Source organism: Mandrillus leucophaeus, unplaced genomic scaffold, assembly GCF_000951045.1.
Source record: "Mandrillus leucophaeus isolate KB7577 unplaced genomic scaffold, Mleu.le_1.0 Scaffold842, whole genome shotgun sequence".
Lineage (NCBI taxonomy): Eukaryota > Metazoa > Chordata > Mammalia > Primates > Cercopithecidae > Mandrillus > Mandrillus leucophaeus.
In genome coordinates, this window is record NW_012109164.1 from 148,641 (window position 1) to 214,751 (window position 66,111).

The window sequence follows — 66,111 nt, forward strand, 5'->3', positions numbered from 1 at the left end:
CATTGCTTAAGTTTTTATTCTCCACATTTAAGATAGTTTGGCAAGATAGCCAGCTTTAACTCATCAAAGCAGAGGCCAATTTTGTGTACCTAGACAAATCTCAGAATCACTAAATTTCAGCCAAGTGTCTCCTGTTAAATGAAGCTTAATTCTGATACATACGCTTTCCCCCACCCTCCTCCAAGAAGGAAAAATTATTCCATGCTTCATGCTCTGCACTGGCTTTGTGCCTGCCCCAATTACAGCAGTTATCACTCTGTGATATTATGGGACTTGTTGCTCCACCTCTACCAGGATAGGTCCTCAATGAGAGTAACTAATTCAAGTAGGTATTGCATTGCATTTTCTCATGTGGTGCTAAGCATATAGCACACATTTAGCATTCACTGATTACAGAACATTATATCATTGGACATTCCTTCATTCATTCATCTAATGTTGTTCAAGACCATACATACTTTCTATAACTGAAGTGTTTTATGCAAACTGCTGATATTGATACCTGGTCAAGATTGCATAAAATATACAAAATAGGTCAGGGGTGGTGGCTCATACATGCAATGTCAGCAATCTCGGAGGCTGGGGCAGAAAGATCACTTGAGCCCAGGAGTTTGAGACCAGCCTGGGCAACATAGCAAGACCTTATCTCTACAAAAAAAAAAAAAAAAAATTCTTTTAAATTAGCCCCATGTGGTGGTGCACACCTGTAGTCCCAGCTACATGGAAGACTGAGACGAGAGGATCCTCTGAGCCCAGGAGTTTGATGCTGCAGTGAGCTATGATGACATCACTGCACTCCAGCATGGGTGACAGAGTGAGACCCTATCTCTTAAAAAATAAATAAATAAATAAAATTTCCAAACTTGCATTATTCATGGACAACCTTCATGATTTATGTTTTATCTCAGTTATTGATATTATTAACTTAACATTTTTCTTAAATTCAACTCACTCACTTTTTGTTACATAACATTGTGTATTGTACTGTTTATATATATTTTATCCCTCACTTTTAAATAAATACAAAAGATGTTTAAATCCTTATTCATGTAGAACCTGAAACTTTCACTTCTAATACCAATAGCTCTGAAAACTCTGGAATCATTGTTGAAGAGAAGGACCTGTAAGTCCTTACACCGGTAAGGGTGTGTGTGTGTGTGAGAGAGAGAGAGAGAGAGAGAGGAAGAAGTTTGGCAGGAGTTTTTCAAAGCAGTCTTGAAAAAAATACAAAACCTTTCCTTTTCTTCTAGAATCAGACTCCAGGGAGTTTGGAAGAGAAAGTGATGGGACCCCAGGTGACTATGAGGCTATTACTATGATCAATGCATCATTTTCTCCCACATTCCCCGTTGATTTACTGAGAGCCTCTAGCTGACCCCATCACTTCAACCTGAGTCTCCCAAATGCAACCACAAACCCCAGTGGACACAGTTGGCAAGTATGGGCTGTGTCTGTATGGCTTGAATAGGGGCCCAGCCAAGCTTGCTATTGATAAATGAGGCCTCAGCAAACACCTACATCTCCCCTCTCTAAGAAGAGTAAGTATTTACACTCCAGTAAATGTTCTATGCCCCCAAAGATCTTTTTATTTGTTTTTATTTCTATTTATTTATCCATGTATCTACTTATTTTAGAGATGGGGTCTCACTATGTTGCCCAGGCTGGTCTTGAACTCCTGGGCTCAAGCAATCTTCCTGCCTCTGAGTTCTGCATTGCTTCAAATTACAGGTATGAGCCACTACTAAAAACTAAGAGTGAGGAGTGAATTTCACTTCAAAAAATTATTAAATCATTGGATTTTTACTGTTTTTTTCTTGAAATTTTTTGGTTTCTAGGTCAAACTTACCTGGGTAACAATCAAACCTTAAAATATATCTAAAGGAATTGTGTTCAGTAATGCAAAGGTGGACCCGAGTCTAACAATTTGCATTTTCAGTTTGCTCATGGGCCAGGTGCCCAACACTTTGGGAGGAGAGATGAGAGGATTGCTTGCATCCAGGAGACCAGCCTAGGTCACATAGTGAGACTCCATCGCTACAAAAAAAAAAAAAAATTAGTCGAATCTGGTGACATGCACCTGTAGTTCCAGCTACTCAGGGGGCTGAAATGGAAGGATCGCTTGAGCTCAGGAGTTAAAGACTGCAGTGAGCTGTGATCACGCCACTGCACTCCAGTCTGAGTGACAGGGCAAGATCCTCTCTCAAAAAACCAACCAACCAACCAACCAAACAAAAAACAATTTGCTTATGAGTTGACTTCTACAGCCTGGATTCTGTTACAGTAGATTTATTTCATTCAGAGCTAAAGGACCATTCCACCTATTACCATTTCCTTAAGTCTTTGCTGTTGGTTATTTACATAACCATTTCTCTGAAAGTATTCCCAGAAGATTGTCTTCATTGGGCTAAAGTCATAGGTGGTTAAAGAAAGAGTTCTCATGATCAAATGTTTTAGGGAGCTTTAACCCTACAAAGATTGTTTCATTCTAGGACGTCCCAGATGAAGTGCATGTGAGTCTTCAAGAGGAAAACAGTGTTAGTATGCACTTCTCTTCCTCTTAGCCATGGAACTCTTTTTTACCAGTCATTTGAGGAAAGTAGGCACCTGAAAGTAAGCCAGCATTTTAAGAAATGCTGATTTATTCTGTTCTAGAAGAGAAGATGATACAAACTCTTACGGTAACTCCTTTTCTGCAGCATTTGAGAATTCTGATATCTCGTGGCTACTGGAACTTGACACACTTGCCTTCTTAGCTAATAGTCACCTAAATAATGTAAATGCATTTCAGAAAAAAAAGAGAAATGGATTTTGTTTGTAAGAAGCAACAGAATCAAGACCCAAGTCATCTGAGATCAGACTTAGCAATTTACATAGGACTATTAGGTCCACAGTCTCACTTGATGGTACTTTCTTTTTTTTTTTTTTCTTTTTTTTTTTTTTGGACAGGGTCTGGCTCTGTCGCCCAGGCTGAAGTGCAGTGGAGCGATCTCAGCTCACCGCAAGCTCCGCCTCCCAGGTTCAAGCTATTCTCCTGCCTCAGCCTCCTGAGTAGCTGGGACTATAGGCGCCCGCCACCATGCCCGGCTAATTTTTTGTATTTTTAGTGGAGGCGGGGTTTCACTGTGTTAGCCAGGATGGTCTCCATCTCCTGACCTCGTGATCCGCCCGCCTCCGCCTCCCAAAGTGCTGGGATTACAGGCGTGAGCCACAGCGCCCGGCCTTAATGGTACTTTCAACAGGCCTCACAAGCAGGCTGATTTTAGAGATGAAAAAAGACATTGTGTCTTCACAGCCAGAAAGTGGATGCACAGCAACAAAAGGAGAGTTAATAGAATTTACAACAATTCCTGACACTTACATGTCTTTTTTCCCTTAACTTCTGTATGATTCTGTATGGTTCATTCAATTTTTTTTTCCAGGTAGAAATAGCTTCTTGATCAACAACATCCAGAAAGAGTCAGTATGTTCTGAGCAGCAAGAACCTCGCAATTTCTTCTTTTTTAAAAAGAGCATGCTTGAGTTCCTTCTTCCTCATGCTGCAGATCAAGGGGTTTAGCACAGGAGTGACGCATGTGTAAACCGTAGACACTACCTTACCCCTCTCACAAGAGAAGATGGAGCTGGGGCACAAATAGGTGAGGCTTGTTCATTGTGCTGGAGGAGAATTAAACCAGGTGGAAGGAGCAGGTGGGGAAAGCCTTGTACCTTCCCTCTGCAGAGCGAATATCAGGATAGCAGCCACAATGAAGACGTAGGAGAGTGTGATGAGGAGTTAGGAACAATTAGGACATCGACACTGACCATATGATTTGTGCAATAATTTAACATTTACAAAGTTTCATTTATATTTTATTTCAGTCCTATAAAGATACTACTTTACTTAGTCTCTTGGGCAATAGTTAACATTCAGCTCTGCAGATGGCAAAACCACAATGCACAGAGGCGAAATGATTTTTCCAAGTTTGCACGGTTCATCAGTGTCTGATGTGGGATTTTAACCGAGACTTTTGACTTTATATTTAATCTCCTCCACTAATATGGGTAATCCGCAAAAAGAGACCATGAATGTCAGAGAGGGCCCTCCTAAAACTGAGTTACGGCCTGCCAGACATTTTTAGTTTAAAAAAAGAAAGTTGGCTGGGCACGGTGGCTCATGCCTGTAATCCCAGCACTTTGGGAGGTCAAAGTGGGAGGACTGCTTGAGGCTAGGAGTTCAAGACCAACCTCGCCAACAAAGTGAGACCCCATCTCTAAAAGAAAAAAAAAAGGAAAGTTTTTTGTTGTTGTTGTTTGTTTGTTTAATTACTACCTCTATAAACTAGTTAGCCATTCAGACTATTTCCTTCACAGAGTTAATGCCACTAGGATTCACTCCAGTGGCTCAGACCAATGAGTAAATACAGTTAAATTAGAAAATGGGGACTGGGTGCGGTGGCTTACACCTCTAATCCAACACTTTGGGAGGCTGAGGGGGGCAGATCGCCTAAGGTCAGGAGTAGGAGATCAGCCTGGCCAACATGGTGAAACCCCATCTCTACTAAAAATACAAAAATTAGTCAGGCATGGTGGCGGGCACCTGTGGTCCCAGTTACTCAGGAGGCTGAGGCAGGAGAATTGCTTGAATCTGGGAGATGGAGGTTGCAGTGAGTTGTGTATATATATATATATATATATATATATATATATACACACAGCTATATATATAACTATATATATATATAGTTACTCCTGCTTGCTTTTGGTGTCCATTTCCATGGAATATCTTTTTCCATCCCTTTACCTTAAATTTATGTGTGTCCTTAGTGTTAGGTGAGTCTCTTCAAGACTGCAGAAATTTGGTTGGTGAATTCTTATCCATTCTGCCATTCTGTATCTTCAAAATGGAGCACTGAGGCCATTTACATTCCATGTTAGTATTGAGATACCAGGTACTACTCTATTCATCATGCTATTTCTAGCCTGAATACCTTGTGTTTTTTCATTGTGTTATTGTTATACAGGTCCTGTGAGATTCATGCTTTAAGGAGATTCCATTTTGGTGTATTCTGAGGATTTGTTTCAAGATTTAGAGCTCCTTTTAGCAGTTCTTGTAGTGCTGGCTTGGTAGTGGTGAATTCCTTCAGCATTTGTTTGTCTGGAAAATACTTCCTCTTTCCTTCATTTATGAAGCTTACTTTCTCCAGATACAAACTTCTTGGCTGATAATTGTTTTTTTAAGGAGGCTAAAAGTAAGACCCCCAATCCCTTCTAGCTTCGAGAGTTTCTGCTGAGAAATCTGCTGTATCTAATAGGTTTTCCTTTTTAGGTTACCTGATGCTTTTGCCTCACAGCTTTTAAGATTCTTTCCTTCGTCTTGACTTTAGATAAACTGATGACCACGTGCCTAGGCTATGATCTTTTTGTGATGAATTTCCCAGGTGTTCTGTGAGCTTCTTGCATTTGGATGTGTAGACCTCTAGCAAGGCTGGGGAAGGTTTCCTTAATTATTCCTTCAAATATGTTTTCCAAACTTTTAGATTTCTTTTATTTCTCAGTAAAACCAATTATTCTTAGGTTTGGATGTTTAACATAGTCCCAAACTTCTCAGAGACCTTGTTCATTTTTCATTTTTTAAAATTCTTTTTTGTCTTTGATAGATTGGGTTAATTCAAAAGCCTTGTCTTCCAGCTCTAAAGTTCTGTATTTCTTTCTTTCTTTTTTTTTTTCAGATGGAGTCTTGCTCTGTCAGCCAGACTGGAGTGCAGTGGTATGATCTTGGCTCAGCTCACTGCAACCCCCCGCCTCCCGGGTTTAAGCAATTCTCCTGCCTCAGCCTCCCAAGTAGCTGGGATTACAGGCATGCGCCACCACACCCAGCTAATTTTTGTATTTTTAGTAAAGACGAGGTTTCACCATGTTGACCAGGCTGGTCTCAAACTCCTGACCTCAGGTGATCTGCCCGTCTCAGCCTCCCAAAGTGCTGGGATTACAGGTGTGAGCCACTGCACCAGCCTAAAGTTATTTCCTCTGCTTGTTCTATTGCTGAAACTTTCCAGTATATTTTGCATTTATCTAACTGTGTCCTTGATTTTCAGAAGTTGTGATTGTCTTTTATGTGTGTTATCTACTTCACTGAAGAATTTTCCTTTCATATCCTGAACCATGTACCATGTTTTTGATTTATTTAAATTAGACTTCACTTTTCCCTGCTGCCTCCTAGATTAGCTTAATAATTGACCTTCTGAATTCTTTTTCTGGCAATTCAGAGATTTCTTCTTGGTTTGGATCCATTGCTGTTGAGCTGGTATGATCTTTTGGGGGATGTTAAAGAACCTTGTTTTGTCATATTACCAGAATTGTTTTTCTGGTTCCTTCTCATTTGGGTAGACTATGTCAGAGGGAAGATCTGGGATTCAAGGACTGCTGTTCAGAATTTTTTGTCCTCCGAGGTGCTCCCTTGATATGATGCTTTCCCCTTCCCCTATAAATGGGGCTTCCTGAAAGCTGATCTATAGTAATTGTTTTTGCTCTTCTGGGACTAGCCACCCAGTGGAGCTACCAGGCTCTATGCTGGTACTGGGGAGTGTCTGCAGAGTCCTGCGATGGGATCTGTCTTTAGGACTTGCAGCCATAGATACCAGCACCTGCTCCAGTGGAGGTAGCAGGGGAGTGAAGTGGACTCTGTGAGGGTCCTTGGTTGTTTTTGTTTAGTGCGCTGGTTTTGTGTTGGTTGACCTCCAGGCAACACCATGGAATACTACTCAGCCATAAAAAGGAATGAATTAATGGCATTCACAGCAACATGGATGGAATTGGAGACTATTATTCTAAGTGAAGTACCTCAGGAATGGAAAACCAAACATCATATGTTCTCACTCGTACATGACAGTTAAGCTATGAGTTTGCAAAAGCATGAGACTGATGCATTGGACTTTTGGGACTCGGGAGAAAGGGTGCGGGGTGGTGAGGGATAAAAGACTACACATTGGGTACAGTGTACACTGCTCAGGTGATGGGTGCACCAAAATCTCAGAAATCACCGCTAAAGAACTTATTCATGTAACCAAACACCACCTATTCCCCAAAAACGTATTGAAATAAAAACATTTTTTAAAGAAATGAAAACCAGTCATGTCCAAATCTTGTACACTAAATGTGAAACTTCTTACTCATTATTATTGCAGAATATAGGTGTTCCCGCTCTTGGGGAGAAACTATAATCAGAAATTTTCTCTTTTCCAATTCCTATCAAGATCCTGGTTGAGTAAAACAGTGTTCGTGGAGCATTTCTTGAAATACTTGCTGGCTAATCAGGCTCTAAAAGTTTAGGTTTATTCCCTAAAATCAAGTTAGACAATCAAATAGCTGTATCCTTTTACCGATTGTGATGGCCCATTCCAGAACTGCTCAAAGTGCCTTGTATGTCAATGACACACCATTAGCCTACATTGAGAATTAATGGTTAAGGTCACAGGCTCTGGAGTGAGGCTGAGCCAGCACTTAGTACCTGTATAATCTTGGGAAATTTGCTTACTCTCTCTGAGCCTCAGTTCTTTATGTGTAAAATGGGAATGATAATTGTACCTACTCCATAAGATTTTGTGGAATCAAATGAGTTAACATGTTAACTAAGCACCTAAAACAATGTCTGATACATACTTAAATGCCCAATAAAAGACAGCTAGTGTTATTATCATTGTTGATGTGTTTTAATATATGGTATATTCTCCATTGAAAACTGTAGGAAAAGACCCTTTTACATAGAAAGTTATGCCAAAAAACTTAGATTTCTTCATATACTTGTATGTTATTATATGACTTTAAAATTCTCAAATTTAATTGTGTTTTATTGTTTCTCTTGGCTACTAGGAAGCTCAGATGCCCATAGGTGGCCACTCTCTAAACCGCAGAGGAGTGCATGCTTTGCCTTTCTGCATAGCAATCTTACTACTGTATTTTTTACAATCCTGACAGATTTTTTTCTTTACCCCAATCTTCTTGACCATGTGTTTTTAACTTTTGGATTAGATGTATCTTTAAGCTGCTTCAAATCTTTTGTGGAAGGATATTGGGAATAGAATAGATTAAAAATAGAGAAGTAATTTATTAAGTTCAACAAATGCCATTGTTATAGATAAAATATTTATCAAATCTTCTCCACATTAGCACCATTAAAAATAATTGTGCTAAGACTATGGTTGATCCTTGTAATCCCAAAACCTCAGGAAGCTGAGGTGGGAGAATCACTTCAGGCCAGGAGCTCAAGCTGCGTGAGCCATGATTATGCTACTGCCCTCCAGCCTGGGCGACAGAGTGAGACCCCGACTCTAAAAAAATAAAACAAAATAAATAAAATGCTTGTATGGCCCTGCACTTCTTAATGTTGTTGCCCAGCCAAGGACCCCAAGAATTCTTGCCACTGGGTTTCCATATTGGTTTTCTTCATTTTTTCCCTTTTTTGTATATTGCACAATCAGATACAGGATAGAGTGGCTTCTATCATCTATTGCATTGCATTTGCAACATCAAGAAGAGAATGAGGGGCCAGGTATGGTGGCTCACGCCTGTAATCCCAGCACTTTGGGATGCCATGGTGGGCAGATCATTCGAGATCAGGAGTTTGAGACCAGCCTGACCAACATAGTGAAACCCCATCTCTACTAAAAATACAAAAAAAAAAAAAATTAGCCAGGTATGGTGGTGTATGCCTGTAGTCCCTGCTACTCAGGAGGCTGAGGCAGGAGAATCGCTTGAACTCAGGAGGCAGAGGTTGCAGTGAGTCAAGATTGCACCACGGCATTCCAGCCTGGGTGACAAAGGGAGACTCCATATTGAAAGAAAAAAAAAAAAGCAGAAGAAGAGAATGAGTTTTTTTTTTTTTTTTTTTAATCTTATTAAGGAAGGTATCTTGAAAATATCTTTCCCTATTCCTAATCTTCCATTTGAGCCTCTCCACCAATCTCCATAACAACCCTGCTCATTGCCTATTGTGGTTTTCGCATTCCCCTGGAAGGATTGCAGGACCCAGTATACTGCCATAAGAAGCAGCTGACTCTACTACATATTTTGGGAAGCGCTGATATGACCTTCAGGAAGGTGGGACTTAAAGAACTTAGTGAGAGCTATTCAGTTGCAAGTGAATAAGGACCTTAAAGATACACACACACACACACAGCTCATTGTGTACTTTCCTATTATATTTTTGCATACCCATTATCTCATTTGACTATCATTCCAATCCTTTGAGGTAGGAAAGCTGTCATTATTATTATCCCCTTTTTACATAAAGGAAAGATTAGAGCTCAAGTTTGTGCCCTAGACCCTAAGGCTAAGCACTTACTATATGCCCAGAACTGTGCCAGAAAATACAGAGAAAAAGTAAGCCATGTCTTCTGACCCAAGGGGCCTTATAGGCATATTATAGAGGCAATACCAAAACCTATGAAACTCAATTTATAGAAAGAAGTATGATTTAATGAAAAGAGAAAGATCACCAGCAGATAGAGTTGCCAGACAGATTTTCTTGAAGCAGTGGAACTTGAGCAGGCCTTAAAAGACAAAGGGTCAAAAAGACATATGGATATGTAAATCCATTGGGTCTGCATGCCTTCAGGGATATAGGCCCTCAAAACAGGAAACAGGATGGCATCCACTCTAGCACCTGCTCCCACCATGCATCCATTCATTCATTCTTTTTTTGTTTGTTTGTTTGAGACAGAGTCTCGCTCTATCGTCCAGGCTGGAGTGCAGTGGCGCAATCTCAGCTCACTGTAAGGTCTGCCTCCCAGGTTCACGCCATTCTCCTGCCTCAGCCTCGCCAGTAGCTGGGACTACAGGCACCTGCCACCATACCTGGCTAATTTTTTTGTATTTTTAGTAGAGATGGGGTTTCACCATGTTAGCCACGATGGTATTGATCTCCTGACATCGTGATCCGCCTGCCTCAGCCTCCCAAAGTGCTGGGATTACAGGCATAAGCCACCGCACCTGGCCACATTCATTCTTTTATTCGTTGACCTTCCTGTGCCAGTCCTTATTCTAAGCCCTATGGTGGAAGAGGAGTTTGGTGGAGGTGGTACTATGAGAGGCGTTTGAATCAGAACAATACCATCTTGAATAGGGGCTGGGTAAAATAAGGCTGAGACCTACTGGGCTGCATTCCTAGAAGGTTAAGCATTCTAAGACACAGGCTGTGATAGGAGATCAGCACAAGTTACAGGTCACAAAGACTTTGCTGATAAAACAACATATGGTAAAGAAATCAGCCAAATCCCACCGAAACTAAAATGGCAATGCAATGAAAGTGACCTCTGGTCATTCTCACTGCTCATTATACACTAGTTATAATGCATTAGCATGCTAGAGGACACTCCTACTGTTCCCAGACCAAATTGAGGGTTGAGCTGCTATTTCTCATGGCCCAATAATGAGATGCAGATAAACAGGGAGGAAGAGAGTTTTCATTTCTGTAACCAGAGAAGGGAGAAGGCCTGGAAATTATTACCAGATCAACTCAAAATTATAGTTTTCCAGAGCTTATATACCTTCTAAGCTGTATGTCTATATGTAAGTGTGCATTCATGTAAAGACACAAGTGATTAACTTTTTTTTTGAGACAGAGTTTCACTCTTGTTGCCCAGGCTGGAATGCAATGGCACAATCTCAACTCACAGCAACCTCCACCTCCCGGGTTCAAGCAATTCTTCTGCCTCAGCCTTCCAAGTAGCTGGGATTACAGGCACCCACCACCACACCCAGCTAATTTTGTACTTTTAGTAGAGACAGGGTTTCTCCATGTTGGTCAGGTTGGTCTTAAACTCCCGACCTCAGGTGGCCTGCCCGCTTCAGCCTCCCAAAGTGCTGGGATTACAGGCATCAGCCACCACGCCTGGCCAACTTCTTTTAATCTATAACTAAGGTCTGAGCCTGAAGACCTTTTTCTGGAGCCTCAGTCAGTTCATTTAATCTAAATGGGTCTAGGTGCTGAGGTGATTACCCTTATCATGTCTCCTGCTAAATCGTAAAGGTCTGGGGAGTTCCTTTAGACCCCAGTAAACCTGTTTGTGGAGGCCTGGGGAGTTTATTCAGACCCCCAATAAAACTTGGTTAATCCTAAAAGGGTCCTCTTAAGCATTCCTTCATTACCCAGCCATGCTTCAAGGCCCAGGAAAAGCCAAGGCAAAACTCTTGGTGGGCTCCTTGTTACATTCCAGCCTTTGTATAAGGGCACCGGCTCGATCAGCTTTTAATGTTTAACCTAGCTACTCAGTCAGTGCTGGGACAGTTGTAACGGAGGCCTGCATTAGTGAGACCTGGCCTGCCATAATACCAGCGCCATGGCAGTCTACAAATGCCACGGCAATGTCAGGAAGTTACCCTATATGGTCTAAAAAGGGGAGGAATCCTCAGTTCTGGGAATCGCCCACCCCTTTCCCAGAAAAGTTATGAATAATTCACTCCTTGTTTAGCATACAATCAAGAAATAACCATAAAAATAGCCAACGAGCAGCCCATTCTGCGCTCTGCCTATGGAGTTGCCATTCTTTCATTCCTTTACTTTCTTAACAAGCTTGCTTTCAGTTTACTCTGTGGACTTGCCCTGAATTCTTTCTTGCACAGGATCCAAGAACCCTCTCTTGGGTTCTGGGTCAGGACCCCTTTCCATAACAGCGGGAGCCAATCCAGGGATTCATCATTGGAATCTAATAAAAAGTGGAGAAATTACTGCTGATCAGCATTTCATAGGCCGACAGCCATCAAGGGGTTTGGATCACAATCTCGAACACCATACAGAATCCCAAATGTTGAAATCCTGAAAGATCAAAATTTCTAAACTGAAAATCCCTTATATTTAAATTCCCCAAAATCACAATCATGTGACAGTTGCATCACATTAGGCAGAACTATTACCTTATTATTGTATCTATCTGGAAATTAACTGTGGTTTAAAGAGATGAATGTTGGTGCCAAATTGACAAAGGTGGACTTGTGGACTCAATTTTAGGTGTCAACTTGTTGGGATTAAGGGATACCTAGAAACCTGTTAAAGCATTATTTTAGGTGTGTCTGTGAGGGTGTTTCCAGAGGAGATTAATGTGTGAGTCTGAGTGGATTAGGTGGGGGAGATCTGCCCTCAATGTCAGCTGGTACCATTCAATGGGCTGTGGACCTAGAGAGCCCAGAGATACAGAAGGCAGGCTGAGTATGGTGGCTCATGCCTGTAATCCTAGCATTTTGGGAGGCTGAGGTGGGCAAATTGCTTGAGCCCAGGAGTTCAAGACCAGCCTGGGCAACATGGCAAAAAATCCTCTCTCTACCAAAAAAAAGAAAAGAAAAGAAAAGAAAAAATTAGTCAGGCATGGTGGCTCATGCCTGTAGTCCCAGCTGTGCAGGAGGCTGAGATGGGAGGATTGCTTGAGTCCAGGAGGCGGAGGTTGCGGTGAGCCAAGATCATACCACTGCACTCCAGCCTGGGTGACAGAGCAAGATCCTTTCTCAAAAACACACACACACACACACACACACACAAAAAAAAACCAGAAGCAAATTGGCCTCTCTCTGAGATCTGGGACATACTTTTCTTCAGATGCCTTAGACATCGGAACTCCAGGCCAGCAGCCTTTGGACTCCAGGACTCACTAGCAGTCCCCAGGTTCCTGTCAGCCTCAGACTCAGAGTTACGCCATCAGTTTCCCTAGTTATGACAGGTTTGGAATTAGGTGCAATCAAGACTTCTAAAAATGAATTTCAAGGTGTTACCAATAAAAAGCTTTTTAAAAAAATTCATCCCAATGCATTTGGTGAAAAATTCAGATGAGTGAATTGGCCACATGATGTGACAATGACAACAACTTCAGTGTGAGAATGGATAATTTGCCTGCATTGGCATTCCTTTCAGCTGATGACATTCCAGAAACTTTGAACAAATTAAAGTTGCATTTGCCTGAAGAAGTCAGTGAAGTTACTGATTGGTTCGAAAATAATTATGTGCAAGGTAAGCTAGGAAGACACACAATGGTGTTGCTGTTTGATCACCAGTATTGTTTCTGCCAAATTTATGGTCTGCATGTAAGTGTATGAATTTCCACATGCCCAAAACAATATAGATGGATGGCACAGAAGATGAAAAAATGTAATAGGGAATGCTCATGTCCATATATATAGAATCATAGAAGAATTTCCAAAAAAGCAGCACCACATAGAAAATGAATGCGAGCATATTCTCCAAGAAGAGCCATGTCCTAAAAGAAAAAAAGCAGCTATTTATTGCAATGCAAGACTTCAAAACGTAGTTAATGACTATGAAACTCAGAAAGATCTTATGGACTTCCTTTGTGTAATTGCCCATAATCTACCCCTAAAATACGCATTTTCATATGTCAACCTTTCGTTTTAGTTTTGTTTTTGTTTTGGTTTTTTGTTTTGTTTTGTTTTTTTCAACCTCTAGATACACACTGGCAAACTGCATTAAAAAATCTTACTAATTTCTGTTCCCACAAGCTATTTACAAAGTGTTCACCTTATGGTCAACACTGAACTGACTAGCTTGCTTTCTCTCTTTTTCTTTCCTTTTTTCTTTCTTCCTCTCTTCCCTCCCTCCTTCCTATTTTTCTCCCTTCCTTCCTCCTTTCCTCCCTTCCTTCACTCCTTTCCTTCCCCTCCTTCCTTTCTTTTTTCCATTGGTTAATTTGATGGTTTACAATGTCAACTATTTATCTTGTTTACATTTATTAATTAAATTGATCTAATCACATACATTATAGCCATTTGCTACGTTTGTGTATTTTTCTAAAGTGCTTAAAGAATTTTGAGACTGATTTTGAAGTCTGTATTTTATGCTAACACTCTAAAATGTGTGTAAAAATCATTTTGAAACTTTGTTAATTATTTTTATGTATGTTTTATTATTATGGAATTCAATAATCAACATTTTGCTCTGTGACTTTTCCAGTCTTATCATGCATTCTAAAATTTTATCCTGAAGTCATATAAATATCCATTCATATTTTGTTCCTGCTGCTTTATGATTTAAAATTTTACATGAAAGCTATTATTATTCTGGAATTTATTTTGTTGTATGCTATGGTACAAATCTTGAACTTTTCTACCAGTTGCATTAGCACAATTTTAAAAATTATGTTTCCTTTTTCCATTGAATTGAGGTATCATCTTTATCACATACTAAACACATATTTACCCTAAGGGTTGATTATTGTTGGCTACCTTTTGTGTTCTATAAATTAGTCTGTATCATCCTACAATTGTTCCTACAATTCCACATTGTTTGCATCACTGGTATTTTATAACACTGGTATCATAATGTCATAATCTACTTTTTAGTGTCATTTTATTTTTGGTTGACACATTATAATTGTATGCTTCTATGGAGTACAATGTTATGTTTTGATACATGTATACACAGTGTAATGAGCAAATCAACGTAATTAGCATATCTATTACCTTAAACAATTATAATTTGTGGTGGGAACATTCAAGTCCTCTGTTCTAGCTATTTTGAAATATACAATACATTATTGTAAACTATAGTCACCCTACTGTGCAAAAGAACACCAAAACTTATTCCTCCTATCTAACTGAAACCTTGTACCAATTGACCAATCTCTCCTCACCTTCCCTCACCCTCCCCAGACTCTGATAATCACTATTCTACTCAATTTCTATGAGATCAACTATTTAAAATCACTATTCTACTCTATTTCTATGAGATCAACTTTTTAAAATCACTATTCTACTCCATTTCTATGAGATCAACTTTTTTAGAGTCCATATATAAGATAACATGGCATTTGTCTTTCTGTCTGTGCTTGGCTTATTTCCCTTAACATAATGTCCCCAGGTTCATACGTGTTGTCACAAATAACTGGATTTTGTCTTTTTTATGACAGAATAATGTTCCATTTTGTATATATACCATATACTCTTTATCCATTCATCCACTGATGGATACTTAGATTGATTCCATATCTTGGCTTTTGTGAGCAGTGCTGCAATAATCACGGGAGTACAAGTATCTCCTCAACATACTGATTTCATTTCCTTTCGAAATATACTCAGTAGTGAAATTGCTGGATCATATGATAGTTCTATTTTTAATTGTTTGAGGAACCTCCATTCTGTTTTCCATAATGGCTATAATAATTTATATTGCCATTATGAGTGTGTAAAGTTTCCTTTTTCTCCACATCTTCATCTTTTCTTTTTTAAGTAATAGCCATTCTAATGAGTGAGGTGATATCTTATTGTAGTTCTGATTTGCATTTCCCTGATGACTAGTGATGTCGAGTATTTTTTTTTCATATATCTGTTGGCCATTTGTATGTCTTCTTTTGAGAAATGTCTATGCAGGTCTTTTGCCCATTTTTAAAATGGGTTGGTTTTTTTCTGTTGAGTTATTTAAGTTCCTTATATATCAGATGTATACTTTGCAAATATATTCTCCCATTCTGTACGTTGTCTCTTCACTCTTGATCATTTCATTTGCTGTTTAGATGCTTTTTTCATTTGCTGTGATCCCATTTGTCTATTTTTGCTTTTGTTGCCTGTGCTTTTGAGGTTTTCTTTTTAGAAAAAAATATTGCCCAGACAAAGGTCATGAAGCTTTTCCCCTAGGCCTTCTTCTAATAATTTTATATTCTTAGGGCTGACATGGAACTCTTTAATCCATCTTGAGTTGATTTTTTTATATGATAAGAGATAAGGGTTTAATTTCATTCTTCAATATGCAGATATTGAGTTTTCCCAGCACCATTTATTGAAGAGACTATTCTTTGCCCAAGGTGTGTTCTTGGCACCTTTGTTGAAAATCAGTTGGCTGCAAATGTGTGGATTTATTTCTGGGTCTCATTCTGTTCCATTGGTCTATATGTCTGTTTACGCCAATACCATGACGTTTTGGTTACTATAGTTTTGTAATATATTTTGAAGTCAGGCAGTATGATGCCTTCACAACTCTGTCCTTTCTGCTCAGGGTTGCTTTGGGTATTTGGAGTCTTTTGTGGTTCCATAAAAATTTTAGAATTTTTTTTTCTATTTCCATGAAGAATGTCATTGGTATTTTGATAGGAATTGCACTGAATGGGTAGACTGCTTTCAGTAGCAGAGACATTTTAAGAATATTAATTCTTCTAGTCCATAAAAATAAATGGAATATCTTTCCATTCATCTGTGTCTTCTTCAATTTCTTTCATCAGTGTTTTATAGTTTTCATTGTAGAGATACTTCATCTCTTTGGTTAAATTTATTCCTAAGCATCTTATTTTGTGCAGCCATTATAATTAGGATTGTTTTCTAGATTTCTATTTCAGATACTTTTCCATTATCATACAGAAGTGCTACTAATTTTTATATGTTGATTTTGTATCTCACAACTTCACTGAATTTATTAGTTCTAGTAGTTTTTTGGTGGAGTCTCTAGGGTTTTGTATATACAAGATCACGTCATCTACAAACACATAAAATCTAACTTCTTTATTCCCACTTTGGATGACTTTTCTTTCTTTCTCTTGGCAAACTGTTCTAGCTACAACTTCCAGTACTATGTTGAATAGAAGTGGCGAAACTGGACATCCTTGTCTTGTTCCACGTCTTAAAGGAAAAGCTTTCAGCATTCCCCCATTCAGTATGATGTTAGCTGTGGGTTTGTCAAACACGGCCTTTATTGTGTTGAGTTATATTTTTTCTATATCTAATTTGTTGAGAGTTTTCTATACCTAATTTGTTGACAGTAAGAGATGTTGGATTTTGTCGAATCTTTTTCTGCATCTGTTGAATTGGCCATATGGATTTTATTGTTCATTTTGTTGATGTAATATTTTACATTTATTGATTTTATATAATGAAGCATCCCTGCACTCCTGGGATGTATCCCACTTGATCATAATGAATATTTTTAATGTGCTGGTGAATTTGTTTACTAGTATTTTGTTGAGGATTTTTGTATCTGTTTTCATCCAGGTTATTGGCCTGTAGTTTTTTTACCATTGTGTCCTTGTCTGGTTTTGTAATCAGAGTAATGTTGGCTTCATAGAACGAATTTGAAAGAATTTCTTCCTCTTCAATTTTTTGAAATGATTTCAGAAGAATTTTATTAGTTCTCTAAATGTTGGTAGAATTCAGCAGTAAGGCCATCAGGTCCTGGACTTGTCCTTAATAGGAGACTTTTTATGACTGATTCAGTCTCCTTATTCAATATTGTTCTATTTAGATCTTCTATTTTTTTATAGTTCAATCTTGGTAAGCTGTATGTGCCCAGGAATGTATCCATTTTTCTAGGTTATCTAATTTATTGGCATATAATTATTGATAATATTCTCTTATGATTCTTTTTCTCTGGTATCAGTTGTAATTTCTCCTTTTTCACTTTTGATTTTATTTCAATCTTTTCTTTTTTTCTTAGTCAATTTTGTTCATCTTTTCAAAAACTTTTGTTGATCTTTTGTATTTTGTTAGTCTCTATTTCATTATTTCTGCTCTGATGTCTATTATATCCTTCCTTCTATTCATTTTTTCCTCCTACTCATTTTTGATTTAGTTTGTTCTCTTATAGTTCCTTGAGGTGCCACATTAGGGTTAGGCAGCATGTAGTTTGGATATATATACATACATACATATAGATAGATAGATTCAGCAATTTTATGTGTTTTAATTGGAGAATTTAATTCCTTTACATTCAGGTAATTATTGATAGGTAAGAACTTATTACTGTCATTTTGTTAATTGTTTTCTAGTTTGTATTGCATATCTTTTCTTTCTTCCTCTCTTACTGTCTTCCTTTGTGGTTAAGTGTTTTTCCCTGCAGTCTGTTTTGATTCCTTTTTATTTTTAGTATATTGATTATACTGCCATTACATTATCAGAATGTTCTGAATTTTACTATATACTTACTTTTACAGTGAGTTTTGTACTTTTAGATGTTTTCATGTTACTCATTAGCACCCTTTCATTTCAGCTTGAAGAACTCCCTTTATCATTTTTTTGTAAGGCAGGCCTAGTAGTGATGAACTCCCTCAACTTTTGTTTATTTGGGTAAGTTTTTATTTTTCCTTCATTTCTGAAGGACAGCTTTGCTGGGTACACTGTTGTCAGTTGACAGGGTTTTTTCTCCTTTAGTACTTTGACTATATCATCCTATTCTCTCCTGGCCTACAAGGTTTCTGCTGAGAAGTCCGCTGTTAAGCGTACTGCAAAAGTCCCTTTTATGTTGTTATTTTCTCTTGCTGATTTCAGCATCCTCTCTTTGACATTTAGCTTTGACGATTTAATTATAATATGTCTTAGGGTGGTCTTCTTTGGATTAAATTTGATTGGTAGCCTATGACTTTCTCGTACCTGGATATTTGTATCTTTCTCCAGGTTTGGAAAGTTTTCTGCTATTATTTCTTTAAATAAACTTTCCACTCCTTTATCTTTCTCTACTTCCCCTTGAACTCCAGTGATCCATACATTAGCTCTTTTGATGTTATCCTATAAATCCCATAAGCTTTCTTCATTCCTTTCCGTTACTTTTTCGTGTTTCTCCTCTGACAGTATATTTTCAAATAACCTATCTTCAAGTTCACAGATTCTTTCCTCTGCTTGATTAATTCTGCTTTTGATGCTCTCTACTAATATTTTTCAATATTCATTGTTTTTTAGCTCCAAGATTTCTATTTTTTTTATTGCAATATCTCCGTTAAATTTCTCTGATAAATTTTTAAATTGTTTCTTTTTTTTTTTTTTTTTTTTTTTTTTTGAGACGGAGTCTCGCTCTGTCGCCCAGGCTGGAGTGCAGTGGCCGGATCTCAGCTCACTGCAAGCTCTGCCTCCAGGGTTTATGCCATTCTCTTGCCTCAGCCTCCCGAGTAGCTGGGATTACAGGCGCCTGCCACCTCGCCCGGCTAGTTTTTTTTGTATTTTTTAGTAGAGACGGTGTTTCACCGGGTTAGCCAGGATGGTCTCGATCTTCTGACCTCGTGATCCACCCGTCTCGGCCTCCCAAAGTGCTGGGATTACAGGCTTGAGCCACCGCGCCCGGCCTAATTTTTAAATTGTTTCTCTGTGTTTTCTTGAACTTCCCTTTAGGGTCAGTCACTGGCATCTTATTTTTTTTGGTGAGGTCAAATTTCCCTGCTTATTCTGGATGCTTGCAGATGTGCATCGATGTCTGTGTATTAGGTATTTATTCTAGTCTTTGCATTTTGGCTTTGTTTGTCCCTGTTTTACTTCAATGGGCCTGTCTAGAAGTTTTAAGCAACCTGACTTGTGTTTCCTAAGCCTGTGGCTGTTGCATCCACTTCAGCACTAGAGGGGGCCCTAAGCCCAGGTTCACCACAAGTTTTGCAAGGACTTTGAGGTTGACACAGCACCCCAGTCAGGATGGACCTGAGCAAGATTGAAGGAAGGTACCTAGGCTGTATAGATAAGCTAGCCAGGGACCCAAGCCCAGAAGCCTGTCCCAGTGGCCTGGACAGACACCCCTCCCAGTAGTTCCCTGCACAGGCAGGATAATCCCCACATGTGGAAAGAGGGGCTGGAGCTGAGATTGGGCCCCCTCAGGGGCCCCCATGGAACAGAGGTCAGCAAACCCATCCCATTGTTTTAGATGGGTGTGGGGCCAGACTTGAGACTGGGTCTCAGAATCTGCTGTTGGACAGAGACTGGAAAGCCCATTGCAGAGGATCAGATGAACTCCTGTGAGATATGGACAACTTTCCCTTTGGGAAGCAATTTCCCAGCAAGTAGTACTAAGCTGGGACCACAGCTGAGGAGGGGTGGAGCTGAGCCACAAGACAACTTTCAAGTCGAAACTGCCAAAACCAATGTCAGCAGGCAGATGAGCCTTCCCTGCTGAGACACTGGTGTGCACGATTCTTCCTGCACTCCCTGGCAGACGGTTTTGGTGGTAGCCTCAAGGCCAGCAGGGGCTGTTGCCAAGCCCCTTGGGGAATGAGGCCATTTCCCCAGGCTTGACTCTGGGAGCACAACTGATGGGTCTGCCAACTGGGTATAGGCTTGCACTCTCAAAATCACCCTCCTGGGCCTTAGGCTCCATCAGGCTTCCACAACCTTCTACCTGAGTCCTGAGGCTTCCACAAAGAGACTTTTGTCTGGATGGGTGAAGAATTCTTATTGTTGGGGCATAAAAGCAGGTGACCTCCTATACCACCATCTTGCTGACATCATTCCAACCCTGGAATCTATTTATCTGTCCAGAAAATTTGCCATGATTAAAAGGTCAGTTCTTCTTCTTCAAGCAGGCTGTGGTGGTTCTATAAAATATGTCCACAAATTCTTTGAAACTCCTCCCATTACACAGTGGAGCCTAATTCCTCTCCGTTTGAGTATAGGCTGTACTTAGTAACTTATTTCTAGTACATAGAATGTGGCAGAAGTGACAGTGTGTGACATCTGAGGGGAGGGGGGGTCATAAAAGGTATTGTGGCTTTAGCTTCTACCTCAGATTACTCACTCTAAAAGAAGCTACCATGTCCTGAGGACAATCAAGAAGCCCTATGGAGATGTTAATGTAGCAAGGAACTGAGGTCTCCTATGAACAGCCAGGAAGGCACTGACACCTCTTGCCAACAGCCATGTAAGTGAACCATCTTGAGCACAGGTTCTCCAATGCTAGTGAAGACAATGCTAGTCATGGTAAAATGCCAAACAGCATTGCATGCTACAGAGAAATCTTTCATGAAAGCAAAAGTCAACTGAGGTGGCTTACTTCCTTGTCTTATTTTAAGAAATTGCCATAGCCACCCCAACCTTCAGCAACCACTGCCTTTATCAGTAAGTAGCTACCAACATCGAGGCAAGACCCTCCATCAGGAAAAAGATTAAGATTCACTAAAGGCTCAGATGATCGTTAGCATTTTTAGCAATAAAGCATTTTTTAATTAAGGTATGTACATTGGGTTTTTAAAGACATAATGCCATTGTACAGTAGGCTATAGCATAAATATCACTTCTCACCATTTTACATAATAGATTCTCGATAAACATGTATTGAGTTGAATCCCCTGCAAAAAAAAAAAGTTTAATAGTTTGCCAAAGCATAACTTTCAAAAAGCTAAATAAAAATTATTCTCTTTCAATTATATTATGAGCATGTGTCAAAATATTCATTTATCTTATTAATGAAAAGAAACAGCAAGGTGGTGAAGCTGATTCAAAGGAGGATACAAGAAACTATGAACTATATAGAGTGGGGGAAAATGCTGAATTAAGACTCAAAAGTTAAATATAACACTGGTTAATGTTCTGTGTGGCAATACAACTGTCTCCTTTGAGATGATCTTTCCTACCAAAATGAAATTATCTCCACTGGACAAAAATAATTTGCAACTTGCTAATCTTCTATAAACTAATACCTAACTTTACTGAGTCTGGTCTCATTAATAATAAACACTAAGTCAAACAAGGTTACCTCTCTGCAGAACTTTAAATGACCTTTAGGCAGGCTTGTTAGATAATGCTCTTATTACAACACTGCAAGGCACACAACAATCCTTTCTCCTTATTTCCAAGTTTTGTATAATTTTTCTAAACGGATACATTCCCACTATCTATTAGTGAGCAATAAATGACTCTAAAACTTTGTGGTTGAAATGTACATATATATATATAGCCACATGTGGTGGCACATGCCTGAAGGCTTGGCCACTGGGGAGGCTGAGGTGGGGGAATGGCTTAAGCCCAGGAGTTTGAGGTGGCAGTGGGCTATGATTGCACCATTGCACTGCAGCCTGTCTCAAAAAACAACAAACAAACAAAACAAACAATACAATTTGTGGCTTAAAACTACAACCATTTTATTCTATATATGTATACATATATATAAAATACTTTTATGGGCCAGGAATTTGGGAGGAGCTTTACTGAGTGATTCTTCTGCTCTACATGGCATGGAATGGAGTCACAATGTTCGGCTGGTAGCTGAACAGGTGTGAATAGTCCAAGACAGCTTCATACACATACTTGGTGTCCTGACTGGGATGGTTAATAAGCTAAATACAGCTGGACCCACCTTCCTCTTTATGTAATTTCAGTAAATGTGATCTCTTCAGCAAAGCAGCCAGGTATTTTACATGGACTTACACTGCCAATCTTCTTAAAGGTGACCCAGAACTGGCAGAGCATCTCCACTTCCATATTCCATTAGTCAAAGCAGTTATAGCCCAGTCCAGAGTGAAGGAAAAGGGAACATAGATCCTACCTCCCAATGGGAGAAGTAGCAGGGTGTGCTGGTTTGCGCCTGTAATCCCAGCTACGCAGGAGGCTGAGGCCAGGAGTTCGAGACCAGCCTGGGCAACAGAGTGAGACCCTGTCTTTACAAAAATAAAAAATAAATGAGCTGGGTATAGTGGTGTGTACCTGTAGCTGTAGCTATTCAGAAGGATGAGTCAGGAGAATCTCTTGAGCCCAGGGGTTTGAGGCTGCTATGAACTATAATCACACCATTGCGCTATAGCCTGGGCAACAGAGTGAGACCCCACCTCTGAAAAGTAAATAATAAAAACTAATCAGATAATTATTAAATGTGAGAACTGTCAAAGAATTTGTGGCCATGTTTAGTCCATCACAAATTTTGCCTTGTAAACAGTTATTTTTATTATATGGGTAAATATTTTCCCCTAAGATCTGTTGCACTAAGGGTTCCCATTACTTTCTGGGAGGTTTGTCATAACTTTTTTCACTACATGAGAAATGACCCTGGGTGCAGCCCACTACTCTTTTCTCCCTCTATAACCCTGCAAGCACTAATGGACAATGTGGGGTTTCAAAGTGTAGTCACAGAACTAGTAGCATCGGCATAATGTGGCAACTTGTTACAAATGCAGATTCTCAGGCCTGACTTCCCTCCTACTGAATGTGAAACTCTGGGGATAGGGCCCAGTAGTCTATGTTTTCACAAGCCATCTTGGCAATTCTAAATGCATGCTAAAGTTTGAAATCAGTGTTTGAGAGATGTAAGTTACTTGATGAAAATATCTGAAACTAGTCTCACAAGAAAGTAAATTTTATGTCATTTTTTTTTACATTTAGAAAAGAAACAGGCCAGGTGTAGTGGCTCACGCCTATAATCCCAGCACTTTGGGAGGCCAAGACAGGAGGATGGCATGACACCAGGAGGTCGAAGCTCAGTGAGCTGTGATCATGCCACTGTACTCTAGCCCAAGTAACTGAATGAGACCTTGTCTGGTTAAAAAAAAAAAAAAAAAGTAAAAAAGAAACAATGCATAGTCTGTAAATACTATAATGGCTTACAGAACCTCCAGAAAGCAGAGATAATGACAAAGAAAGTTGGTGTGGTGGCTTTTCTCTAACTGATGGCCTTCCTCAGTGGTCAATAACTTTTCCCACATACTTGGCATGCAGGAGACACCTCCCTTCTCCCACCCACTCAAGGGACACTTCCCAGAGACGTCATACCTTATGTCTAAAGAACCACCTGTGAAAAGAACTGGTACCTTCTCCATCTTAATAATGGGCCTATTAAGCAGCTCAAAAAGTATACATATATATATATATACATTATTCTTTTTTTTTTTTTTTTTTTTTTTTTTTGAGATGGAGTCTTGAGTCTCACCCAGGCTAGAGTGCAGTGATGCGATCTCAGCTCACCACAACCTCCATCTCCCGGGTTCAAGCAATTCTCCTGCCTCAGCCTCCCGAGCAGCTGGGACCACAGGCACGTGCCGCCATGCCAGGCTAATTTTTGTATTTTTAGTAGAGACGGGGTTTCACTATGTTGGCCAGGCTGGTCTCAAACTCCTGACTCTCGTGATCCACCTGCCTCAGCCTCCCAAAGTGCTGGAATTACAGCCGTGAACCACCAGCGCCCAGCCTAAAAATACATTATTCTTTTAAAGGGACTTTCAATCTCCCTCACAGACAGGTGTATAAGAGAAAACGGAAAATTTTGCTGATCCTGTCTATGACACCTTGTTTTCTGCTCCTTTAATTCCTGCTCTACAGCATTTCTTTCCTTGTACTTTCTTTGGGTTTATTTTATAGTTAATTTATATTCAGCCTTCCCTATTTTCGTTCTCAGTCTCTCGAGTAGCTGCTGGGACTACAGGCACAGGTGCACACCACTAATACCAGAAAATAATGCGGAGCAGCTAATAAAAAAAATTAACCCAGCTAAGTTTTATATTTTTTGTAGAGGCGCGGTTTCGCCATAGTACCTAGGCTGGTCTCCAACTCCTGAGCTCAAGCAATCCACCCAGCACAGCCTCCCAAAGTTCTGGTATTACATGCATGAGCCATCACACCCATCCCCTATTTTATTATATAAACTGTTTTGTCAGTGTCCTAAAAGTTTTGATATATTAATACATTTATCACCCAGTTGTAAATATTTTCTGCTTTCCATTATTTTCTCTTAAGTAGTCAGTGAATTAGAGGGGTTTTTGTTTTGTTTTTGTTTTTGTTTTTTTTGAGAGGGAGTCTGGCTCTGTGGCCCAGGCTGGAGTGCAGTGAGGAGATCTCAGCTCACTGCAAGCTCTGCCTCCCGGGTTCACGCCATTCTCCCGCCTCGGCCTCCCGAGTAGCTGGGACTACAGGCGCCCGCCACCATACTCAGCTAATTTTTTTGTATTTTTAGTAGAGACGGGGTTTCACCGTGTTAGCCAGGATGATCTCTATCTCCTTATCTCGTGATCCACACGCCTCGGCCTCCCAAAGTGCTGGGATTACAGGCGTGAGCCACCACACCCGGCCTAGACAGTATTTTTTGTTGTTGTTTTGTTTTTTTTTGTTGAAAATTTAAGACTTTTTTTCCTAATCTGTTGTTACTATTGATCTTATATAACGATCAGAAAACATTATCTGCAAGATCAGGGATCAGCAAACTCTGTAAAGGGCCAAATAGTAAATATGTTACACTTTACGGGACACACTGTATCCATTGTAACGACTCAATTCTGACTTTATAACATTAAAGCAACCAAAGACAATATGTAAATAAATAAGGTTGGCTGTATTCCAACAAAGCTTCCCTTACAAAAACAGGTGGCTGGCCAGATTGGGCTGTGGGCCACAGCCTGCTAACCCTTGATCTACATGGCACCAATTCTTTGGTAATTATTAAGAGGTACTGTTACTTAGTACTTGATATTTTATAATGTTCCATGCATGTTTGAAAACCAATAAATCATCTTGTCCCTAGCCTCCTCCACTTCTTTAAAGTTCAGGCCTGGCCCATGTCAACATTTGCTTTTATCTTGGCACAGTGATTAAGATACTGGGCTTTTAACAATCAGACAAATCTCAGCTACTAGCTTTGCCACTCGCCATTGGGTGGTTGGAGGCAAACTACTTAATGTCGCTAATTCTCAGGTTCCTCAACTATAAACTGAGAAAATAACAGTACCTACCTCATGGGGAGCACATAAGGAAGGATTCAATGAGACAATCCGTATAAAGCGCCTAGCAGAGTCCCAGGCAGCCTTCAATCGTTAGTAGTAGTGTTAACATCATGAGGCAGGTGTAATTATACCCATTTTACAAGAAACTAAGGCTTAGAGAGGTTTCGGTAAGTCGCCCAAAGTTTCCTAACCAGTGGCAAAGCACGAACTCCCACCCAGAACTTTTCTTCACAAATTCAACGTTTCCCGTACTCAAACTGATGCAGATACACTAACATTTAGGAGATTTACTGTATGCCATTCCGAGGCGAGGCTGCATTTTAAGACGCCCAGGGAAGAAACGGATTGCGAAATCCACAAGAATTCACTCTTTGTGGTGCAAGTTTTGTCTGAAGGGAAAGGGGCAAGAAGGGCATGGAACGTGCTAGAAGTAACAAACCACCCAACAGAATTCTGGAACCAGGGGTCCGCAGCTTCTAAGCTGGACACATTCCTCTCTAAGGAAGTGGCGTCACCCAGCGGCGCATCCCGGCCCGAAGACCCTGCTGCTGCGTGGCCCGCAGCCCATGGCCGTGCTGCCCTTCAAGGCTCTGCAGCTCCTCGCGCCTGATGAGCCTGGCGCCTAAAAATACCACCCTAGTTAAACCTCCCAGAACCTGTCTTCGGCATTTCAAAAAAAAAAAAAAACGAGCGCTGTCATCGTTTAGAGCCACATAAATCACAGCCCTGACCTGCTGCGGATTCAGCAGGCGACGAGCCACTGAAAGTGGCGAAGAAGTCCGCCCCTTTCGAAGACGAGCAACTTTCCATTCTTTTTTCCCTGCGCAAGGCGCAGATCGTAACGTGGAGACCCCCGAGCAACCCCAAGAGTGAGTCGGACGTTGGAAAAACAGCCAGGGAATCTCCACGTTTCCCAGCCCAGGCTAAGCCCAGGATTCTTCAGAGCCATACCCTGTGACAATCACAAGGGTTTTCTCCGCCTCGCGGGTGACGGAGAACTCGTGACCTGCCCCTCAGCTCCAAGCGGAGCGCCTAGCGGGCGCGGAGAAAGAGAGGGCGGAGCTGCAAGCCCAGATCACCAGGCAGCCGACGACGGGCAGCGCGTGCGCAGTCTCTCGCCACGGGACCTCCTTCCCGCCGCTGAGACTAGGAAGCAGGACGCCAAATCTGTCCCTGCGCAGCCGCCGCCGCCGGGCACCGAGCCGGGTGGCCGCCCTGCCTGAGGCGCGCCTGCGCACGTCCCCACGCACGCTCCGGCGTACGGCGGCGGCCAGGGGTCGCGAGCCGGTGGAGGACCCGCGCGCGGAGGAGCCGGGGAGTCAGCGCTTCTTCCCTCCCTCCCCCTCTCCCCTCCCCGCTCCCTGCCCCCCTCCCCAAGAATGTTCCGCTACGAGGTGAGCTGTTGCGACCGGAAGTGACCCCTCCCTCCCTCCCGCGCCCCTCTCCCTCACTCCCCCTCCGCACGCCGGTCCCGTGTTCCTGCGGGGCAGGGGGCGGGCTGGGGGAGTCGCAGGACTTAGCTGGACGCGACTGGCCTGGGGTCGCGGGTCTAATTCTAGGGCTGGGAGCTGGCTTCAGGGGTCGAGACAGTCCCATTAGTTGTCGCTGGGGAAAGTTGGCCTCCGTTTTGGGGTGGGGAGGGCCCGTTAAGTGCTGTAATCAGACCACACCCCCGCCCCCACCCCTAGAGGAGCCATCGAGGGTACAGTATTGCATCTACCTGGGTGCTTTTCTTGAGTAGGAGTCACCCGGGAATTCCCAGAGCCGAGTTTCCCGCCCTGGACCCGGAACCACCCCCCACCCACCTCCACTCGAATTACACTGACACACACCCCATTCACACGGGCTACCTTCAGGTCAAGGGGGCCTGGGCGTGCCGTTGGACTAGGGCCCCAGCCCGTTTACTAAACAGGGCTCCGAGTTGGGAGGGGGGCGTGTCCAGCAGAAGTTCCCTCTGAGCTAGTGCTGGGAGACGTGGGTTTGGTGAAGGTCCCGGGAATGTAGCAATAGCAACAAACAGTGCTGACCCTGTCACCAACTCACTGTATGACCTTGAGCGACTCCTAATCTCTGGACGTAAACTTTCTGGGTTTGTAGCATGAAAGAACTGATGTAAATGATCCTATTTTTAATTGAAAAAGCAGTGATTTGGTAAAGTAGATCTTTGTGATTTGGAAGGGAGTGCTGCTGGAAGTTGCCTTTGATACGAAGGCAGCTGCATGCCTATTTGCATAAGTTTGGAAGGGCTCTGGCAGGAGAATAATGCCCTTTGACCTAATCTTTCCTTTGTAAACAGGGTAGCTAAGAGGTAGCCAGGCAAGGTGTATCACAAACGTATCTACTGATCGACTATGGAATTCTGATTCCGAATTTTTGAAAATTGAGGACAGATAATAGGAATGATCCAAGACCAAACCGAAAGGAAAACTTGGAGAATAAATCAGTTGAGTAAAATTGAAGTGAAGTTAACCTACCTAGGATGTGGTGATCTCTAGCCTTTGTTCGATAATCTGTAATCTTTGCCTGCTTTGATCATCACAACTCTCTGCCATAGTTGGTGTAGTCCCTGCATTACGATATAAGAGACTGAGCCTTACAGCCTAGCACAGAGCCTTAGACACAATAGGTTGTATAAAGGTATTTGATGAGCTAATTAGAAATTTTCTGAGTTGCCCATGTTCACACTGACTGTAGAAGTGGAGCCAGAACTTGAACTTGTCATATCACAGCTTTTCCAGAGTTCATTTTATTGTGGTTGAAGACCTAACTTTAATCACTAGAGTTTAGGCCTATAGGGAAGATAAAAAAGATGGAAAATGAAGACAAAGCTTTGAAAGGGAATAATAGTTGAAAACATGACATGAATATAATGAGAAAGATGAGAATTTTGCTAGAAAAGATACATAAAGATACAAGAAAATAAAGGGTTTATTATTAGTTGTCATCACTTTTTCAACCAGTGATATAAGGGAAGTTGTGGACTTAATTTCTTGGTTGCATGAGGAACTGCTGTTAGTGGATTCTTGATAAAATAGAGAAATGGAATGCTGTGAGGTGGGGCGAGAATTAAATAAGGAATAGGAAATAGAAAGTGAAAGAAAGTTGATGAAATCTTCCAGTGTCAGAAATTGGGAAGTAGAAAATGCCATCTTTACAAAAAGTCATAATGAAGCAATTATGTTCATTGAGAAGGTAAGATGAACATTTTTAGAACCTTTTTAAAATGAGGGTGTGAATTTCATGAATAACTAATGTCTTTCCTCTTTTTTTAGTCTTTGGAGGATTGTCCTCTGGATGAAGATGAAGATGCATTTCAGGGACTGGGAGAAGAAGATGAAGAGATTGATCAATTCAATGATGATACATTTGGGTCAGGTGCAGTTGGTAAGTGACATCTTTCTCTTATAATATCATCTTGGCTTCTTGCTGTTTTCAAGTGCCGTCTTTTAGAAGTGCTTTATCTTATTAGGGGTAACCTCATTCACTAACTTGGCAAGATATTCTTCTATTCCTCATCTTAGTCAGAATGTTTCATTCTTCACTGGAAACAGCACCTATCCTGATCCTCTGAGTATCTTTTTGCCTCACCTATAAAATCAGGTATTCTGTAAGCCTTGCCCCTTCCAGCTATATGATCTATGGCTACAGGTTGCCCCTATGAGGGCTTCAAATGTTTAGAGAAGTAAACATTTAAGAGAGATTTAAAGTAATCCTAAATGAGAGGAATTTTTATTTGTATGACATATAACTTAAGGAAAACTAGTGTACTAGTAGAAAAGTATGTGGGTGTATGTGTTTTAAAATTTAGTCTATCACTAGTATATTATATAACTTTGCAACTTATAGTATCTTCAACAAAACGTAAAGGTTTTTATACCAAGAATTTTGGGGGTCAAGAAAGGCCTCATAAGTTAGAAAAGTATGCACAGATGAAATTTTGTTCATCCCTGGATATAGATACATATTTTTTATTTATTTATTTATTCTTTTTTGAGATGGAGTCTTGCTCTGTCACCCAGACTGGAGTGCAGTGGCATGATCTCAGCTCACTGCAACCTCCGCCTCCCGGGTTCAAGCAATTCTCTTGCCTCAGGCTCCCGAGTACCTGGGATTATAGGCACCTGCCACCACACCCAGCTAATTTTTGTATTTTTAGTAGAGACGGAGTTTCACCATGTCGGCCAGGCAGGTCTCGAACCCCTGACCTCATGATCCACCTGCCTCGGCCTCCCAAAGTGCTGGGATTACAGGCCTGACCACCGCGCCCAGCCTGTAGATACATATTTTAAGAGTTGGGAAAAGTTTAAAACCTAAAGAGCCAAACTAAGCTTACAGACCACAGGGTTATAAATACCGAGATGGAAAATTTAGAAAGCAAGCTTATAACGTTCAAGAACACATGTTACTTAGAACAGGTGTAGAACAAGTGGAGTAATAAGTTAAAATTTAAACTTTTAAACTATATACACATACATATACATATGCATATACATATACATATACATTTGATTTGAGACAGAGTCTTGCTCTGTCACCTAGACAAGTGCAGTAGCATGATGTTGGCTCGCTGCAGCCTCTGCCTCCCCAGTTCAAGCAGTTCTCCTGCCTCAGCCTTCCAAGTAGCTGAGAATACAGGCGCCCGGCTAATTTTTGTATTTTTTAGTAGAGACAGGGTTTCTCCATTTTTGGCCAGGGTGGTCATGAACTCCTGACCTCAAGTGATCCCTCCTCAGCCTCCCAAAGTGCTGGAATTACAGGCGTGAGCCACCGCGCCTGGCCAAAACTATATATTTTTAAGCAAATGAATAGGTAAGAGTCAATGCAGATATGTTTGCTTAGACTTGGTGCTGGAAAGCAGCAATAAGAGTGTTTATGTTCAAATGTATAAATATGTATGATTCTTTGGAGTCGCAACACTTCTGTCTGCAACAAATGCTCCAAGTTAAGTCATAAGGAAGAAGAGAAAATTTAGCAATAGTTGGTAATCCCAAGATGTTGAATATCAAAAACAAATAAGAGACCTTAAAGTATTATAATGGTCACTGGTTTTGCAGTGACCTAATACATTTATTAAAGCTTAGACTGAATTGAATAAACTGGCAAAAATGAAGGTGTTTTAATATTGTCAGTTATTTGTAAAATTCAGTAGAGAACTAAAACTTTGTTATGATTAGAAGCAGCAAGAAAAGTGTCGAAAGTGGAAGCTAGACTCATGATGGAAGGGAATCAAAGACCTTTTGGATTATAGGCATGGGTTGGCAGATGAGATTGTCCAGGAGGATAACTTGATCCAAGATGCTATTATCTCTCTCCATGGAGATCACAGGCAAAGAGATGTAGAGTGGAATTACAAAAGCAGGAAACTGATGTGAATTGCAAATTATATTTGGAAGGTAGTTTAGTGATGATCAGTAGAACACAATAAGCTATTTGTGGTAGCTCAAGCCCACAGCTCTCAGCACTTTGGGAGGTCAAGGCAGGAGGATCACTTGAGGCCAGGAGTTCAAGACCATCCTGGGCAACATAGTGAGACTCTTTCTCTACAAAATTTTTTTTGAAAAATATCCAGGCATGCTGGTATGTGCCACTTAGGAGGCTGAGGATCCCTTGAGCCCAAGAGTTCAGGGCTGCATCAGCTATGGCGGTGCCACTACATTCCAGCCTGGGTAACAGAGCGAGACCTTGTCTCTAAAAAGTTAATTATCAAATAATTTAAAAATAGAATACCGGCCGGGCGCGGTGGCTCAAGCCTGTAATCCCAGCACTTTGGGAGGCCGACACGGGCGGATCACAAGGTCAGGAGATCGAGACCATCCTGGCTAACACGATGAAACCCCGTCTCTACTAAAAGATACAAAAAACTAGCCGGGCGTGGTGGCGGGCGCCTGTAGTCCCAGCTACTCGGGAGGCTGAGGCAGGAGAATGGCGTGAACCCGGGAGGCGGAGCTTGCAGTGAGCCGAGATCCGGCCACCGCACTCCAGCCTGGGCGACAGAGCGAGACTCCGTCTCAAAAAAAAAAAAAAAAAAATAGAATACCATAGAAGCTACCAACACCTGCTTGTTTCTAGAACTCTTTTTCTATTAAAATACTATACTGAATGTTAACCATTTTTTCAACAAGTTCCTCAGTATTAAAATGAATTAGCTAGAATTGATTTATAGACATTAAAATGAGGCAGCATTGACTTCCAGAGTGCTATGGACAGTCTTTTTTTCCTGAGTTTCTATTTTTTCTCGTAAGATGGGAATAATATTGACTTAAAAGGATGTTAGAGTGTCCAGAACTGTATTTTATATGATGGGGAAGAAGGAAAGTGCACATGTGCTGAAAAAGCCATTAGGTTTACACAGTAAAAGAACAGGTAGTACAAAGTAAAGGCAATGAAATGGCGTATGATTAACCCACTTTGTACCTTAGGGCCAAAGGGTGATTAGAAGGACTTTTTGCCCAAGAAAGTTTATAATGGAGAAAAGATTTCCAAAGGTGAGCCCTTTCCCTTGAGAGTGTAATGTACTTGAATTGTAAGATCTTAATTCTTCATAACAGCTTGGTGTAAATACTATAAAAAGAAAATTGTTTTCCAAGTCAACCTGTGACTTCTTTGATACTCGTCTGCAGGTTGATACAAAGCTGGTATAGAGAGTTTAAATCTAGAGGTGAAATGTCAGACTTTGACATTTGTTTTGATTTTATGATTTTTAATTCATATAGTGGGCATCTTGAATAATACCTGCTAGTACAGTGGACATTTTAGGTCATTGGCTACAAATGGTCACCTTTCCTTAAGAAACGAGTCACTCTCTTCTGCATGAAAAATGTTTGCATCATCTAAGAGCAATAAATAGTGTTGCAGTAATCCCAACTCCTTCTCTAAAAATAAAAGCTTACACTTAGCATGGTGCTTATTATGACTAGGCACCATTCTAAATGTTTTACATATATTGTTAATCCTCACAGCAACTTTGTGAGATAGATACTGTTATTATCCTCATTTTAACAAATGAGGAAGAGTGACGGGTTAAGTAACCATAAATATAATTACTGTAAAGTACTAGTTATGTTAAATAGTTTTTGGGGACTCTTTGGAAATCTCCTGCCTCCACTTGGAAGGGATCACCCTCCTTCCTACCTCTTTTATTGATAGCTACTATAGTCTTTAGAGATAAAGATTGCCTTGAAATTAAATCACTTCTACTTCCTTTTTATTTTGTTTTCATTCAAAACTATACCTGAGACAGGCTTCAGGGGTTGTTATTACAAGTATAAGTTTATAGAAGCAGCCAGAAATTCAGTAACACACATCAAGGGTATAGGTTAGTTCATTATTACAGATAGTCTCTTTCCCTTCATTTCTCTGTTACTCTTTTGCCTACCTTTTATCATTTTGACTAATAATGGACTCAGGTCAAGCACTGGCATATCTAAGTAACTATATTTTTAGGTCATTTGAAAAAGATACAGGGTGAAGTATTCTTTTGCAGTAAGGGCATAAGATCTCTAAAATACTACTTCAGATAATTTTTTACAAGAGTAAGAAAAATCTAAAATGATGATGATAGTATTTTATGGCATAGATTCCTTTGCTTACGTGTGTGAAAATGTAACATTCAATTCACCAGAGATCTATTCTCACAGAATATGGCAACTTAACCAATATTTTAAAAATATTATTATTAAGGGGAAGTAGATTATCCATATTTGATAGGATTTGGTAAAGTTAGCAAGCATGAATATGGGAAGTAGTGACAGACAAGCATGCAAATTAGAACTCTACTGCATTAGAACAAATCCACTAACAAATTAACTTCTTAAATTTGGGAAATAAATGTTTTTACAAATCCCTCAATTCAAGATGATAGATTCTCACTCTTGTGACATTGCTAAGTTAGTAAAGTTACAAAAAACAATTTATCCTGTCTCAGCTTACTCTTCCTTACCAAGGATGACACAAATATGAATGTCACATTTGGTTTTTAATTACATTCTTCTTTAAATATTTTCTTTCAGATGATTAGTCATTTAAATTAATAATGTAATTTTCATTTAAAGTGGATTTTTCCATTTTTTGGAGCACATCAGGATAGACTTATCAGAGACCATCATCATAAAATAGCTACCTTAAATTCTTTTTTGTAAGATGACAATTTAGGAGAAGAGTGTCACCTGACTAGTCACTCAGGTAAGAGGAAGCTGTTGGGTAGGCAAAAAATACCACATAATTATAAAGAAGACCCAGGTCCCGGAGGCTTAGGTAAGGATATTTTTATAGCTTTTGCCCGCAGCCTTTATCCTAGTGATGGCAAAGTGATCCTCAACTTAAGGAATCCCTTACCACAACTAATACACTCAAATCTACCACAGTGTCCCCAAACTAGACAGTGGGTCCTGTGATACCAAAATTATATATTTGAAAGTCCCACTTCCCTCACTCTGCGGATCACTAGTATTATGTGATACCTTGTTGTATGATAAAAAAAAACATATAGCAAATTTTAACTGTTAGTATAATCTGATTCTAAGAGGAAGTTAGTCTATTTAAAGTCACATAAACTGTTAAGATATGTATGATGTTCATTACAGTATTATTATATTGGAAAATTGTAAATAATCCAAATATTTACCAGTAGGGGATAAATTACATTATAGTTTAGCAATAAAATATAATCTTATGTAGGTATTAAAAAGAATGAGATAATATCAGTAGTTATGCCTGTGTGCATGCATGAAAAGATGTCCAAGACATATTGCTTAAGTAAAAAGAAACAAGTTAACTTTATAAACTTAACACAACTTAAAACTATTTAAAACTTAACACAGCTGTGGAATTATGGGGAACTTTCACTTAAGTGACGTGTGTTTGAATTTTTTAAACATGTATTTTCTTTGAAAGCAGAAAAGAGAAAGTCCTGTTTCTGTGTTATGACCTGTTATCCCTGTCTGTTGAATTATATAAAACATGTAACTAAAAAAGAATACCATATAACATGTACAAAATAATACTTTTTGTGGATTAGAAAGTAGTGCATATTGAGATGAGGTAAAGGAAGAAATAAAATGAAAGGATTATTTAGGAGTAGGAATGAGGAGGAAGAAGTTTCGCATTTGAATACCTGAAAAGAAAGGCCGGATGCGGTGGCTCACGCCTGTGATCCCAGCTCTTTGGAAGGCCGTTGCAGGTGGATTGCTTGAGCCCAGGAGCTCAAGACCAGTCTGGGCAACATGGGGAAACCCTGACTCTACAAAAAATACAAAAATTAGCCTAGCGTGGTGGTACAAACCTGTAGTTCCAGTTACTTGGGAGGCTGAGGTTGGGGGTTCACCTGAACCCAGGAGGTCGAGACCACAGTGAGCCAGATCACGCCATTGCACTCTAACCTGGGCGACAGTGAGACCCTGTCTCAAAAAACAGAAATAAAAAAGAATACTAAAAGAAGCAAAACTGTGAGTACAGCTTTCCTGATGGAAGCAGAATGGAATAAGATTGGAGAGAACTGGAGTGAAATGTGATGGAAGTAAGGTCTAGCTCCACAGCAGCTGATAGAGGGTTCTGAAGATTGTCATCTGTGCTGTAATGGGATTCAAAAACAGAAAAAATGATGCCAACATACCAAATGCAAAAATAACCTTAGTGTCAGTGCTACAGACTTTATAGTAGTGTGCAGTAATAGCAGACATAGTTAAAATAAAAAAGGAAATGCCCCTTCCTCTTCCCCAGCCTGTTTTCAGCACAGCAACCAGAGAGATTCTTTTAAAAGTTAAGCCAAGTGAAAATTTTCATTGGCATAGTGGCCCAGAATGAGCCCCCTCCTCATGACTTTTTGACCTCATTTTCTTCTACTCTCCCCACCCTGCTCATTCCATTCCAAACACAGTCCTCCTTGCTGTTTCTCAAAACCGTCAATCTCTCACCTTAAGGCCTTTCTTTATACTGACTGTCCCTCTGCCTGGAACCGTCTTCTCCCAGATACCCAAATTGCTAACCCTCTTACTCTTCAGAATCTTTGCTCAAATGTCATCTTCTTAATGAGGCCTACCTCTGACCATCTATTTAAATTTGCAATCTGCCTTTCTTCCTTTATATTCCTATAGCAATTTCATCTTCTGGTATAGTATCTAATTATTATGCTTATTGTCTATCTCTCTCTTTCCTGCTTGCATGAAAGTGTTACAAAGGCGGAATCTCTGTCTTTTTGTACACCAGTGTATCCCATGCATCTAAAACAGGGCTTGTCACATAATAGATGCTTACCAAATATTTATTGAATGGAACAAATGGATTCAAAAGCATGTAAAGAATGTGGCACTTATAATCTAAAAGAAAGTTGTGTGCTAATGCTATGAGTTTTAACTTCCCTTTAAAGTTTTTGCTTGAAATGTCATAGAATCTCAAAACCAACTAGTAGTACTATACATATCTATCACCAGTTTAGGAAACAGTTTCAGAATATAGTTTGGACATTATTGATGTTTTAAGCTATTAATTCACATTTTTGAATTTTATTCCTGGTATAATGTTATTTGCTTTTAATAGTAAAAAGCACGCTTTTATGTCCCTTAGTTTAAACCTTATATCCTGTTTCTAAGTGGAAACTTAACTTTCTGCCTATCTTCTGGAATTATTCATTTGGTTAACAGAATTGTGTAGGCCGGGCATGGTGGCTCATGCTTGTAATCCCAGCACTTTGGGAGGCTGAGGTGGGTGAGGTGAGTGGATCATTTGAGGTCAGGAGTTCGAGATCAGCCTGGCCAACATGGTGAAACCCCACCTCTACTAAAAATACAGAAATTAGCCAGGTGTGGTGGCGGGTGCCTGTAGTCCCAGCTACTCCAGCTACTCGGGAGGCTGAGGCAGAGAATCGCTTGAACCCGGGAGGTAGAGGTTGCAGTGAGCTGAGATCACGCCACTGCACTGCAGCCTGGGCGACAGAGTGAGACTCTGTCTTAAAAAATAAATAAATAACAGAATAATTGTGTAAAACTTTTTCGTACCACTATGAACTATTTCTTACATCAACTGTGTCATCTTATAGATGATGACTGGCAGGAAGCACATGAACGCCTGGCTGAATTGGAAGAAAAGCTACCAGTGGCAGTTAATGAACAAACAGGCAATGGAGAGAGAGATGAAATGGACTTGTTGGGTGACCATGAGGAGAATCTGGCAGAAAGGCTCAGTAAGATGGTGATTGAAAATGAACTAGAAGATCCAGCTATCATGAGGGCAGTGCAGACCAGGCCAGTTTTACAAGTAAGTAAGTTACTCTGATTTGAGAACTATAGCAGACTAAAAATTAAAGTGAAGTGTTGAACTTTGTCATTTTATTTTATCTATTCTAATGAGAGATTTACATGTACCAGAGAAAATTGATAATATATTTCCTGATGATAGCAGTTCTAGAGATAAAGTTGGGGAATAATATATATTCTGGAGCCCCATAATTTCTTATTCTAAAGCAGCTTGAGGCTCTTTTGGAACCTTGCTCCCCAACAGCAGATAAGTCACCCAGAGAGTATACAACATTTCAGACTTTGTGTGTATGTTTTCCTTTTTTGTTAGCCCCAACCAGGAAGCCTGAATTCCAGTATCTGGGATGGATCTGAAGTTCTGAGGCGAATCCGAGGACCACTGCTTGCTCAGGTATTAAATACTTTCTCTTTATATAAAATTTCTAATATCCAAAAATTTTAAGTGGGTTCCTGTTGTCATCCTTTCCTTACTGAAGGGATTTATAGGTCTTTCATTTGCTAGAATTATGTCAACTACTGCATCCAGCACTTAGCTATGCCTTTCTTTAGCCTCCAGGGTAAAGGTTGCAAGGGAGCCATTGGAATTTAAATTTGTTAGTGTATGATTATGATTTGAATCACTTAAAAAGTCTTTTCTGAGCCAGGCGTGGTGGCTCACGCATGTAATCCCATCACTTTGAGAGGCTGATGCGGGCGGATCACTTGAGGTGAGGAGTTCGAGACCAGCCTGGCCAACATGGTGAAACCCCATCTCTACTAAAATACAAAAATTAACCTGGTGTGGTGGTGGATGCCTGTAATCCCAGCTACTCAGGAGGCTGAGGCAGGATAATCACTTGAACCTGGGAAGTGGAAGTTGTAGTAAAGCAAGATTGCGCCACTGCACTCCAGCCTGGGCAACAGAGTGAGACTCCGTCTCAAAAAAAAGAAAAAGTCACTTCTATGCAAAACTATAGGGACAGAGAAGTCATCAGTGTTTACTAGTGGTTGGGCATGGCAGGAGGAGTTAACTGCAAAGGAACAATACAGTGGAATTTGTGGGGAGCGATACAGCTGTTCTTGCTCGCTCTCTTTTTTTTTTTTGAGACCAGGTCTTGCTGTGTCAACCAGGCTAGAGAGGGCACTGGTACAGTCATAGCTCTCTGTAACCTTGAACTCCTGGGCTCAAGTGATCCTCCCACCTCGGCCTCTTGAGCAGCTGAGACTACAGGCACATGCCACCATGCCTGGCTAAGTTTTTTTATTTTTGTACAAATGAAGTCTCGCTGTGTTACCCAGGCTAGTCTCAAACTCCTGGCTTCAAGTGATCCTCCCACCTCAGCCTCCCAAAGCGCTGGGATTTCAGGCATGAGCCAGTTACTTACCAAACTCAGAGAACCATATACCAAAAAGTAAATTTTACTATATGTGAATTAAAAATAAAGTTTAAAAATTTCTTAAGGTGTTTTTGGCATCTGTAGAGATTACTAAAACGTATCAAGTTAGTTAATTTCTATTTTATTTTACCACTTCCTCAATTAGGAAATGCCTACAGTGTCTGTATTAGAATATGCCTTGCCTCAGAGGCCCCCCCAGGGTCCAGAAGATGATCGGGACCTTTCTGAACGTGCATTACCAAGGCGGTCAACTTCACCTATCATTGGCAGTCCTCCTGTTAGAGCTGTCCCCATAGGCACCCCACCTAAACAGATGGCTGTACCCAGCTTCACCCAACAGGTACCTCTCATTAACAAGCACACAGCCCAGGATATTGGGAATCTGGGCAAAATTATTTGGAAAATTGGTGATGTTGGGTGGAGGGTGGAAATTTTGGGTAGGCATTAGATTAGAAAGAAAAATAGCTAGTTAGAGGATAAATTAGTACAAATAAGAGACACATTCCCTGATACCCTTTGCTGCTGCTATTGCTGCTGCCTTTTAATTGGGGGAGAAAAAATGGTAGTTAGCCACATTTAGCACATATATCCTTTTTAAAGTGTTTTGCTGGCTGCCCAAAACATTGTCAGAGAGATAACTGAAAGCTGGGGGGAGTGGGAACACACAGCATTGTCCACATCCCTTTTTACCTTTAAGATATCCCTGCTTTCCCTAGAGCCTGTGCAGTCCTGTTCCATAGACTTTCCTCCACCTGAAACCAGCAGCTGAAAAGGAAGGCCAATTTGGAAGGTATGGGGGGAGGGTGGTGTTGGTATGGCCTAGTTAGGCTCAACATCCTATGAAATGGTGGAGTCACAATGTATCACAAAAGTGCTGAGCATGGCGGCCATATCACAGGGGCTTCAGAATAGGACTTAGTTAATCCTCCAGCTTTCTTATCATTCCTTCTCCCTCAGTGCTACCAAAATATATCCTCTTGGAGAGAATTTGCAAGTCAGAATATCTGCTGGTATCTCCCTCAGACAGCATGGAAGGGTGGGGATAACTGGAGAATTAGCTAAATCTTCCTCAGTTAATGCTGACACCGTACTTGATTTGTGAGAGAAAGTGGCCCAAGGTTCTGTATTTGAACCTGTAGCCATAGCAATTTGCTTAGAAGTAGGGCTTTGCATTGAGTTCTGTGTCTCTACCAGTACTTGAGGGGAGGGAGTGTAGGTGGAAGAAAAACTGATTTCATTGAGTGTAGTTGTATATATGTTTGTCCTGATAGATTCTGTGTCCGAAGCCTGTCCATGTTCGGCCCCCAATGCCACCTCGTTATCCTGCTCCCTATGGTGAGAGGATGTCTCCAAACCAGCTCTGCAGTGTCCCGGTATGTCACTTTAAGCCTAACAAAAATGTGCAGTATGTATTTTCTGATCGCTATTTGTATGATCACTGCCAGTATTTAGATTTGCTGACATCTCCTAAATTATACCTATTTTTTATAATCTCCTTAAATTTCTGGATCCAATTGTCCCCAGGTCAGAGGACAGTTGTTTCTTACATCAACTCTTTTCTTATCTTTAAAAATCTAAACTGATTGTGATCATCTGGTTCCTACCGTTTCGGTCCCACATTCTACTGCTTTCTTTTTCATGTCACATGGTCATGGTGTTTTTGTAATTCCTAGCGTTACTCTTTTTTTATATTCCAGAACTTGACTCTGTAATTTGAGAGTTATTATACCCAAGTTTATACTGCATTTCTGCTGAGTTTCCTTATTATTATATTGATGTACCCCCTGTTTTATAGCATATTCTTTTTTTTTTTTTTATCTTAGAACTCTTCCCTCCTGGGTCACCCTTTTCCTCCTAGTGTTCCTCCTGTTCTCAGCCCCCTCCAGAGAGCACAGCTTCTTGGAGGAGCACAGGTAAGCCTGTGATTAACCCTACTCATAAAGAACTCTCCTACTTTCCTAAAGTTCATTAGATGGTAGCCCCTTTTTTGCTGTTAATCACTACTCTTATTTTTGCCTTTACTTTTTCAAACAAAGTTATTGATGGAAACAGTATTCACCTTTCTGTAGACAAAAGCAAAGGGACTTGCTAATTGTCTAAATCTAAGATCTTCCTCTTTGTAGCTACAGCCTGGACGGATGTCTCCCAGCCAGTTTGCACGGGTGCCTGGATTTGTTGGTAGTCCACTTGCTGCCATGAATCCCAAGTTGCTACAAGGGCGAGTTGGGCAGATGCTTCCCCCAGCACCAGGCTTCCGTGCCTTCTTTAGTGCTCCACCCTCCGCTACACCACCTCCACAGCAGCACCCTCCTGGCCCAGGACCCCACCTGCAAAACCTAAGGTATACAAAATCAATGCCACTATTTATCAATTATCAGCCAAGTCTTTTGATTGTGGATGTGTAGTTTTATAAGACTCTTGATATTTGCTAACTAATAAATTTTAAGATGTTATTGGATCCTCAGGTTGACAAACATGGAAATGTTTGACAATCTCCAGGCTTTCTTGTGAATCACATTTTTCTCACATTACCAGAAGGTATGGAATAGAGCGACAGATGCTGAAAAGTCAGCTAATCTTCACACTAGCTAAGTTGTTTGCTTTTATCCTCTGGTTTTATAACAAAAGGGGTTCAAGTTCCTGTTTCGGTGAAGTTGTGTTTTATTACATATCGTATTGTGGCAGTCAGGATTTTCAAGAGACACCCGAGAACCAGTAGGGGAAAGAGAGCAAGAATGTTCATGTGAGCAAGTTTTATTTTAAGAAATCGGCTCATGTGATTGTAGAGACTGACAAGTTCGAAATCCGTAAGACAGACCAGCAGGCAAGAAACAGTTTTTAAAAGCTCAAGTTGCAGTCTTGAGTTTGAAATAAGTATAGCAGGTCAGCAGTCAAGACACTCAAGCAGGATTTTTGTGTTCCACTCTTGAGGCAGAATTCCTTCTTCTGGGAAACTTTAGTTTGTTATAAATGTTAATCACATCTTTACAAAATACCCTCACAGCAACATCTAAGCAGTGTTTGACCAAATAACTGGGTACTAAGGCCTAGTCATATTAACTATCACACATATATCTTTAATAATATTCCCACATAGTTGAAACTGAGTATGTTAAACCTACTTAGAGACTTCTGTTAAACAGTTAAAAGCAAAAAGAAAAAGAATTATACTGCTTTACTCCTAATTCACTCAGATTTCATGATCACCCTTTTAGAACTTGGTCTTTGTGGAAGATATGTAAAAATATGACTATCTTTTGCTTCTAAAAGGTCTCCTTAGAATAGACTTTTTTATTTTTTTATTTTTTTGAGACAGAGTCTCACTCTGCCTCCCAGGCTGGAGTGCAGTGACCCACATGATATCGGCTCACTGCAAACTCTGCCACCTAGGCTCAAGCGATTCTACTGCCTCAGCCTTCCAAGTAGCTGGAACTGCAGGCGCCTGCTACCACACCCAGCTAATTTTTGTATTTTTAATAAAGACAGGGTTTCACCATGTTGGCCAGGCTGGTCTCGAGCTCCTGACCTCAAGTGTTCCACCCGCCTTGGCCTCCCAAAGTGCTGGGATTACACACTGCACCCAGCCCGAACAGACTTTTGTAGTCCCTTAAGTTAACCTGTACGAAGTTATCCTGTACTGACAACATTCTTTAAAATTTCAAATCATCAGGATGACCAAACTGAGAACCTCTGTTCCATTTTTCTTAGATCTCAGACCCCAGTGTTTAGACCGGACACAACTCACCTTCATCCACAGCACCGTCGACTCTTGTATCAGAGACAGCAACAGAATAGAAAGTAAGTACTCATCCAACTCCTTTATGGCTTCTTAATTCAGCTTTTAATTTTGACAGTGTAACAACATGCTATTTAGTAGTTTGTTTTTTTTTGTAAGTTTACTTCGTATCCGTAAACCTGAATGTATTATCAACATGTAAATATGAAAAGCATAATATTGAGTAAAGAAGCAAGGAACGGAATTACATGTACCATTTATGTAAAACTAAAAGGCACACAGAATAATACTGTGTAATATTTAAACACAGACACACAAGTAATAAACGTACAAAAACATTTCAGGGAGGATACATACCAAGGCATGATAGTGGTTCCTCTATGAAGGAAGAGAAGCTGGAAACTGGGTCTAGAGGGGTACAACAGGGCCTCTGTCAGTGTAACACTGTGTTATTTTAATATTACTTTAAAATATTTGAAGCAAATTCAACCAAATACATTTTTTTCTATTAGCTCTAGATGATGGGTAAATGGATATTTATTATAGTATTTGCTGGGCTTTTTCTCTGAATTTGAAATATTTCATGATTTTCAATGAGCTTAAAATATTTATGTAGACTTCAGAGCTAAATCGCCTGTGTCAAAATCCCTTAGTCCACCACTAGATGTATGGCTTTGGACAAGTTACTTGATCTCTCTTTGGCGTCGGTTTGTTGTCTTAAGTGGGGAAGAGAAAACTACCTACCTCACAGAGTTATTCTAGAGCTTATACAAAAGTCCACAGGTGAATATGCTTAGCATATGGAAAGGTACTCAGATCTTAGTTTTATTTCTTGATTATTTATTACATAGCTCTTTCCTCTTAAATTCTATTAAAACTTAGTTCTTTTTCACTCCCCTTTTAAGAAAAGCAAGGGGAATCTTTTAAAAAAAAAAAAAATTGGCCTCATTTATTCCTCTGTGTTAAAAAGCGTAATTACTTTGCCCACTTGGAGTGAATGTGGTGTATGTTTTTCAGTCAGCATCGGAATCTCAATGGTGCAGGAGATAGAGGAAGTCACCGGAGCAGTCATCAAGATCATCTCCGAAAGGATCCATATGCCAATCTCATGTTGCAGCGGGAAAAGGATTGGGTCTCCAAAATCCAGATGATGCAACTGCAAAGCACTGATCCCTACCTGGATGATTTTTATTACCAGGTAAATACTCTGTGCTAGTGTTGAGGATAATAGTTTGGTCCCCTACACTGGTAAGGGTATTCATTTAAATATTGGTACAATTAAATATTTGTAAAATTTTCTTTTGAGATACTTAGCCTCTTGCACTACTCACTATCAGTACATTTCTAGAACTGAACTTGTGTTACTGTCACTGGCATAAATTATTTGATGGTAAACAACAGTCGTCTTCTGTGCTTATGTTACAACCGAAATCATCCTCTCATGGTAGAATTACTTTGAAAAACTGGAGAAACTGTCAGCTGCTGAAGAAATACAAGGTGATGGCCCTAAGAAGGAGCGCACCAAGCTTATCACCCCTCAGGTGGCCAAACTGGAGCACGCCTATAAGCCAGGTAAGGTCCTCATAAGAAAGATGCCCATAATAAAAGAAATTTGAGAAGCGCTGATTAAATATAGACAAGTGTATATGTGGAAGGATATGTAAAGACATTTCAAAGTGATTTTAAAGTACCATTGTCCTTAATAAATGCAAAACTCAGCCTTTATTCAAGCCTGGACTGAACGCTTTGACATGTGCCTTTTCAGGTCCTTTTCTACTTGAGATTTCATGATTTTTTAAATGTATTCTAATTTTCAGTACCCCTAAAATAAGGGGGAAATACTTTAGATTTTTATTGTGATAATTATTGTAACAAAAAAAGAGAGAAAAGATAGATTTTGATGAGGGGTTGCTTTAAATAACACATTGACCTTTTTTTTTTTTTTTTTTTTGAGAAAGAGCCTTACTCTGTTGCCCAGGCTGGAGTGCATTAGTGCCATCTCAGCTAGCTGCAACCTCCACCTCCTGGGCTCAAGCGACTCTCATGTCTCACCCTCCTGAGTAGCTGGGATTACAGGCGTGTGCCACGACATCCAGCTAATTTTTGTACTTTTAGTAGAGACGGGGTTTCGCCATGTTGGCCGGGCTGGTCTCGGACTCCTGGCCTCAAGTGACCCACCCACCTCGGCCTCCCAAAGTGCTGGGATAATAGGTGTGAGTTACCACACCCGGCCTAAATAACACATTGACTTTTGCAGTAAGTTATTAGACTATGAGTAAGGTACAGAGGAAAGTAAAAATCTTATTTGAACACTGCCTGCATTGCTGACTTTTTATTTTGTTGGATTTTTTTTTTTTTTTTTGTCTTTGCAGTGCAATTTGAGGGCTCTTTGGGAAAGCTTACTGTTTCTAGTGTGAATAATCCCCGAAAAATGATTGATGCTGTTGTGACATCTCGGAGTGAGGATGATGTAAGTGTCAACACAATTGTCTGTTTAAGAACATCTGATTTGTGACCATTTCTTTTGGGGCCACCATGGAATGAGATCAGGCATGGTAGAGTTGTTTGTAGTCTAACCTGGGACCTCCTACCTTGTCATGCATTCTAGTTTTCCACAGATGTGCTGCAATATTAACACCTTCATTTCTAAGGCAGCCAGGCAGGGACTAGGGTGGCAGGAGTCTTTGGACTGGGTAGCTCTGGCTGCAAACAGCATGTGTTTACTCCAGTTTGATGTTTTAAAAAATTATCATTTTCTATGTGTTTTAAGATTTTCAGAAAGAGGATCAGAAAAAATAATTATGGGGTACGAGGCTTAGTACCTGGGTGATGAAAGAATTTGTACAACCCCCATAACACAAGTTTACCTGTGTAACAAACACATGTACCCTATAACCTGCACATGTACCCTTGAACATAAAATTAAAGTTTAAAAATAAAAAACAAGATTTTCATATTTTATATGATTTCCTTATCCTCTACTAAGATTACCCTTTGCCTACCTATGAATGCAATTTAATAGTTTGTGGGTTAAGTCAACTTTGACCTTTGTTCATACTAGGGTTGTTTTAGATTAACTTTCAGAGACTCAATTATCTTCTCAAAGTACTGTCACAAATGAACCTACAGATGCACACTTGGTAAATTATTTTGACAAAGGTAAAGAATTTGCATTGAATAGTCTTCTCTTTTTTAGGAGACAAAAGAAAAACAAGTTCGAGACAAGAGGAGAAAAACCCTTGTCATAATTGAGAAAGTAAGTTTAGAATTTGTTGCTGTAGTTAGTTTCAAATATGGAACTGTCACATGTATGTATACACTAGAACTGAAACAGTGAGCAATCAATCAGTGTTCTTTGGTTTTAATTCATGAATATATTCTTGGTAAGTGACTGTTGTGCACCAGATAACTCTGGAAAGGATTATGTTATGTTTCACCTATTGGCATCATAGAAAGAACACTGCAGTTAAAGTTGGAAGTGTACTGGGTTTTTGTCCAAGCTTATTCAGTTAATAGCTGAGTGTCTTTGGGCAAGTCACCTCTCTAAGCCTGATAAAATGGGAATAAAAATTACATTGTCCTACCTATGGATTAATTTAGTTCACAGATATTTACTGGGCACTATTCTGGGTGCTGAGGAAACTAATGGATATTAATAGTTGATTTGTAAAATGTAACCACCACATTGTAAGGCCATACACCATAGTGGTTAAAAGCATGGACTCTAGAACCAAGCTGCAAATCATGTCTTTTCCATTTCTGAGTCTGTAACTTAAGGCACGTTATTTAACCTTTCTACGCTCAGTTTCTTTATCTGTAAAAATGGAGATGATAGTAGTAGTTTTCTCTTTGGATTGCCTTTTTTTTTTTTTTTTCTTTTTGAGACAGAGTCTCACTCTGTCGCCCAGGCTGGAGTGCAGTGGTGTGATCTCAGCTCACTGCAACCACAACCTCCTGGGTTCAAGCGATTCTCCTGCCTTAGCCTCTTAAGTAGTTGGGATTACAGGTGCGGGCTACCTCACCCGACTAATTTTTTGTATTTTTAGTAGAGATGGGGTTTTACCATGTTGGCCAGTCTGGTCAAGGAAAGTGTAATTATTTTACTATCTTTTTTTTTTTTTGAGACAGAGTTTCACTCTTGTTGCCCAGGCTGAAGTGCAATGGCGAGATCTTGGCTCACCACAACCTCCGCCTACGGGGTTCAAGTAATTGTCCTGCCTCAGCCACCCGCATAGCTGGGATTATAGGCATTTGCCACTACGCCCGGCTAATTTTGTATTTTTAGTAGAGACGGGGTTTCTCCATGTTGTTCAGGCTGATCTTGAACTCCCGACCTCAGGTGATCCGCCCATCTCGGCCTCCCAAAGTGCTGGGATTACAGGCATGAGCCACCGTGCCCGGACTATTTTAATATCTTTGCCTGGTAGAATGGAGGTCAGAGAGAGACAAAGAATGGTGGTTTGAGGAACTTTTTAAGTTATTTCATATGGTTTTCCACATTAAAAAAAAATCTCAGTCTTTCTATAATAAGTTTGTATTCTTTTGTCTTTTTCTAGTAGTCAGTCCTAAACAGTGAAATTGTTTAACTAATACTCTGGTTCTGACCTAGCATGCTGTGGCCTGCTTTTGTCTCCCTTCTTAGACCTACAGCTTACTCCTTGATGTGGAGGACTATGAAAGACGTTATCTCCTATGTCTAGAAGAAGAGCGACCTGCCCTAATGGATGAGAGAAAGCACAAAATTTGTAGCATGTATGACAACTTGAGGGGGAAATTGCCTGGACAAGAGAGGTAAGCATTATGCACTTTGAGGAAAACATTAAACTAACTGGACTCCTTCCTCTGTCATAACTGGACTTCATACATTTCTGCTTCTTAGGTACACTTCCCTACCATCTCTGTAAGCTCAGAATCTATCCTTTTAGCCTAACTCAAATGCCACTTTATTTAAAATATGAATTATCTTTTCCAGTGAGGAAAGAAAAAAAACCTCTTTATCCTGAATTTATCATTCAACAAATACATAGTATCTGCCAGGGACAGTGCTAGGGGCTAGAGATATAGTGGATAACATTATTGGGTTCTTGTTTTGTGCTTACAGATTGCACCTGATTTATAATTACTAGCATGTTTAACCTTGTAATCTTTATTAAGATCAGATATACAAACATTTATACTTCCTGGGATTTCCACAAAATATTTATATCCTGTTGAAACCATTCAGTCTTCCAATGAGGAATCCCTCTCCTACCCCATTATCTGCAAAAGAATCTTGCTCATGTTAAATGTTCTGTAAATCCTAAATACTTATTTGATATATTCAAGAGAACTACAACTTCTAATAACTCCCTTTCCTTTTACCCGTTCAAGAGAATCGCTGATCCTTCTAAGCCAGGACATACGCAAAACCAAACATAAGAATAAGCACTTCCTTTTCAACACACCTTGTCTGGAGTTAGGCTGACAGGGAACTGGTTGAATAAATGGTTTATCCATAGATTGGAATGTTATCTAGCTATTAAAATGTATGTGGTTGAAATATATTTATTGATACAGAAATAAGTTGTTGAGTGAAAAAAGTCAAGGTACAAAACCATATGCATTCTATGAGCCCATTGTTTTATGAAAGAAAAAAATATGTAATACAAAGCAAAATGTTGTTTAAAATGGTAACACTAATTAACTCTGAGTTGATGAATGTTTTTCTTTTTTTTTTTTTTTTTTAAAGCTATTGCTCTGTTAACCTATGTTATTTGTATGGTTACTTAAAAGTTAAGAGAGGGAGGCCAAGCACTTTGGGACCCTGAGGGGGTGGATCACTTGAGGTCAGGAATTCGGAGACCAGCCTGGCCAACATGGTGAAACCCTGTCTCTAGAAAAATACAAAAATCAGCTGGTCATGGTGGCGGGCATCTATCGTCCCAGCTGCTTGGGAGGCTGAGGCAGGAGAATCACTTGAATCCAAGAGGTGGAGGCTACAGTGAGCCAAGACAGCGCCACTGCACTCCAGCCTGGGTAACAAAGCGAGACATTGTCTCAAAAAAAAAAAAAAAAAAAGAAAAAAGAAAAGAAAAAAAGTTAAGGAAATTAGTGCATACAGTTGGCCAAGTTTTTTTTTAACCATATAATTTGTGAAATGATGATTTTCTACATTTGTAAAACCTGAAAATTTACTTTTTATTTGGTTGAGATTTGGAGAAGTAATTCCTACTAATTTATTTTATTGTAGAATGAAAATGAATGCAGTATATTCATTCAGTAACATCTAAGAGGAAAAAAATGAGGGTTTCTTAATTGTTCTTGCTGACCTAAGTTGGCATTTTTCTTCCGTTGCAGGCCTAGTGATGACCACTTTGTACAGATCATGTGTATCCGAAAAGGGAAGAGAATGGTTGCCCGTATTCTTCCTTTCCTCTCCACAGAGCAAGCAGCTGACATTCTCATGACAACAGCCAGGAACCTCCCTTTCCTTATCAAGAAGGATGCACAAGATGAGGTGACTATGCAAGATGGGACATCTTGCCTTTGAGTCTTTATAACTGATAAGATTTCTAGAATGCAAACTTATTTTCCTCTCCTCTTCCCTTTTGTATTTTTGTCTAATCTTTGGCCGTGTGATTTGATTATTTAAAACAAAACCTTTAGTATTTCAGGCCTATATTTTTAATCCCATATTTGGTCAAACAGACTACGTTTCTAAACATGAGAAAAACAACAATTCCCTCTTACTTGACATAGTCGTGAAGATGTGGTCTGTATCAGAATTACTTGTGTAGATAAGTCAGTTCCACCCCAAACTGCTGAATCAGAATTTACAGAAGGATTAGGGTTTTTGTATCTTAGTCTCCACCTGAATCTGATGTTCACTGAAGTTTGAAAACTTTTAGTCTTGGTTACTTTGCTAGATATAAAGTATCATTATTGGTCTGTTATCAGTAGCTTAACATTAGCCTGTAGACTTAGTTAAATGGTATCCCACAGCAGTTGAGCTAGTCCCCTTTTGGTTTCTTTTTTTTTTTTTTTTTTTTTTGAGACAGAGTTTTGCTCTGTCACACAGGCAGGAGTGCAATGGTGTCATCTTGGCTCACTGCAACCTCCGTGTCCCAGGCTCAGGTGATTCTCCCACCTCCTGAGTAGCTGGGACTACAGGCATGCGCCACCATGCTCGGCTAATTTTTTTACCTTTTGTAGAGACGGGGTTTTGCCACGTTGCCCAGACTGGTCTCAAACTCCTGGACTCATGCAGTCCTCTTGCCTTGGCCTCCCAAAGTGCTAGGATTACAGGCTTGAGCCACTGCGTCCAACCCGAGCCAGCCCTTTAAATAATTTTTATCATGATCTAAACTGGGCTGGAATTTTAACATGGTTATCACATGTGCAAGTTAATTCTTGGTTAGAGTTTTTCTCTCCTTATCCTTGTCATAGCACACCTGAAAGATGAGCAAAATTTAGAATAGTCTTAAGAAGTTCAAAATAAGAAATTGATAAAAGTAGGACAAAGGATGAATATTAGTGCAAGATTCAGAGTAGTGAAATATATGAGAGTGAACCTGTTATAGACTATAAGTTGAGTAATAACCATCTAAGTAATGAGTCCCCAGAAAACACAGAACACCAGAATACCTTCTAAATGGTATGCTACAAAAGGGAAACTATTCCTTCATAGATCCTTGAAATGTTAGCATCTGCAGAAGAAATGAAAGAGAAGTTTAGGTCTCATTGAAAGCAGTGAAGTGGGTTGGGACAAGTATATATTTAAAAGATTTGGCTGGGCACAGTGGCTTACACCTATAATCCCAACACTTTGGGAGGCTGAGGCAAGTGGATCACTTGAGGCCAAGAGTTCAAGACCAGCCTGGGGCAACATGGTGAAAACCTGTCTCTACTAAAACTAGAGGAAAAAAAAAAAAAAAAAAAACTGAGCCAGACACAGTAGTGTATGCCTATGGTCCCAGCTACTCAAAAAAAAAAAATGAGTTGGGGAAAAGTTCCAGTATTTGAGGTTTATCCTAGAAAATAGAAGACCAGACTAAAAAAGTAACAGCTACCTTAGAGCATGTAAATTGTACGCAGTGTAATGGGCACTTGTAATCCCACCAGAGCTCTTCTGTGGAAACAAGTTTGGGAGATATTTGCTGAATACTTCTATGTGCCAGGCACTATTTTACCTCCTAGAAGTACAACACCTAGTTCTAGGTGCTAAAAGATAAGAGTACAAAAATGCCTGCTTTCGTAGAGCTTACCTGCTAGGGAGGAAAGTTTGGCTAAGTACCAAGGCTGATTTTTACCTGTATGTTTTAAGGAGTAATAAACCATATCTCTAAATACCATTTTCTTGAAGTAATAGCTGGTTCTAGGTCTGAAACATGAAATGTGCAAGATATCCTGGAATATGTCGTGCCAGAAAGCAAGAAGTTAATAGATTACTAGGGTCCTGTCTAAAGGATGCACAAACTAATTTCAAGGGACTCACATTGGCCAAAAGTGGAATAATTTTCATCAGAAAGAACAATTACAGCAGTAGATTGAAATATATCAAATATATTTAATGAGTTAATAATGTTTAAGCATATATTGATCTCCTTTGGAGACTACTAGACCATCAACTCACTATTCAGAAAATTGGTAAATAAAGGAAAAGAAAAGCATTTATCCTGCCTTTCCATTACAACCAAATGTCATGGTAATCAGACAGTTTATAATACAAAGTTCTTCTTTGTAGAAGAATTTTCGCTAATAAATACAAAAGAAATGATAAAATTAGAAAATAACTGTTTTCACAAACCTCAATGGAAAAGCAGTCAATCTAGACAGTGCTCATTACTGGCTGCTAAAAGTATTAGGTAAAAAGTGGATGGGGAACTTTACAGTGGTTGGAGCAGCCTGGCAACACGTGAACCCACTGATGAACTCTTAACACCTCTAAGAGTGGGACAACCAAGCACTGTGCTTTTTTTTTTAAAAAAAAAAAAAAAGGAAACAGAGTCTTCCTACGTTTCCAGGCTTGTCTCAAGCTCCTGGGCTCAAGCAATCTTCCCATCTCTGCTTCCTAAAATGCAGGGATTATGGGCATGAGCCACCATACCTAGCTCTTCTTGACATAATGCAATGGAAAACACACAAGTTCTATCCATGACGTTTTCTCACATGTCCCTCCCACACCCTACTGAACCTGAATCAAATAAACCTGTTATTCTAACTATCCGTTTAGGAGGGAAACAAAGGATAGCAGAACCTGCTAAGTGATACTGCCAACATGCAGTTTGCCAAATTCAAGCTACAGAACAAATGACCCAGTTTCTTTAACAGTTAAATAACAAGAGAAAAGGGCCAGTGGCAGAGGACCTGTTAGAGAGATTTTAAAAACCTTACCAGGCAAATGCAATGTGTGGATCTTGTTTGAACCATAATTAGCACAGTAATGGTTCTAATACAAAGTTCAGCTGCTAAAAGACATTTTTAAAGGCATTTGGGGGAATTTGAATTTGGAACAGACACTAGATGATATTTTAAAATTATTTCCTGAGAAATGTTCTATGAAAAAAAATTATTATTTATTTTGTTAGGTATGCTATTGTGAGAGATTTTGTTAGAAATACAAACTGATGTATTTTGGGATGAAATGATATGATACAGGAGGAATATGGATTTAATAAGATTGGCAAAATGTTGTTTGGTTGACGTTGAAATTGGGTGGTGAGTACATCAATGTCATTATGCTGCTGTCTGTATTTTCATGTATGTTTTAAAATGACCATAATAAAAGCTTTTTTTATTTATAGTAGTAGACCACAAAAAATATTTTACTCCCCATTTGCGGGTGCCATTTAAAGTAAAACCAACCATCACTTTATACCGTGGGCATTGATTGTCTGGAAGCACTCTTGATTTCCTTTGTTGTGTTATAACCTAGTTATTTATATTAATAGTTCTGTATTTTAACTTTCCAGTTGACTACATGACAAAAGAAATAAATGACTAGAAGACTGGAATTCAACAGCCTTGGGTTCTGGCTCTAGCTGCTGGCTGTGTAACTCCAAACACTGAGTTTCTCATCACTTTATAGATTCTCTAAAAATCTATAAAAATTGGCTAATTATTTCTCTTCTTCCTCATTGAGCTTTTATAAGAATAAGAGAAAATACAATTAAATCTGAAAACACTTCTTTTTTTTTTGAGACGGAGTCTTGCTCTGTTGCCCAGGCTGGAGCGCGGTGGCGCAATCTTGGCTCACTGCAAGCTCCGCCTCCCAGGTTCACGCCATTCTCCTGCCTCAGCCTCCTGTGTAGCTGGGACTACAGGCGCCTGCCACCGCACCCGGCTAATTTTTTTGTATTTTTAGTAGAGACGGGGTTTCACTATGTTAGCCAGGATGGTCTCGATCTCCTGACTTCGTGATCCTCCTGTCTCGGCCTCCCAAAGTGCTGGGATTACAGGCTTGAGCCACCGTGCCCGGCCACTGAAAACACTTCTTTTGAGACAGGGTGGGTCTCACCCTGTCACCCAAGCTGGAATGTGGTGGTGCATTCATAGTTCAATGTAACCTTGAACTCCTAGACTCAAGCAAACCTACCACCTCAGCCTACTGAGTAGCTGGGGACTACAGGTGAAATTTTTTTATTTGTTGTAGAGATGAAGTCTCACTACATTGTCCAGACTAGTCTTGAACTCCTGGCCTGAAGTGCTCTTCTGCTTGGCCTTTAACCTATCTTAGAGTGCTTCTCACAGTATATTGAAATTGCCAATTAACCCATATCTCCTCCGCTGTACTTTAGATCCCTGAGGTTCTGTGTCCTGTTTGCCATTTGTTTTTAGCCCATGGGGTCTGGCAGAGTGTAAGCATTTAAGAATATTTATGGGATGAGTTAAAGTATTGATGTTTTAGCATAACTCTCGGTATGTATTTGCGAGTGATTTTTTTTTACACCCTTGGTTCACACCAGTCGTGGTGTTTTGAGATGAAAAAGTTCTCAGTAGATAGCTTAGAATTCATTGTTAAGACTCTAGTCATATCTGCCAGACTTGTGCCTTAAGTGGTTGAATATGCAAATGAGCATCCTTCCATCCATGCCCCTGATGGAGGGTAACTGAAGTAACACATGCCAGGATATAATGCTTTTATTTATTTTTTGTAGGTGCTGCCATGCTTACTGAGTCCCTTCTCTCTCCTCCTCTATCATCTTCCATCAGTGACTATCACCAGCCTTTTGCAACAGCTAATGAACCTACCTCAAAGTGCAGCTACACCAGCACCCTCCAATCCTCACCTCACTGCTGTGCTCCAGAACAAGGTGATCTTGCCCTCTTCAGTCCTTGAACTTTGTGAAGTGTCTTAATTTGCATTATAGATTAAAATAATGGCTGCTGTATCTCTAGCAACTTGTGAAAAAGGCTTCTTTCAGTCAAGAGTTACATTAAGCTCCTAGTAACAGAGGCTAGAAATAACAGTGGTTTCAACAAAATAGGATTTTATGTGTCTGGTGTGAAATAAATTTGATTTAGTAGCTCCACAGTCATCAGGGATCCAGGCTTTTTCACTTTTTTTCCTCTGCCATTCTTAGCAGTGGCTTCCATGTTCATTATTCCTCATGGTCCAAGATGGCTGTGGAATTCAAGATTCAGCTTTACATCAAGAAGGATGGATGGATTTTGGAGGGCAAAAAGGTGTGGACCAGCTGCTCATCTTCCTTATTGAGACTTTTTCCAGGAGTTCTAACCAAAAACTTCTACTTACTGTTAATAGCCAGGACATTGTCACATGGCCACACCTAAGTGCAGGGAAGGCTAGAAAATACCTTCTAGTTTATGCCATTGTCATGACACGTAAGAGTTCTGATAATGGGTAGGAAGGCATATTAGGTAGGCATTTAGCAGTCTCTGTCATAGTAGAATCATCCATTTCATACTTTATTTGCATCAGGTTAAAGATTCAGAGATTCCTAGGAGAAGCATAATATGAAGTGAAGAATATGAATTTTTAGTCTTTGCCTGCTACTGTCTAGCTTTGTGACCTTGGACAGATGATACCACATTGCTGAATCAGTTTCCTGGTCTATAAGATGGAGGTGATGATTAGACTTCATAGAGTTGTCCTGGTACTTAAATGAGATAACAGTTGTAAGTGCTTCGATATAATACCTGGTACATAGTAGTTACTCATTAAGGGCCATTCTATGTATAGTAGAGATGAAAAAGTGGTCTCAAGGCCTCTTGCTCCTTTGCACCTGAAAACCTGCCAAAGCATGACACTAAAGGGTGGTATATCAGAGGCAGAAGAAGTGACAGTGCCTCCGGGGACATTAGATGGGGTTCTGGAGTGATCAGGAATGTGCCTTTCTGTTATTTGGTCTCTTAGTTTTAATTTTAGTAAAGGCAGTAGTAGTTTTTTTCTGAGAATAACATGAAAAGGGATTTTTTTTTTTTTAATCAGGGTCTGCTCTGTCACCCAGGCCAGAGTGCAGTGGCAAGATCTTGACTCACTGCAACCTCTGCCTCCTGGGCTCAAGCCATCTTCGCACCTCAGCCTTCCAAGTAGATGGAACTACAGGCACGTGCCACCACGCCCAACTAATTTTGTGTATTTTTTGTAGAGGTGGGGTTTCGCCATGTTGCCCAGGCTGGTCTCTATCCGCCGTCCTCGGCCTCCCAAAGTGTTGGGATTATAGGCATGAGCTACTGTAACTGGCCATGAAGGGAAATTTTGTAGAAAAGTGAGGTTACCTGTCCTCTATGAGTGAGCTTAGAAAGTTGGGATGGAATCCCACAGTACTGCCAGCCTTCCTTTTATGGTCCATTTATAGCTATGAGTCATATATTTAACCTAGATCTTGTCCCTATTTGTATTTTCTTTTTTGAGACAGGATCTCACTCTGTCACCCAGGCTTCAGTGCAGTGGCACAGTCATAGCTCATTGCAGCCTCAACTTTCTGGACTCAAAGTGATCCTCCCACCTCAGCCTCTTAAGTAGCATGTGCCACCATGCCCAATTGACTTTTTTTTTTTTTTGAGACAGAGCCTTGCTCTATCACCCAGGCCACAGTGCAGTGGTAATATGTTGGCTCACTGCAACCCCTGCCTCCCAGGTTCAAGCGATTCTCCTGCCTCAGCCCCCCAGGTAGCTGGGATTACAGGTGCCCGCCACCACACCGGGCTAATATTTGTATTTTTAGCAGAGACGGAGTTTCACCATGTTGGCCAGGCTGGTCCGGAACTCCTGACCTCACATGAGCCTGCCTCAACCTCCCAAAGGGCTGGGATTACAGGTGTGAGCCACCATACCCAGCCTCCGATTGATTTTTATATTTTTTGCAAAAACAGGGTCTCACTATGTTGCTCTGGCTGGTCTTGAACTCCTGGACTCAAGTAGTCCTGCCTTCACCTCCCAAAGTGCTGGAACTACAGGCATGAGCCACCATGCCCATGCCCAGTCCCCTGTTCATTTTTTTTTTTTCTTTTGAGACAGAGTCTCCCTCTATCGCCCAGGCTGGAGTGCAGTGGCATGATCTCAGCTCACTGCAAACCCCGCCTCCTGGGTTCACACCATTCTCCTGCCTCCCCAGTAGCTGGAACTACAGGCACCCGCCACCACACCCAGCTAATTTTTTGTGTTGTTTAGTAGAGACAGGGTTTCACTGTGTTAGCCAGGATGATCTCGCTCTCCACCCGCTTTGGCCTCCCAAAGTGCTGGGATTACATGTGTGAGCCACTGCGCCTGGCCCATAATTTTATCCTATGCCCCAAATACTACATTTCCTGATTTTACTGTCTACTAAATAAAACACATTTTTATATATTACTTTTTTTTTTTTTTTTTAAGACGGAGTTCCACTCGTGTTGCCCAGGCTGGAGTGCAATGGTGTGATCTTGGCTCACTGCAACCTCCATTTCCCGGGTTTAAGCAATTCTCCTGCCTCAGCCTCCCAAGTAGTTGGGATTACAGGCATGTGCCACCATGCCTGTCTAATTTTCTATTTTTAGTAGAGATGGGATTTCACCATTTTGGTCAGGCTGGTCTCAAACTCCTGACCTCAGGTGATCCACCCACCTCGGCCTCCCAAAGTGCTGGGATTACAGGCATGAGCCACCACACCTGACCATTTTTATATATTTCATACTCTAAAGCATGTTTCTGAATTTTAATTATAGATACGGTATATACATCTGTTTACCCTTTCTCTTTATTTTTTAGATTTTTATTAACATTCTCTCTAAGACTTTATATTTCCAGATAGAGATGTGCTTTTTAATGAAAAGTTTCCCTTTATACCATGTTTATTTCAGTTGTCCTTATTTGTATATTTTCCTACAGTTTATACCTTGTTTCTTAATTCAAAATATCTTACTGTATTTCATGGTTTTTCTTTTTTTTTCCTGATTTTAATTTCTGTATCAAAGTTGGTCTTCATTGACTTTCCTTTTTAGCCTATTTCAGTTCTCATAAATAAGAGAAAAGTCAAATTCTACATTATCCATGGCAAGGAAAAACCATCTGTTAACCTCAGCATGGGGAACAGAGAGGCGTGTTGGACACCATGACTTTCCGTTTCTGTTGGCTGCGCCTGGCCACTGCTATCCCAGAAAAAAACCTGGAGAGAGACATAGCCTTTCAACTCATGCTTGTCTGATCTTTGCCTGGTTTCACAGAAAAGCACAGTGGTGAGGTCATTTTGATTTAGAGCCGTTCCCCATCTGATGCCAGGATCCCTTTAACAGTGGTGGAGGAGGTCTAGACGCAGTGTTGAGTTTGATTCCCTCTGTCTTCTCTCGTAGTTTGGCCTGTCACTGCTCCTTATCCTCCTGAGCCGTGGTGAAGACCTACAGAGTTCAGACCCTGCTACAGAATCAACGCAAAATAATCAGTGGTCAGTGTGGACTGTTTCTTCTCTTATTTTAAGTTATTTGAGGTAATCTTTTAAATTTTTGTCTCATAATATTATTATGGGTCTTCCCTGTCAGGACGGAGGTGATGTTCATGGCAACACGAGAACTTCTACGAATTCCCCAAGCAGCCTTGGCCAAGCCAATCTCTATACCTACAAACCTAGTGTCCCTCTTTTCTCGCTATGTTGACCAGCAGAAACTGAACTTGCTGGAGACAAAACTGCAGTAAGTTTGAAACAGGAGAGTTTCGCATCTCACTAAAGCTGGGACTTGAGAAGTTATGGTGGGGAGGCTGGGAGCGGTGGCTCACACCTGTAATCCTAGCACTTTAGGACACCCAGGAGGGTGGATCACTTGAGGCCAGGAGTTCCAGACCAGCCTGACCAAAATGGTGAAACCCTGTCTACTAAAAAAATACAAAAATTAGCCAGGTGTGGTGGTGCATGTCTGTAATCCCAGCTATTCAGTAGGCTGAGGTATGAAAATCATTTAAACCCAGGAGGCAGAGATTGCAGTGAGCTGAGATCGCGCCACTGCACTACAGCCTGGGTGACAGAGCAAGACCCTGTCTCAAAAAAATAAATAAATAAAAAGAAGGTATGATTGGGGTGAAGGGGGGAATAAAACTGACTTTGGTGGAAGAGATTGATTTTTTATTAACTATTTGTATCTATCTGTTAGATATAAAACACTGAACTGGGTACAACAGGGCCTTCATAATAGATGACTAAATGCTAAGGGTAGAGAAGTATCTCAGGTGTTTTGTTATGAGAAGTCTTACAAAGATGTAACTGTAATATGAAAGATTGCCTTTTGTTTTAACTCATTTATACAATTTTCCTTTCTCTCCTTTTACCCCTAGGCTAGTTCAGGGGATACGATAAAAGATCTCCAAATGTGTCCTGTACCTCCTTTTGGCTGTCACCTGCACTGCTGCCATCACCAATGGAGTGTTTTTAATGAGGGAGGGAAGGTAGCTTTTTCCCCAAAGCAAAGTCTTGTGGGATCGATTCCTGTTTACAGGGGTTGTCTCTCTAAATGTCAGATATTTCCCCACTGCTCTATGAAATTTGGCTGGGTGATACTTCTGCTGGTTTCTTCTTTACCTTCTATGTTACAGTTCTGCATGTCCTACTTTTACTCAGTTCTCAATTTTGCATTTTCTTTGCCCTAGAGACACAAGTGTAATCTCTCCCTTTATCCCACCACTACTCCAGCTCAGAGTAGATTGTAGCCTGCCAAAGGATTCCTTCCCTCATCCTATTGAAGTTGTTTTTTCATTGCCCCATATTAATATGACTATAGAAGAGCCAATTAAGTAGAAATCAAGATATACACACACACGTAGATACACACACACACACACACACACCATAAATGTATTTATGTGGTCTTCAGAGGGTCCTTAAAGAATGAATTTTAGATTGAAAAATATTTAGTTGTCTCATTACTTCCTCTAAACACAAACCAGCTGATGTATTTTAATCTGTTTCTGTTCTATCTTGTAATTAATTTGGTGGGTTCTACTTGTTTTAACATAAATAAAGAGTATGCAGCACGTTTAATAAAATCAGAACTCTTAATTGGCTTATGCCCAAATCTAGGCTGAGAAGTCCTTTTTCTTCTTCCCACCTTTATTTCCTTAGTTTCTGTCCACCTTAATGGAAATAGCACATGGTTATGTCTTTTTCCTGCTACAACTACAGTGTACTTGAGCCTTTCCCTCAAGTGCATTCGAAGTCACCCAGGATGGTCCTCACTAGTAGCCTGCTTTGGCAGTGTGGCTTTTTGCACACTTGCCCTGTCTTCCAGAGACTACTTCAGTAAGCCATGCTTCCTTCTTCCCCACTTTTATTTGGTGTCATGAATAGATACTTCCAGCTGTAACCATGGAAGCTCAGTTTGGCCTGCTTTACTTTTTAGTCTCCACACCGTGGGCAGAACTGCTGTCCTTACTACTTCATCTCACCCAAGTCCCGTTCCCAGGCAGCCAGGGGCCTGGGTTTGAATAATTGCAAGGCCAGCCTGCCATGATCTTTCTCACTTACTCCTCTCCCATTCAGCAATCAACCAGACTAAGGAGTTTTGACCCCTAGTGATTACAGCCCTGAAGAAAATTAAATCTGAATTAATTTTACATGGCCTTCCTGATCTTTCTGCTGTTCTTACCTTTTCGAATGTAGTTGGGGGGTGGGGGGGCAGGTTATGATATTTAAAGAGAATAAACATTTTGCACATACATGTATTGTACAACAGTAAGATCCTCTGTTAAAACCAGCTGTCCTTGTTCTCCATCTCCATTTCTTCCCATGCTGTAACCCCAGGCTCCACCAGCTGTTCCCCAGTGACGTTACCTAGCTTCCCTCTACCATTATCTACTGACCATTTCCACTACACGCCTTTCCTACCTTCCCTTCACAACCAATCAAGTGAATACTTGATTATTATCTCTTCCTTACTGTGCTTTATCTTTTTTGTTTTGTTCTAATTAATGAAAATAAAAGTTTCTAAATTTACATTTTTATAGGGTATTGTAAATAAAAACAAATTGTATACTTAAAAATGAGTGCCTGCATTTCTACTTTGTTACCTCAGAATATGATTTTTATGTTTCTAGCATATTTAGATAGACTGGCAACTTGATGTTGGGGATTAAAGATATTATTACCTATATTTTTACCTTTTTAATTTTGTTGCAAAGAAGACATTTTTATATAGTAACTTTTCTTTAAAAATCTAAGATGCTTTCAGTTTCTCCTCCCCCCATTTTAACTATACGACAAAATTATAAATTGTAGTAGATAAACTGTAGTTTGTCTTCTCCATCCTGCCCATCTCTGGGCACTGAGGAATCTGTCCCCCTTTAAGAGACTCATGTAGCCCAATGAGGCATTCAGCTGCCTTCATGGATAGTATGTACTTAGTTCTGAGCATATTGTATTTCAAAATTCATCTCTTCAAAGGAGATGGGAAAAGGTTGGTCATTCTTTATAGTAAATTTATTTTTATTATTTCAGACTTGAGTATCATTTTTACTCTAAAATGCTCGAGATAAAAGATTCAGCAAACACATAGAAAGGGGCAAAAAAAGTGGGGTTTTGTTTTCAAGACAGGGTCTCTGTTGCTCAGGCTGGAGTGCAGTGGCACAGTAGCACAATCACCACTCACGGCAGCCTCAATCTCCCAGGCTCAAGTGATCGGCCTCAGCCTCCCAAGTAACTGGGACTACAGGTGTGCACCACCACACCTGGCTAATTTTTATACTTTTTTGTAGAGTCGAGATCTCCCTATGTTGCCCAGGCTGGTCTCGAACTCCCAGGCTCAAGTGATCCTCCCACCTTGGCCCCCCAAAATGCTGGGAGTACAGGTGTGAATCACTGCACACAGCCTGCAGGTTTTTTCTTTTTTTGAGACGAGTTTCTCTGTCACCCAGGTTACAGTGCAGTGACACAATCACGGCTCACTGCAGCCTCTACCTCCCAGGCTCAAGCAGTTCTCCCACCTCAGCCTCCCAAGTAGCTGGGACTACTATAGGTGGGTGCCATCATGCCCAGCTAATTTTTTTGATTTTTAGTAGAGATGAGGTCTTCCTACATTGCCCAGGCTGGGCTCAAACCCCTGTCTCAAGGGATTCTCCTGTCTTGGCCTCCCAAAATGCTGGATTACAGGAGTGAGCCTCCAAAGTTTTAAATGATAAAGAGACAGGAGATCATTTAACATTATGAGGTGCCTACCTACATAAAGCTTTTTTTTTTTTTTCCCCCTGATGAGATGGGTTCCTTGAGGTTCAGCAGTAGCTTGCGGAGGTGACACAGGTAATGGGCAGCAGAGCAGGAGATTCATACAGCATATTATTGCTATAAGGAAATAAAATTATCTTCCAGTAAAAGATTTATTCACACCTTTTAACATGAAATAACACAAGGTATTAATAGATAGCCCTGCTTTGTTAGACTGGACGGGCCCAAGGATGCCCCTACCTTCACAGTAGACTAGATTCCAAAAGTCAGACATGAAGAAATCCCTAGAGATCATGTAGTTCAGTCCTCACAATTTGAGGAAGCCAGATCTCTGAGAGAGCAGTGACTTGGCCAAGGTGCCACAGCTGGCTAGTAGTAAAGCCAAGAAAAAAAACTCATATGTGAGGCCAGGTGCAGTGGCTCATGCCTGTAATCCCAGCACTTTGGGAGGCCAAGGCAGGCAGATCACCTGAGGTCAGGAGTTTGAGATCAGCCTGGCCAACATGGTGAAAACCTGTCTCTCCTAAAATTACAAAATTAGCTGGGCATAGTGGCACATGCCTATAATCCCAGCTACTCGGGAGGCTGAGGCAGGAGAATCACTTGAACCCGGGAGGCAGAGGTTTCAGTGAGCTGAGATTGCACCACTACATTCCAGCCTGGGGAACAAGAGCGAAACTCCATCTCAGTCTCAAAAAAAAAGAAAAGAAAAGAAAAGAAAAATTTGTACATGGGATTTTACTGTGTTGCCCAGGCTGGTCTTGAACTACTGGGTCCAAGTGATTCTCCCGCCTTGGCTTCCCAAAGTGTTGGGATTACAGGCATAAGCCACCGTGCCTGGTCACAAACGACTTTTAAAAGTCATGAGCCACCACGCCTGGTTCTGGGCAACATAGTAAAATCCCATGTACAATTTTTTTATTATTATTTCTTAAAAAGCTGTTTGTAAACCTCAGAGTAACTAATGAGGACAATATTAACTTCAGAAAAAATTTAGTGATGCACTAAAATAATCTACAAGAATAAGACAGAGTTGAAAACTGATACTAATGCAAGTAATATCCTGTGTAAGAAAAAGAAGACCCTGATAAATACATAGGTAATTAACCCTAATGGGTAATAGGTACAACCTTGTGAATAATCATTCACAAAATAAAGTACAAGTGAATAATATTAAGAACCTCACCCCCACTGGTAATCAGAGAAGTAAAAAGTAAATGTTTTTAACCTACCGAGTTAATAAACACTTTAAAAATAATGTTAGTGAGAATTTGGGGCTGCCACTCACTGGCAGGGGTAAATGTCTACCTTTCTGGAAAGTGCTTTCACCGTGTGGAGCACTTCAAAGTATTCTTAGCCTTTGAACAATGACTTTGGCTTTATAAATCTAAGGAAATATAACAAAGCAATAGTACTTACCACAGCTTTACTTATTTTATTTTTGAAGACAAGATCTCGCTTTGTTGCCCAGGCTTAGGGCAGTGGCGCAATCGTAGCTCACTGCAGCCTTGAACTCCTGGCCTCAAGCAATCCTCCCACTCCAGCCTCACGAGTAGCTGGGACTACAGACACATGCCACCTTGCCCAGCTAATTATTTTAGTTTTTGTAGAGACTCTGTTACCCAGGCTGGTCTCAAACTTGCCTTGGTCTCCCAAATGATTCCTTAGAGGCATGAGCCATTTCACCCAGTCAGCTTTACTTATAATAGAAAAATTAGAAATAATCTAAATGTTCAACATTACAATAATGATTAAGTAAACAATGATCCGTGTGTTGTGGACAATTAGGCAGAATATTGGACTAGGTACAGTGGCTCATGCTTGTAATCCCAGCACTTTGGGAGGGTAGACTTTGCAAGACTTTGCAAAAACATTTAAAAATCAGCCAGGCATGGTGGCATGTGCCTGTACTCTCAGCTAACTCAGGAGGCTGAGGCAGGATTGCCTGAGCCCAGGAGTACGAGGCTGTAATGAGATTCAGCCTGGGAGACCGAGCAAGACTCTGTCTAGAAAAATTTAAAAAGGCAGAATATTTAATCATGGAAAATATTTGATATAGTATGGTGAAAAACCATATATATGCTTTGAATCCAATTTTTAAGAAAAATGTATGTATGAAGAAAATATTGGAAAGATATGTTTCTAAAGATTACTGGTATCTGTAGGTGATGGGATTATGGAGAACTTTCTTTTCCTTTTGGCTTCTTGATAATTTTCAAGTTTCCTATAGAGAAAATGTATTGCTTATGTTCTTAGAAGAAAAAATGTTTTTAAAGAAAAAGTTGTTTTTGAAGAATTTAGTTACATAGGAAAATGTAAGAATATAATGTTAAGTAAAAAATAGGTTCTGTATATGTACATGACAATCTCTGTGGAGTAAAAAAAAATGGGAGGCTGGGCGTGGTGACTCACGCCTGTAATTCTAGCACTTTGGGAAGCCAAGGCAGGCAGATCACTTGAGATCAGTAGTTTGAGACCAGCCTGGCCAATATGGCAAAACCTCGTCTCTACTAAATATACAAAAATTAGCTGGGCGTGGTGGTGTGCACCTTTAATCCCAGCTACTCGGGAGGCTGAGGCTGGATAATCGCTTGAACCCAGGAGGTGGAGGTTGCAGTGAGCCAAGATTGTGCCACTGACCTCCAGCTTGGGCAACAGAGTGATACCCCGTCTCTCTCTCTCTCTATCTATCTATATATGTTTTATATTTTTTTACATATATATGTCTATATCTATATGTATGTGTATATATCTCCATATATATACACATATATATATGGGCGAGAAGAGTGAAATCAAAGATGACCAAATAGTGGTTGCCTTTAAGGAAACGGGCTGTGGAGGATTTTGTGAGTAGGTGATTGTTCCTGCTTTTTCATATTTTCCCAATTTGTCTTCAATGAGCATATATCATAACCTTAAAAGGGGGATATTATCTTAAAACTGCTAAAGATAGGCTGGGCATGGTGGCTCACGCCTGTAATCCCAGCACTTTGGGAGGCTCAGGCGGGTGGATCACCTGAGGTAGGGAGTTTGAGACCAGCTTGGCCGCATGGTGAAACCCTGTCTCTACTAAAAATACAAAAATTAGCCGGGCGTGGTGGCACATGCCTGTAATCCCAGCTACTCGGGAAGCTGAGGCAGGATAATCGCTTGAACCTGAGAGGCAGAGGCTGTGGTGAGCGGAGATTGCGCCATTGCACTCCAGCCTGGGCAACAGAGCAAGACTCTGTCTCAAAAAACAAAAACAAAACAAACAAACAAAAAAACACTGCTAAAGATAGTAGCTATTTCTCGTTAAAAAATAAGTCCTAACTTTTTAATGATCACCATTCTGACTGGCATGAGATGGTATCTCATTTTAATTTTGATTTGCATTTCTCTAACGACCAGTGATGATGAGCATTTTTTTTTTGACGGAGTGTCCCTCTTGTTGCCCAGGCTGGAGTGCAATGCACGATCTCAGCTCACCACAACCTCCACCTCCTGGGTTCAAGCGATTCTCCTGTTTCAGCCTTCTGAGGCATGAGCTACCACGTCCGGCTAATTTTGTATTTTTAGTAGAGACGGGTTTCGCCATGTTGGCCAGGATATTCTCGATTTCCTGACCTTGTGATCTGCCCGCCTCAGCCTCCCAAAGTGCTGGGATTACAGGCGTGAGCTACCACGCCCGACCTCTACTATAAACATTTAAGATGATAGCCTCAGCCTCCCAAAGTGCTGGGATTACAGGCGTGAGCCTCCACACCTGACCTCTACTATAAACATTTAAGATGATATACCAAGTGTGGGATCAAAGAACCACTTCAACAAATCCCAAAATATAGCTTCCATATTTAAATTGCATTTTTTCCAAACTGTGGCTGTTAAATCGCCCAAATTGCCCTGCTAAACATTAGGAAGGACAAGACATGACTTTCTGAAATTTTTATTTTTTTTTGAGACAGAATCTCACCCTGTCGCCCAAGCTGGAGTGCAGTGGCACGATCTTGGTTCACTCCAACCTCTGTGCCTCCTGGGCTCAAGTGATTCTCCTGCCTCAGCCTCTTGAGTAGCTGGGATTACAGCTACTGAGATTACGCCCAGCTAATTTTTGCATTTTTAGCAGAGATGGGCTTTCACCATGTTGGACAGGCTGGCTTCGAATTCCTGACCTCAAGTGATCCGCCCACCTTGGCCTCCCAAAATGCTGGGAATACAGGCATGAGCCAGTGCACCTGGCCAACTTTCTGAATTTGACAGCCGTCTACTTTTGGGGGGCCGTGAAGTTCTTTGTGTGAGAAGCAGAACTGGGAAGACTGAAGGGGTCTTATATTTTTCCTCCTCTCCCAGCTATGCTTAAATACATTTAATATTGTGGTCCCTGAGAACTCAGCATGTGGGTTTTTAGGAAACAAGTCTGGGTCTGGGAAATCAGTATCTTAAAATCACCTAATAGCATTTTGACCTTCTTCCTTCTTGCATCAGAAACACAGTTGTGAATAGATTGCAGGTCTCATGACAGCCTCTACTTTGCTTCTTATTTTGCAAATGTTGCACGTAAGGCTGTTCTGAGGAGCTCGTTTGTTATTCAACATGACTCTCCAAGCTCTCAGTTCAGCCAAGTTCATTCTCCAAAGCAATATTAACCAAAATCAGACTTGAGATCTGTGAAATACCTAGCAGGGAGCTAGGTCATCAGTGACACATGTACTTTGCCAGTTGTGAATATAAAATTTGTTAAATTACTTAGATTGCCCTACTCTAACAAATGAGAAACAAATCTGCATATGACTAACAAAAGGAAGGTTTCTCAAATTTGACCGCCCAGAAAAAACACTGCTAACAGTTTAGTGTATTGTTCTCCAAGTGATGTCTGCATGCACATGCATACATACATAGAATTATAGTTTTACTTTTTTCTCTCTTAATATATCATGGGCATCCTTCTGTGTTGGTATATAGAGAGCTACTCTGTTCTTTTCTTTTTGATACAGGGTCTTGCTCTGTTGCCCAGGCTGGAGTCCAGTGGTGAGGTCATGTCTCACTAGACCCCCAACCTCCACCTCAGCCTCCTGAATAGCTGGGAAAACAGGTGTGCACCACCATGCTTGGCTAATTATTTTATTTTTTGCAGAGACAAGGTCTTGCTTGTTGCCCAGGCTGGTCTCAAACTCCTGGGCTCATTCAGTCCTCCCAACTTGGCCTCCCAAAGTGCTGGGATTACAGGCGTGAGCCACTGTACCCAGTCCCCTGTTCTTTTTCATAGTTGTATAGTATTCCACTGTGTACCATTATGCCATCATTTATCTGATTGTTCTCCTGTTAATAGGATTCAACCTTCAAATACTTTTTTTAGTTACGGTTGTTCATCTAACAGTAACAAAGGTAAACCCACAATGTCACATTTCTATAGTTATTTTACAGTGTACAAAGAACATATTTGTATTCCAATTCAGTCTTCTCCATAACCTTTTGAAATAGGATGGGCAACTATAATTGTACGGTACCAAAACTAGATCAGCAAGACCTTCCAGCTGGTAAGGACTAAAACTGGGATTTAAACCTTAAGTTTTGAGCTCCATTTCTAGTGTCTTGGATGCAAGAAGGCTCCTATTCCTGGACCCGTGCTTCGGAGGAGCAGCTGAAAAGCTGCAAGGCTTTAACATTGCATCTGCAAACTCTTCTGACTGGATTTTAATGCCTTCATTTTCGGTAAGCAGATTAGGCAATCGCCTCTCAGTAATGTCAAAAAGGGAGCAATTCAGGTTGTAATTATCAGGACCAATTGCAATATATAAG

The 66,111-nt window shown here is 40.5% G+C and overlaps 1 protein-coding gene across 1 annotated transcript; it reads left to right on the forward strand.

Moving 5' to 3' along the window:
• Positions 1-26,583: 26,583 nt before the first annotated feature.
• Positions 26,584-59,153, forward strand: PATL1 (protein associated with topoisomerase II homolog 1 (yeast)). Its single transcript, XM_011968402.1, has 19 exons — positions 26,584-26,743; positions 28,622-28,733; positions 36,382-36,599; positions 36,909-36,989; positions 38,120-38,314; positions 39,246-39,347; positions 39,798-39,887; positions 40,098-40,315; positions 41,683-41,772; positions 42,728-42,908; positions 43,159-43,282; positions 44,083-44,180; positions 44,907-44,966; positions 46,353-46,501; positions 48,047-48,206; positions 52,846-53,001; positions 56,480-56,571; positions 56,666-56,815; positions 57,453-59,153. The coding sequence occupies exons 1-19, from the start codon at positions 26,729-26,731 to the stop codon at positions 57,472-57,474; spliced, it is 2,313 nt and encodes a 770-aa protein (XP_011823792.1). The 5' UTR covers positions 26,584-26,728; the 3' UTR covers positions 57,475-59,153.
• The last annotated feature ends 6,958 nt before the right edge of the window (positions 59,154-66,111 follow it).

Coding starts and splice junctions, on each gene's coding strand:
- PATL1 (XM_011968402.1), top strand. Junction 39,888..40,097: donor AGCTTCTTGGAGGAGCACAG/GTAAGCCTGTGA, acceptor TCCTCTTTGTAG/CTACAGCCTGGACGGATGTC. Junction 40,316..41,682: donor CCCCACCTGCAAAACCTAAG/GTATACAAAATC, acceptor CATTTTTCTTAG/ATCTCAGACCCCAGTGTTTA.